At 43.6% G+C, this 72,089-nt stretch overlaps 1 long non-coding RNA gene across 1 annotated transcript; it reads right to left on the bottom strand.

Moving 5' to 3' along the window:
• Window positions 1-33,880: 33,880 nt before the first annotated feature.
• Window positions 33,881-57,589, bottom strand: LOC141252996 (uncharacterized). The gene is made up of 3 exons (XR_012314185.1): window positions 57,485-57,589; window positions 50,228-50,331; window positions 33,881-34,091 (listed from the first exon to the last, which is right to left on the bottom strand). It is a non-coding gene; the product is annotated as an uncharacterized lncRNA (long non-coding RNA).
• Window positions 57,590-72,089: the final 14,500 nt, after the last annotated feature.

Genomic DNA, 72,089 nt, shown 5'->3' with positions numbered 1-72,089 from the left:
TTGGCACGAACGTTGCACATTCGGATTCATGATCGGACACTCAAGCGTTTTTACTTAAAATCAGCAAAAATCAGTAAAAGTGCGGGAAATGATCGCGTTTCCACTACAGTATTATTAGGACTTTGGCTAGGATAGTGGTGCTGTATGATGAGCGGGGAGTACATGTTTGATGAGGGGAGGGGTTGGTGAGAGGCCAGTGGAACGGCTTGCTGTTAATCTAATTTTTCTTTTATTAACTTAACCCCTTTACAACCCAAAGTGGTTAGCACGTTAATGACCAGGCCAATTTTTACAATTCTGACCGCTGTCACTTTATGAGGTAATTACTCTGGAACGCTTCAACGGATCCCCCTGATTCTGAGATTGTTTTTTCTTGACTAGTGTTGAGCGATACCTTCTGATATCGGGAAATATCGGATCTGATTAGATCGGACCGATACCCCAAAAATATCGGATATCGCTAATTCCGATACCAGAAACCAATGCAAGTCAATGGGACACAAATATCGGAATCAAAATAAACCCTTTCTTTCCTTGTAGGTTAATTCTACATGAAGGAAAACAACTAAGAATAATGTAGAATGTATTACATGAAAAGCCGGCAATTCAGCCGTGGCCTACACCGGTACCCGACAATTTAGAACAGAAAGAATAGAGCATCACACATACATTAGATAGATAGAAACATGTCAGTCACATATATAAGAAGTACAGTGACAGTGTTGCTTACTGTACTTGTCATTTAGTGTTAAAGGATTTATAAAAAAAAATAATAGTGTTTTCATGCACCGTCTCTTTAAAAAAGCCGGCCGGCAATTCAGCATCGGTACCCTACAATTTAGAATAGAAAGAATAGAGCATCACACATAGATTAGATACATAGAAACATGTCTGTCACATATATAAGAAGTACAGTGATAGTGTTGATTACTGTACTTGTCATTTAGCGTTAAAATACATTTTTAAATTTATTTAAAAAAAAATTGGCGTGGGGTTCCCCGTAATTTTAGGCTCTAGCGGAGGTTAAGCAGACGGCTGGGGCAGATGTTTGAAGCCTGGGAAGGGGGTAATACCCACGGAGCTTCCCAGGCTACTAATATCAACCCCCAGCTGAATACCTAGCCTTTACTAGCTATTAAAATGGGGGAGCCCCCAAAAAATGACGTGGGGTCCCCCCTATTTTAATAGCTAGTAAAGGCTAGGCAGACAGCTGGGGGCTGATATTAATAGCCCAGGAAGGGTGCCATGAATATTGGCCCCTTCCCAGGCTAGAAACACCATCCCTCAGCCGCCCCAGAAATGGCGCATCCATAGGATGCGCCAAATCTGGCACTTAGCCTCGCTCTTCCCACTGCCCTGTAGCGGTGGCAGTGGGGTAATAGGGCTGGGGTTGATATCAGCTTATAATGCCAGCTGACATCAAGCCCAGGTTAGTAATGGAGAGGCGTCTATAAGACACCCCCATTACTAACCCCATAGTCAAAGTTAAAAAAAAAACACAAACACCCAGAATAAAGTCCTTTAATTGAAATAAACGCACAATTCTTTATTGTTCTAAATTAAACCATACTTACCATCACCCCCATTTTAATAGCTAGTAAAGGCTAGGTATTCAGCTTGGGGCTGATATTAGTACCCTGGGAAGCTCCGTGGGTATTACCCCCTTCCCAGGCTTCAAACATCTGCCCCAGCCATCTGCTTAACCTCCGCTAGAGACTGAAATTACGGGGAACCCGGCTTTTTTAAAGAGACGGTGCATGAAAACACTATTATTTTTTTTCAATAAATCCTTTAACACTAAATGACAAGTACAGTAAGCTGAGCGCTGCCATCCAGCTTGTCATCCTTCAGAGACACTGCAGAGCGCAGGCATTATAGAAACTTCCGATTCTGGTATTCGATATTCTAAAAGTATCGGAACTCAGTATTGGAACTCCGATACCGCGAATATCGGTCGATACCCGATATTTGAGTATCGGAATGCTCAACACTATTCGTGACATAACCTACAAAAGACAAAAATATATCTCATACCCTACTATCATTATATATAAATGTAAAGCAAAGTTGCATAATAAATATAGGGTACTTAGTGAACTATTTTTGATCAAAAAAAGTATACAAGCCGTCCCACCAGCGGCAAGGTGACCCTAAATTGGGACGGTACCTATACTGCCTATATTAAAAACCTTACTGTATATCAAAGTTGAAGTAATGCATATAAAAGGGTAGACAAATAGGACCGGGTCCCAACTCCAGACCACCCAGGCCCGTGGTAAGCTACATATATACCAGTCAGCTCAACACAGGGGATGCCACCCCCTGTGGGACGGCTTGTATACTTTTTTTGATCAAAAATAGTTCACTAAGTACCCTATATTTATTATGCAACTTTGCTTTACATTTATATATAATGATGGTAGGGTATGAGATATATTTTTGTCTTTTGTCTTTTGTAGGTTTTGTTTCTTTTTTGCTAGTGTGAACATGCTCCTATTTCTTGCATGTCTACCATTTTAGACCTCAGTTCACATTGCTTGTTTTTTTGTCTTGTTTGCATTCTGTGCAATTTAAGGGTGTGGCATCCCCTGTGTTGAGCTGACTGGTATATATGTAGCTTACCACGGGCCTGGGTGGTCTGGAGTTGGGACCCGGTCCTATTTGTCTACCCTTTTATATGCATTACTTCAACTTTGATATACAGTAAGGTTTTTAATATAGGCAGTATAGGTACCGTCCCAATTTAGGGTCACCTTGCCGCTGGTGGGACGGCTTGTATACTTTTTTTGATCAAAAATAGTTCACTAAGTACCCTATATTTATTATGCAACTTTGCTTTACATTTATATATAATGATGGTAGGGTATGAGATATATTTTTGTCTTTTGTCTTTTGTAGGTTTTGTTTCTTTTTTGCTAGTGTGAACATGCTCCTATTTCTTGCATGTCTACCATTTTAGACCTCAGTTCACATTGCTTGTTTTTTTGTCTTGTTTGCATTCTGTGCAATTTAAGGGTGTGGCATCCCCTGTGTTGAGCTGACTGGTATATATGTAGCTTACCACGGGCCTGGGTGGTCTGGAGTTGGGACCCGGTCCTATTTGTCTACCCTTTTATATGCATTACTTCAACTTTGATATACAGTAAGGTTTTTAATATAGGCAGTATAGGTACCGTCCCAATTTAGGGTCACCTTGCCGCTGGTGGGACGGCTTGTATACTTTTTTTGATCAAAAATAGTTCACTAAGTACCCTATATTTATTATGCAACTTTGCTTTACATTTATATATAATGATGGTAGGGTATGAGATATATTTTTGTCTTTTGTCTTTTGTAGGTTTTGTTTCTTTTTTGCTAGTGTGAACATGCTCCTATTTCTTGCATGTCTACCATTTTAGACCTCAGTTCACATTGCTTGGTTTTTTGTCTTGTTTGCATTCTGTGCAATTTAAGGGTGTGGCATCCCCTGTGTTGAGCTGACTGGTATATATGTAGCTTACCACGGGCCTGGGTGGTCTGGAGTTGGGACCCGGTCCTATTTGTCTACCCTTTTATATGCATTACTTCAACTTTGATATATAGTAAGGTTTTTAATATAGGCAGTATAGGTACCGTCCCAATTTAGGGTCACCTTGCCGCTGGTGGGACGGCTTGTATACTTTTTTTGATCAAAAATAGTTCACTAAGTACCCTATATTTATTATGCAACTTTGCTTTACATTTATATATAATGATGGTAGGGTATGAGATATATTTTTGTCTTTTGTCTTTTGTAGGTTTTGTTTCTTTTTTGCTAGTGTGAACATGCTCCTATTTCTTGCATGTCTACCATTTTAGACCTCAGTTCACATTGCTTGGTACTATTCGTGACATATTGTACTTCATGATTGTGGTAAAATTTCTTTGATATCGCTTGCGTTTATTTGTGAAAAAAATGGAAATTTGGCGAAAATTTAGAAAATTTTACAATTTTCAAAATTTGAAATTTTATGCCCTTAAATCAGAGAGATATGTCACACAAAATAGTTAATAAATAACATTTCCCACATGTCTACTTTACATCAGCACAATTTTAGAACCAACATTTTTTTTGGGGGGGGGGGGGTTAAAAGTTGACCATCGATTTCTCATTTTTCCAACAAAATTTACAAAACCATTTTTTTAGGGACCACATCACATTTGAAATCACTTTGAGGGGTCTTCATGAAAGAGAATACCCAAAAGTGACACCATTCTAAAAACTGCACCCCTCAAGGTGGTCAAAACCACATTCAATAACTTTATTAACCCTTCAGGTGCTTCACGGGAATTTTTGGAATGTGGAAGAAAAAAATTAACATTTAAATTTTTTCACAAAAATGTTACTTTAGACCCATTTTTTTTATTTTTGCAGGGGTAACAGGAAAAAATGGACCCAAAAATTTGTTGTGCAATTTCCCCTGAGCACACAGACACCCCTATGTGGGGAAAAAACACTGTTTGGGGGCACGGCAGGGTTCGAAAGGGAAGGAGCACCATTTGACTTTTTGAATGTAAAATTTGCTTGAATAATTAGCGGACGCCATATTGCATTTCGGGAGGCCCTGATGTGCCTAAACCCCCCACAAGTGACACCATTTTAGAAACTATACCTCTCAGGGAACTTATCTAGATGTGTGGTGAGCACCCTGAACCCCAAGTGGTTTACAGAAGTTTATAACATGGAGCCGTGAAAATAAAAAAATCAAACTTTTTCCACAAAAATGATGTTTTAGCCCCAATTTTTTTATTTTCACAAGGGTAAGAGAAGAAAATGGACCCCAAAAACTTTTGTTCAATTTCTCCTAAGTACGCCAATACCCCATATGTGGGGAAAATACAGTGTTTGGGCACACGGCAGAGTTCAGAAGGGAAGGAGCACTGTGTGACTTTTTGAACGCAAAATTGACTGGAATTGAGAGCGGATGCCATGTCGTGTTTGGAGAGCCCCTGATCTGCCTAAATAGTGGAACCCCCCCCCCCCCACAAGTGACCCCATTTTGGAAACTACACACCTCAAGGATTTTAGCAAGGGGTATAGTGAACATTTTGAACCCAGAGGTACGACAGAATTTGATAACATTAGGTCATCATATTGAATAAGTTGTCATTAGTCTTGAGCGCAAGTGCTCACTACTTGAGTTTGCATCGGGTACTCAGGTATGCACCATGTATCGCGCGTGCTCGAGTGACATGCTCGAGTTCCCACCCGCATGTTTCATGGTTATTAGACACTAAAAAAAAAAACATGCGGGGATAGCTCGTGCATGGCAGGCGAGGTTTTTTTGGCTGCGAAGCCTATAGGTCCATATCGTCATCTTGTTTTTTTTACTTTTGAAAAAAATCCCAACCCTAACCCTAGCCCAACCCTAGCCCAACCCAACCCTAGACCAACCCTAACCCTAGCCCAATCCTAACCCTAACCCTAGTCCAATCCTAACTCTAACCCTAGCACAACCCTAACCCTGACCCTAGCATTACCCTAACCCTAGCACAACCGTAACCCTAGAGTTTATTTTTTACGCCGTTCCTCATGCGGTATAAGTGATTAGACAGCTTTATTCTTCAGGTCAGTGCAATTACATTGATACCAGAATCATATCGGGTTTTTATGACTGACAGCTGTCACACACTAAAAGATGCATTTTTTTGCAAAATCAAGTTTTTGCATTGCCATATTTTGAGAGCTATAATTTTTCCATATTTTGACCGACAGAGTCATGTGATGGCTTGTTTTTTGCGGGATGAGTTGACGTTTTTACTGGTACCATTTTCAGGCACGTGACAATTTTTTGATCGCTTTCTATTCCGATTTTGGGGAGACGGAATAAACAAAAACCAACAATTCAGGAATTTTTTCTTTTTTTCTTTTTTTATGTTGTTCCGCGTGTGGTAAAATTGATAAGGTAGCTTTATTCTTCTGGTCAGTACATTTACAGCGGTACCACATTTATATTGTTTTTCTATGCTTTGGCGCTTTTACACAATAAAAGCTATTTTATAGAAAAAATTATTTTTTTGCATCGCTTTATTCTGAGAGCTATAACTTTTTTTTTTTTTTCGGCTGATGGAGCTGTATGGCTGCTTGTTTTTTGTGCGACAAGATGACGTTTTCAGCGGTACCATTTTCATTTATATTCGTCTCTTTGATCGTGTGTTATTCCTTTTTTTTTGGCGATATGATGATAAAGCATTGTTTTTTGCTTCCTTTTTTTTTTCTTTTTTTACCGTGTTCACTAAAGGGTTTAACTAGTGGGACAGTTTTATAGGTCAGGTCGTTCTGGACGCGGCGCTACCAAATATGTGTACTTTTATTGTTTTTTTGTTTTTTTTCATAATAATATTTATTGATGGGTACATTATATTTTTATTTTTGGTGGATTATTTATTTATATTTTAAAATATTTTTACAAATTTTTTTTCTTCATTTTTTAACACTTTTTTTACTTTTATATTTTGTCCCGCTATGGGAATTTAATTTTTTTTACTCTGATCGCCTGTATAGCATAGGGATGGAGCACCATCCCTGTGCTATACAGGCTGTCAGCGCTGCAGATGCAGAAGATACTTTGGTCATGCACTAAAAACCTAGAAGAAGAACTATACGATTGAAACGTGTAGTCTGTTCCTAGACAGCTGTGTCCTCTATACTGCCATAAAGTGCCCACTGTATGTACAGTACAGACCAAAAGTTTGGACACACCTTCTCATTTAAAGATTTTTCTATATTTTCATGACTTTGAAAATTGTACATTCACACTGAAGGCATCAAAACTATGAATTAACACATGTGGAATTATATACTTAACAAAAAAGTGTGAAACAACTGAAAATATGTCTTATATTCTAGGTTCTTCAAAGTAGCCACCTTTTGCTTTGATGACTGCTTTGCACACTCTTGGCATTCTCTTGATGAGCTTCAAGAGGTAGTCACCGGAAATGGTTTTCACTTCACAGATGTGCCCTGTCAGGTTTAATAAGTGGGATTTCTTGCCTTATAAATGGGGTTGGGACCATCAGTTGTGTTATGCAGAAGTCTGGTGGATACACAGCTGATAGTCCTACTGAATAGACTGTTAGAATTTGTATTATGGCAAGAAAAAAGCAGCTAAGTAAAGAAAAATGAGTGGCCATCATTACTTTAAGAAATGAAGGTCAGTCAGTCTGAAAAATTGGGAAAACTTTGAAAGTGTCCCCAAGTGCAGTTGCAAAAACCATCAAGCGCTACAAAGAAACAGGCTCACATGAGGACCGCCCCAGGAAAGGAAGACCAAGAGTCACCTCTGCTTCTGAGGAAAAGTTTATCCGAGTCACCAGCCTCAGAAATCGCAGTTTAACAGCAGCTCAGATTAGAGACCAGGTCAATGCCGCACAGAGTTCTAGCAGCAGACACATCTCTTCAACAACTGTTAAGAGGAGACTTTGAGCAGCAGGCCTTTGTGGTAAAATAGCTGATAGGAAACCACTGCTAAGGACAGGCAACAAGCAGAAGAGACTTGTTTGGGCTAAAGAACACAAGGAATGGACATTAGACCAGTGGAAATATGTGCTTTGGTCTGATGAGTCCAAATTTGAGATCTTTGGTTCCAACCACCGTGTCTTTGTGCGACGCAGAAAAGGTGAACGGATGGACTCTACATGCCTGGTTCCCACCGTGAAGCATGGAGGAGGAGGTGTGATGGTGTGGGGGTGCTTTGCTGGTGACACTGTTGGGAATTTATTCAAAATTGAAGGCATACTGAACCAGCATGGCTACCACAGCATCTTGCAGCGGCATGCTATTCCATCCGGTTTGCGTTTAATTGGACCATCATTTATTTTTCAACAGGACAATGACCCCAAACACACCTCCAGGCTGTGTAAGGGCTATTTGACCAAGAAAGAGAGTGATGGGGTGCTACGCCAGATGACCTGGCCTCCACAGTCACCAGACCTGAATGCAATCGAGATGGTTTGGGGTGAGCTGGACCGCAGGTTGAAGGCAAAAGGGCCAACAAGTGCTAAGCATCTCTGGGAACTCCTTCAAGATTGTTGGAAGACCATTTCCGGTGACTACTTCTTGAAGCTCATCAAGAGAATGCCAAGAGTGTGCAAAGCAGTCATCGAAGCAAATGGTGGTGTAAGGCAGCGCTTGTCATCATAATGGGGGATACTCGCTGCACCGGGTAAATCAAAGCACACCAGCAATGTCCTTCCGGTATTTCACAATGCTGCAGTTTATTGCACTTCATAAACCACAGTTCACCGGGTCCAACTCAGTGGCACGCCGACACACATATATATATAATGTTCACGAGCCAAGTGGCTGACCGGGCCACTTGCTCCAGGTACATCCTTCAGCAAGGTAATAACATAGCAATGTCCATATTAATGTCCATATAACACAGGGTATTACCTTTGCCGGGTTTAGCTGCTGCAGTCCTTTTAATCCGCCACCACTGTGGCTTTGCGGCTTCCCAGGTGGGGGTCTCTAGCCGTCGTTCCCTCAAAGGCCACTGACATCCACACAGGATCCAGGCTTTGCCTTTCAGGACTCTTCCTCAAGCCTCTGCCTTCCAAGGCAACTAGCATCCACACAGGATCCAGTCTCGACCTTTCAGGTTGCCAGGCTTCACTCGGCCTCACTAGGCCTCACACGGTCGGTGTCCCACACACACGGGAACAGGCCTTACACCTCTCTCACAGAACACACCTGTCTCCCATCAAACAGGGTTTATATATCCATCCCGTGCACACACACACACACAAACACAGACAGGACCTTGCTGATGTCACAGTCATGTGATCAGACAGACATTCTGTGCGCGCAGGACCTGTGCTATGTCACAGTCATGTGACCAATCACCTGAGGGGGAAGGTACATAGTCAGGTAAAACACATCCTGGACCATTACCGTAATGCCAGCAAGTCGCTGCATTACATATCCCCCCCTCTGTTCAAACTTGTGGGGTTGAACACATAATATACACAATCACTATAACCCCCAGCTCTGTTCAAACTTGTGGGGTTGAACACATAATATACACAATGACATTATAACCCCCAGTTCACATAGAGACCATGTACTTTACAATTGTGCTACTCAGCCCCTGGAACATTAGTCAACGACATTAGCCCATTCCTTAGGGACCTACCATTTGTCACTGTCACTGACTTCGTCAGGTCACCTTTCCGGATCGTAACCTTGTCAGAGCTCCCCCGCTCCCAGCGGTCAGTTGTAACCTTGTCAGGTCTCCCCCGCTCCCAGCGGTCAGTCGTAACCTTATCAGGTCTCCCCCGCTCCCAGAGGTCAGTCGTACAGCGGTGTGACTCACATGCCCTGGTATCTAAGGTCCGGTTCGACTCCGTACTGTCCGGTCCTCTATTGGGTCGTTTGTATGGGCTGCTCAAACCTGAGTTACTGGAGGTCTCACTACCTCTAAACCCACGCCCACTACTCTCAGGACATCTTGAAAGGTCCCTAACTCCAGCTATAGCTGTTCTGTTATTTAGGGGGCCCTTTCTCTGTCTGGTCTCATAATTTCTAGGTGGCTGCCATCTTCTGCTACTCAGATGATGCTGTCTATCCACTCGCAGTCTAGCGAGATTCAACTGTTCTACCTCTCGCAAGTAGGTCACTCGGTACTCCAACAGCATGCGCATATATCCCAGGCTTTCCTCTGTTCCTACAGCGGAGAATGATACCATGCCGTCTTCGTCTGGTATCCAGTCCTGACGATCACGTGGACTGCTTACTTTCACCACACCAGACTTCTTGACCATCATCTGCATGGCTCGACCATTTCTCCCAACGAGCTTCCTCACCAGAACATGAGGCACCCGGATGACTTCTTCACGCATACTGTGAGCTTTTCTCATCAACTCCAGTTGTCTAACGGCTTGTTCCGTCTTCAACCGGATAAACCGCTTCGTGCGAATACATCGCCAGTGCATGTCACTTAGGATAGCCACCCTCTTCACTGTGACTTCGGTCGTGGACAGGACCACCAGCTGTTTAGCTTCTGAGGTCAAGTACACCTTACAGGCTCCCACGGCCTTCTTAAACTCCTCATGCACGGACTCACTGGTGCATTCTTCCCTCAAATCCTCGGGTACATCTACGAGGCACTTGTACCAAGACGTTTCGGTCTCACCAGTGGTTTCCATATGATCAACCAGCTCAGGGTTCAGGGACAAGTGACCTTCAGCTTCTTCCCCCTTTACGCTTCCCCTGAGCTGACTCACAGCTACAAATTCACCAATTTTCGTCTTGACCACTTCCATCTCATATTTATCTGTGGTTAACACTCTCTTAGCTGTCCTCAGGCCCACCCTCTCTTGGTATAAGGGAGTGAGTGCAACGTGTTCGCCCTTTTCCTTCTCCAAGAAGGCCTCGTTCACTGAGTGATACTTTGTCAGGCGACTTTTGAGCCTGGAAACTTCTTCCTCTAGCTCCGCCACTCGCCTCTCAGCGGCCCGTCTCCGAAGCTCCTCTTGCTTCCAATGGGTTTGTAGCGACTCCTTGATCTCGGCTCCTACATCCAACGAATCATCCGAGCTCACATCACTCGAGGAGGTATCTGCTTCATACCTCCCATCACCAGCAGCCCACAACTCCTGGCCCTGGTCTGTGGCTTCTCCGATAGACTCCTCCATCTGCTTCTGCTCAGCCTCCATCTTGCTGAGCCTTTCCTTAAGGCACGTCTCTGCCCTCTGGAGATTATCACAGAACGTCCGCAGCTCCTTCACCTGAGCTTCCTGACCTAAGGTCTTTCTGCGGAGATCACCATTTTCCGTCTTGGAGTCACATAGCTCCCGGTTGAACTGTTCGCGCAGTCGTTTTAGGTTTTGGTCACGTCCGGAAACTTCAACCTGCAGTGCCTCTTTTAAGGCAGACAGCTCTCTATCCCTCTGGTGTAGTCCCTCATCCAGCTTTTGCTTCACTTGTATCAGCTCTACGTGTACCAGGGAGAACCTATCTTTCAACTCGCACAGCTCATCTTCAAACTCCGCTTTGTCAAGCCCCAACTGAAAAACCTCCGCTTTACTTCTCTGGAACTTTTCCTTCCAATTGTTGACTTCCTTGCTGTTTTCCTCCAGTTCTCGCTGCAAGTTCCTCACAACCTGGTTTATTTTCTGCCATTCAGACTCCAGGCCCAGCTGGTCTGAGGACACGATCTCCAGGTTTCCACATAGTTGCTGCACGTCATTCTGACCCTGCTGGCTGATAGGCTCCAGCTCTTGGTCACGACTGGCCGCCTCCTCTTACAGGGCTGTCAGATCCTTCTGACTCGGTACCGTACCGGAGGTTGCTACTGGCAACGTCACCTCCTCTTCTGCCTCGGAAGGAGGATCCACCCTTGAAACAAAGGCCCACAGTACTACATTTTCCTTATTTTCACTTTCAGCCAAGTCTACAGGAGCAACCTTTTTGTGGCCCTTGTGCCGTCTACGAGATGGGGACTTTCTCACCTCGTCTAGCCCCTCCTGACTGACCTCTCCTTCTACTTTCGTAGTGTCACCTTCAGCAACGGGGTCTGTGTCACTCCCCATGGTGTTGTGGACTAACAGGTCACCTCCCACTTTGACGTCACCCCCTTCTACTGGAGCTACCCCGTTATCAACGGTCACATTGTCATTTTTAGGAGGTACCAACCCACCACCAGTAATTTTTTTTTATTTTCTATCCTCCACGCTGTTTTGAACAACCGCCCCTTTTTAGACTCCGCCCCCTTTTTAACCACCACACCGGCAGGGGAATTTTTACAAGAAAAATCAACAATAGTCTTAGTACTCAGTTCACAACAGCTCTTACCACCTCCCCGGGCACTCTGGGACAACAAGGGCGCCCCCGGAGAGTTCAAGGAATGGTCCGCTGCCGCCTCTCTGTAACGGGCCAACAGCTCCTGCCCTTCCTGCACCACGACCTTTTGTCGTTTCTCCCATACCTGCTGTTGTTTCTCAAATGCCTGCTGTGAGTCCTGTTGTTGTTTCTCCCATACCTGCTGTTGTTTCTCAAATGCCTGCTGCGAGTCCTGTTGTTGTTTCTCCAATGCCTGCTGCAAGTCCTGTTGTTGTTTCTCCAATGCCTGCTGCTGCGACTCCAATGCCTGCTGCTGCGACTTCAACAGGCATTTCAATCGCTCAACAGCTTCAGACTCATCTGCTGCTCCCTTCACAGCCATCATTATCTGCTCCTGCATTTCTTCAGGAAACTCCATTACGCCGAAGAGCGATTGCACACGGTCATCTAACTCCTTCTCCATTCCGTCTGGAGATACTGCACCATTCATGGCCATCACGGTACACTAGACACTTTACACCGCTCTCCCCGAAAATTTTCGTGGCCCCGCCGAGCCACAGCAAAACCGGATTTGAGTGCGACGACAACCTTCACAACCCCGCCGAGTTGCAGCCAGATGCTTTAAACTTCGTGAGCCCTGCCGAGCCACAGCAAACCAGGTTTGAGTGCGACGCCAATCTTTGCAACCCCACCGAGTTGCAACCAGATGCTTTAATCCACACTCGTCGTCCTGTGCTGTTGCCCCTAGCAACCGGGCTGCAGTTGCCCCTAGCAACCGGGCTGCAGTTGCCCGCATTCTCGAACCATATGTAAGGCAGCACTAGTCATCATAATGGGGGATACTCGCTGCACCGGGTAAATCAAAGCACACCAGCAATTTCACAATGCTGCAGTTTATTGCACTTCATAAACCACAGTTCACCGGGTCCAACTCAGTGGCACGCCGACACACATATACAGTACAGACCAAAAGTTTGGACACACCTCATTTAAAGATTTTTCTGTATTTTCATGACTATAAAAATTGTACATTCACACTGAAGGCATCAAAACTATGAATTAACACATGTGGAATTATATTCTTAACAAAAAAGTGTGAAACAACTGAAAATATGTCTTATATTCTAGGTTCTTCAAAGTAGCCACCTTTTGCTTTGATGACTGCTTTGCCCACTCTTGGCATTCTCTTGATGAGCTTCAAGTGTTAGTCACCGGAAATGGTTTTCACTTCACAGGTGTGCCCTGTCAGGTTTAACAAGTGGGATTTCTTGCCTTATAAATGGGGTTGGGACCATCAGTTGTGTTGTGCAGAAGTCAGGTGCATACACAGCTGATAGTCCTACTGAATAGACTGTTAGAATTTGTATTATGGCAAGAAAAAAGCAGCTAAGTAAAGAAAAATGAGTGGTCATCATTGCTTTAAGAAATGAAGGTCAGTCAGTCCGAAAAATTGGGAAAACTTTCAAAGTGTCCCCAAGTGCAGTTGCAAAAACCATCAAACGCTACAAAGAAACTGGCTCACATGAGGACCGCCCCAGGAAAGGAAGACCAAGAGTCACCTCTGCTTCTGAGGATAAGTTTATCTGAGTCACCAGCCTCAGAAATCGCAGGTTAACAGCAGCTCAGATTAGAGACCAGGTCAATGCCACACACAGTTCTAGCAGCAGACACATCTCTTCAACAACTGTTAATAGGAGACTTTGTGCAGCAGGCCTTCATGGTAAAATAGCTGCTAGGAAACCACTGCTAAGGACAGGCAACAAGCAGAAAAGTCTTGTTTGGGCTAAAGAACACAAGGAATGGACATTAGACCAGTGGAAATCTGTGCTTTGGTCTGATGAGTCCAAATTTGAGATCTTTGGTTCCAACCTCTGTGTCTTTGTGCAACGCAGAAAAGGTGAACGGATGGACTCTACATGCCTGGTTCCCACCGTGAAGCATGGAGGAGGAGGTGTGATGGTGTGGGGGTGCTTTGCTGGTGACAATGTTGGGGATTTATTCAAAATTGAAGGCATACTGAACCAGCATGGCTACCACAGCATCTTGCAGCGGCATGCTATTCCATCCGGTTTGCATTTAGTTGGACCATCATTTATTTTTCAACAGGACAATGACCCCAAACACTCCTCCAGGCTGTGTAAGGGCTATTTGACCAAGAAGGGGAGTGATGGTTTGCTATGCGAGAAGACCTGGCCTCCACAGTCACCAGACCTGAACCCAATCGAGATGGTTTGGGGTGAGCTGGACCGCAGAGTGAAGGCAAAAGGGCCAACAAGTGCTAAGCATCTCTGGGAACTCCTTGAAGATGGTTGGAAGACCATTTCCAGTGACTACCACTTGAAGCTCATCAAGAGAATGCCAAGAGTGTGCAAAGCAGTCATCAAAGCAAAAGGTGGCTACTTTGAAGAACCTAGAATATAAGACATATTTTCAGTTGGTTCACACTTTTTTGTTAAGAATATAATTCCACATGTGTTAATTCATAGTTTTGATGCCTTCAGTGTGAATGTACAATTTTCAGTCAAGAAAATACAGAAAAATCTTTAAATGAGAAGGTGTGTCCAAACTTTTGGTCTGTACTGTATATATAATGTTCACGAGCCAAGTGGCAGACTGGCCCACTTGCTCCAGGTACAGCCTTCAGCAAGGTAATAACATAGCAATGTCCATATTAATGTCCATATAACACAGGGTATTACCTTTGCCGGGTTTAGCTGCTGCAGTCTTTTTAATCCGCCACCACTGTGGATTTGCGGCTTCCCAGGTGGGGGTCTCTAGCCGTCGTTCCCTCAAAGGCCACTAACATCCACACAGTATCCAGGCTTTGCCTTTCAGGACTCTTCCTCAAGCCTCTGCCTTCCAAGGCCACTAGCATCCACACAGGATCCAGTCTCGACCTTTCAGGTTGCCAGGCTTCACTCGGCCTCACTAGGCCTCACACGGTCGGTGTCCCACACACACGGGAACAGGCCTTACACCTCTCTCACAGAACACACCTGTCTCCTATCAAACAGGGTTTATATATCCATCCCGTGCACACACACACACACACACACACACAGACAGGACCTTGCTGATGTCACACTCATGTGATCAGACAGACATTCTGTGCGCGCAGGACCTGTGCTATGTCACAGTCATGTGACCAATCACCTGAGGGGGAAGGTACATAGTCAGGTAAAACACATCCTGGACCATTACCGTAATGCCAGCAAGTCACTGCATTACAGTGGCTACTTTGAAGAACCAAGAATATAAGACATATTTTCAGTTGTTTCACACTTTTTTGTTAAGTATATAATTCCACATGTGTTAATTCATAGTTTTGATGCCTTCAGTGTGAATGTACAATTTTCCTAGTCATGAAAATACTGAATAATCTTGAAATGAGAAGGTGTGTCCAAACTTTTGGTCTGTACTGTACATACCTGGTCCAAAAGGAATGATGTTCTTTTAAGGATTGTTGAAGAATAAAAAGATTTTAAGAAAAATGCCAAAATAAGGGTTCCTCCACTGGACTTTATTTGTTTGGTTCCAAGCAATTGCAGGAGGTTGTGCCTCCCTCATTTCCGTGCGGATCCCTGACAGATGATCGGACCAAGGAGAAACTACGGGTAAGCTGGCTACCAATGACTTTTTACAATTTGTTCTGTTACAAACGTGATACAGCAGGCCACATCTCAGCTTGAATTTTTTTGGCACATATATTCTATTGTATCCAGGCCTCATCCACAGTAAAAATTTAGTTTCTTCTGGTACAACGTGATACAGCAGGCCACATCTCAGCTATAAAGCTTGTATTTTTTTGGCACATATATTCTATTGTATCCAGGCCTCCTCTGCAGTAAAAAATCGAATTTCTTCTGTTACTAACGTGATACAGCAGGCCACATCTCAGCTTGTCATTTTTTGGCGCATATATTCTACTGTATCCAGGCCTCATCCACAGGAAAAAGCTAATTTCTTCTGGTACTAGCTAGTGTTGAGCGAGTATGTTCTGCTAACCCTTTCGCCGAGTACGCTCGGGCCGAGCTCCAAGTATTTACTGCTGCTCGGTGATAAGGTTAAATCGCTCCCATGTGCATGATTTGCAACTGTTTGACAGTTTTATTACATGGGAGGAATGTCTATTTCTTACACATTCCTCACATGTAATAAAGCTGTCAAACAGTTGCAAATCATGCACACGGGAGCGATTTAACCTTATCACCGAGCAGCTATAAATACTCGGAGCTCGGCCCGAGCATACTTGGACAGAACATACTCGCTCAACCCTAGTACTAACGTGATACAGCAGGCCACATCTCAGCTTGAAATTTTTTGGCGCATATACACTGTGTGCAGAATTATTAGGCAAGTTGTAGTTTAGAGGATTATTTTTATTATTGATCAACAACTATGTTCTCAATCAACCGAAAAGACTCATAAATATCGAAGCTTAATATTTTTGGAAGTTGGAGTGTTTTTTTTTTAGATTTGGCTATCTTAGGAGGATATCTGTTTGTGCAGGTAACTATTACTGTGCAGAATTATTAGGCAACTTAATAAAATCCAAATATAATCCCATCTCACTTGTTTATTTTCACCTGGTAAACCAATATCAGTGCACAAAATTTAGAAATAAACATTTCTGACATGCAAAAACAAAAACCCAAAAAATTAGTGATCAATATAGCCACCTTTCTTTATGATGACACTCAGCAGCCTTCCATCCATAGATTCTGTCAGTTGCTTGATCTGTTTTCGATCAACATTGCGTGCAGCAGCCACCACAGCCTCCCAGACACTATTCCGAGAGGTGTACTGTTTTCCCTCCCTGTAGATCTCACATTTTATGATGGACCACAGGTTCTCTATGGGGTTCAGATCAGGTGAACAGACCTTTATTGGCCAGCCACGCTGTGGAGTAGTTGGATGCATGTGATGGAGCATTGTCCTGCATGAAAATCATGTTTTTTTTTGAATGATACCGACTTCTTCCTGTACCACTGCTTGAAGAAGATGTCTTCCAGAAACTGGCAGTAGGTCTGGGAGTTGAGCTTCACTCCATCCTCAACCCGAAAAGGTCCCACAAGTTCATCTTTGATGATACCAGCCCATACCAGTACCCCACCTCCACCTTGCTGGCGTCTGATTGGAGTGGAGCTCTCTGCCCTTTATTGATCCAGCCTCTGGCCCATCCATCTGGCCCATCAAGAGTCACGCTCATTTCATCAGTCCATAAAACCTTTGAAAAATCAGTCTTAAGATATTTCTTGACCCATTCTTGACGTTTTATCTTATGTTTCTTGTTCATTTTTCAGCCTTCCTTACCTTGGCCATGTCCCTGAGTATCGCACACCTTGTGCTTTTTGATACTCCAGTAACGTTGCAGCTCTGAAATATGGCAAAACTTGTGGTGAATGGCATCTTGGCAGCTTCACGCTTGATTTCCCTCAATTCATGAGCAGTTATTTTGTGCCTTTTTTTGGCCAACACGCTTCTTGCGACCCTGTTGGCTATTTGCCATGAAACGCTTGATTGTTCGGTGATCACGCTTCAAAAGTTTGTAAATTTCAAGACTGCTGCATCCCTCTGCAAGACATCTCACAATTTTGGACTTTTCAGAGCCTGTCAAATCTCTCTTCTGACCCATTTTGCCAAAGGAAAGGAAGTTGCCTAATAATTAAGCACACCTTATATAGGGTGTCGATGTCATTAGTCAACACCCCTCCTAATTACAGAGATGCACATCACCAGATTTACTTAATTAGTAGTTGGCTCTCAAGCCTATGCAGCTTGGAGTAGGACAACATGTATAAAAAGTATCAAAGTGATCAAAATACGCATTTGTCTAATAATTCTGCACGCGGTGTATTCTAATGTATACAACAAGCCCCGTCCACAGTAAAAAAATCTAATTTCTTCTGTTACTAACGTAAAGCAGGCCACATCTTCGATTGTAATTTTTTGGTGCTGATATTGTTCTCCATCCAGGGGTTCACATGATAAAATCTAACTTTGTTGTCTTATTAACTTGTTCCAAAAAAAACCATGCCATATTTGAGCTTTAAATTCTTTGGTGCTGATATTCTGCTACATTCAGGGGTTCACATTACTCAATCTCAATACTTGCTGGTACTACAGTGCTAGACAAACTAATCCACATTTGAGCTTTCAATTCTTTGGTGCTGGTATTGTGCTCCATCCAGGGATTCATATGATAAAATCTAAATTTGTTGTTTTACTACTGTGCTACATAAAGTAGGCCACATTTGAGTGTTTAATTCTTCGGTGCTGATATTCTTCTCTATACAAGGGTTGACATGATAAAATCTAAATTTGTTCTTTCACTACTGTGCTACAAAAAGTAGGCCACATCTGAGCTTGTAATTCTTTTGCGCCGAGATACTGCTGTATCCAAGGATCGTCCACAGTAAAAGAAAATATATTTTTTTGTTACTACTGTGCTACATAAAGCAGGCTACATTTTATTTTTGAATTATTTTATACTATTATTGTGCTCCAGCCAGGAGTCCACACTTCACAATATAAATTCTTTGTGCTAATAGCGTGGTGCAGAAACCAAGTCACATTTCAGTAGATAAATATTTTGTGCTAATATTGTGCTCCATCCAGGAGTCCAACTTTCAGAATCTAAATTGGTTGTGCTAATAGCGTGGTCCTGAAACCATGCCATATTTAAGCATTGGACAGGGCCTGTAGCAGTATTTCTAGCTTAAACTTTGATCAGTAACTGGTGGATGAGTTACAGGTGTAGGCCTGGTGCTCTGAGAGCTCTGTCAAATTTAGGCAACACAAATGAAGGAGATCCAACTTGGAGACCAAACATTTCCAATAAGTATGGGCAGATTGAGGTGCTTTTTTGGATCCCCTACCTGCTTTAGGATATGCCAGCATGTCCTCAGGTATAGCATTTTACATCTAATATTTGCAATGCTTTGATAATTCATTAGGTGCTTGTGTGCATTTGCGCACAAGCCATCTGTATAATACTGTGCATCCTACCTATCCCTGTAGGAGAACATGCTTTTTTGCTGGCTGTCTGATAATCCTAAGTGATTTGGGTTGGGACCCCTATGTGTTATTATGGGTCTTTATTGCATACTATTGCTTAAAAATTTTAGCAATTTGTTTTGTCTCACGTCTTATAGGTTTTCTACTTAAATGAGTATATATTTTCAATAAAATTTGTTATATGTATAATTAAACTGATCCCGCAGTTTTTTTCTTCTGATAGAGAGCCCTCTGGTCTTTTATATCTGATCTTAATCATTATAAGAACCTCCAGATACTTTTATTATACTATTTTTCTGGGGGATCTTTTGAATTGACTATACACTACAGATCAAAGGACTCTGTCAATTTTTTGGTTTAAAGTATGGGCAGATACATCTAAAGCGGCATCAATTCCTATTTATTTATTTATTTTACTCACTTATATAGTGCCACTAATTCCATAGCGCTTTACAGACATTTACAGACAATATTGCCACTGTCCCCATTGGGGCTCACAATCTAAATTTACAATCAGTATGTCTTTGGAGTGTGGGAAGAAAAATGAGTATGTGACGCCTCTACTCAGAAAGCCCGTGTTTTACACTGGGTGTTGGGGGACTCGGTGTCGGGCCCTGTGTTGAAGAGATGGGATGCCGCCGTGGCCCGGGCCCGACCCGTGCTCAGGGCCGTCACATTAGAAAGAGATGGTGTGGGCTTGTCCGGGTTGAGTGGCTGATTAACGACTACGCCACCTGTGGTGCCTGGTGAAGGGTCACCAGCGCCGCTAGCAGTCCGCTGAGGCCCGGTGTCGTGGCGGCTAAAGTTCTCACTGCTCCCCACAGGCGAAGCAAGGCCTCAGGGCAGACAAACAGGATGAAGGGGGGTAGCAGTAGCGTGGGGAGTACGGGCACCGCGTCGCGTGGTATGGCGTGTAATGAACAGTCCGGAGGCCATGGGGTTGAACTTCCAAGGCTTTACTCACTCAGAGATATTAGCGAGAAGGCGACTCCCTGCTCCTCGCGGAGTCCTGTGGCCACCAGGGACGGGGGTCCGACTACCTCCGAGGAAGTCCAGTGTTCGATAGCGACCCTGCACCAGAGTGTTCCTGCACTACAGACTTCACCCTTTCCCGTCTGTGCGTGTGTGGATAGGCCGGGTCTCCGTCTGAGCTCCTCTCAGGTGTAGGGCTCGGGTGGCAATTCCTCTCCATCCGACGCCCAGCGGGATCCTCAGGGCCTAACCGGGCTTTCCCGTCCTGAACGTAGAGTACGAGGTCGGGTGTCGGTGGCCGGTACCCCTCTTGCAGCCGGAATCCCTCTGAATAGATCAGGTAGGCGAGGACAGGTGGCGTACTCCGCTCCGTCTGCATCCTCCCCGGGACCCATTTGCTAGGGAGCCACACTCTAAAGCTCCCGGGCCTTCTTGATCCTGGTCCTCGGCCGGGTTGAGACATTCCTTGCCTGCAACCCACCTCTCGTCCCAAGATCAGGGTACGAGGGCCGTGTCCCTTGCCGGTGCAGGCCCACACAGGATCTGCGCTCCCGGAGGGAAGTCACATTACACACAGTAGTTTGACAGCACAGTGACAGCCGACAGACTGATGAACCAGAGAAGACAGGACAGAAGGACCAAGATCAAAGATGGCATACTATTAAATATGAAATCTAAAGTGTCACTAACTAGTTGTTCCTCCACCCACACCCACTAACTGGTTCCTACTACTTTGTGTTCCCCAGTCTCCCTGTAACCAGAGGAGCAGCACCTAGTGCATAATAGCTCCCTCTGGTGGAAATGTGGTGTTGGATGCAAAAGGTTAGGTCACAACCATCGCACTGGGCTTACCTCAGAGGAGGAACACCACACTCCATTAAAGAAGTGCAGCATTCCTGTGACGGTCGAACCCTCAGGGGCGCCACAAGTACCCGGAGGAAAACCTCACAAACACGGGGAAAACATACAAACTCCTTGCAGATATTGTCCTTGGTGCGGTTGGAAACCAGGACCCCAGGGCTGCAAGGCTGCTAATGTTTTTGTGTTAATGACTCAACACTCCCAGGGTAGGAAGTCTATTACTGCAATGCACACTGTGTGCCTCACTGCTGTCTGGGGGAAAAACACTCTCAAGATTGTCTTCAAGCATGTATTGATACTACAGCATGTGCTCGTCCATTTCCAGGGGGGAAGCAACTGGCAAAATTTACTTTTGTACTGTGGATCGAGTGGCAACCCAGTAGTCAGCACTATTTCTAATCCTAACAATACATGCAACAATCATGTTGCAAATAGTGCTGCAAGAAGGCGCTCATGGGTCGGTTTCTTTCATGAGGTCCAAGTCCATAGTGTGTTGGTGGCGGGATAACACTCAAGCTTGCTTTCTCCATCCCCTCCTGGCAACCACGGACAACAGAGAAGGAATCATTGTCCTCTTCCTCTCCTAACTGTTGCGTGTCCATCACCTCTTCCTCCTCGTCCTCCTCCATTTGTTCCTCCTATGGCAACCACCTGTGCGACGACAGACCGGAACGTAAAGATATTGTTAACCCTTCCGCATCCTCCTCTGCTTTCTCCTCTTCCACTGGGACCACCACCTCCTCCCACAGACTATTCAAAGTGTGCTCTAGCATGTAGATGACTGGAATAGTGATGCTGATGATGTGCAGAAGGGTGCAGAGGTCGTTCATCTGTGTCCACTCCGCAAGTGTGATTTGCACCACTTCCATACTGTGTTTATCTAGGCTATACGACATGAGATACTGTGTCAGGGCTCATTGCTGCCACAGTCACTGCAACATGTGCAGAGTTGAATTGCACCATGTCGGCACATCGCATATCAAACGGTAGTCCGAAAGATTGTAACACAGGTACTTTAGATGCAGTGACACAGAAACAGAGAGCAGCCAGTACAGAGTTAATGAACAGGGGGGGATTTATTATAACAGGGTCAATCTCCACGCAGGGAGTAACAGGGGAAATATGGGGACAACAAAGGAAGTAGCAGGTAATATGCTATAACTGACAATCCACAGTTGGGCTAGATGTAGCAGAGTCGTCACGGTTGTAATCGGCAGTTTTTACACTTAGCTGACTCTTGCTCCTCACAAGGCAGTTGCCGGCTGGTGCCGATGTTGCTTTCTTCCGGCTTCCCCACCTAAACAATGCTCCGTCTTCAGGCGGCAGAGGGCGGTCTCTGGTTTGACACGCTGAGCCCCTAGTCCATAACAGTGCACCTCATTTGCTTGGCTCCAGGGATCCTGCGTCTCTTCTCCCTGTAGTCGGGCTTGACTCCCACTGTCCACTGCCGCTTTTCCCATGCAAAAACTCCTTTTCCACCCTCTTCTTAGACACGAGCTCAGCTCCCCTGTCATCTGACTCCTCAGCTCTCTCCCTGGACACACCCCCAGCTTCCCGGTCATCTGACTCCTGTCTCGCAGTCTGTCTTCCCCCCTGCAACAAGAGGCATGGCCCCGGCAGTTCCGGATCCCTTGTTCTGAAAGTACTTACACCCCAGTCTTCCCCCTTACAAGATCTCTATAGTGACGCAAATCGATGATCAGCAGGTTGCGAATGGTGGAATTGAGCACACAGAGACAGTGGTTTCTGTAGCAGCCCATCCAGACCGGGATAGTAGCGGAGAAATTGCTGTAGCATCACGTTGGTTGAGGGCAAAGGATGAGGGCAGAGGATGAGGGTGCAGGTGGAGGCCCTAGAGGAGGTGGAGGAGGCAGAAGCAGTGGAGGAAGTGTTAGATACAGAGGTTTGTCCCGCAAGCCTTGGGGACTCCAAGACTTGGTGTCTAGTGGTTTAGTTCTCCATCCCCTGGTGTGTAGTGCTTTAGTTCTCCAACCCTAGCTGTTTAATAGTTTAGTTCTCCAACCCCTGTTGTCTGTTAGTTTAGTTCTCCATGTTCTGGTGTGTATTTGTTTTGTTCTCCAACCCTAGGTGTTTAGTAGTTTAGTTCTCCAACCTCTGTTGTCTAGTAGTTTAGTTCTCAATCTTCTGGTGGGTAGTTGTTTAGTTCTCCACCCCCAAGTGCCATGCAAGCCTTGGGGATTCCAAGACTTGTGGATCAGCCTATTCCCTGCCTGCCCCCACAGCCAACAGTCACCCAGTGCCCAGTCAGTGAGTTGTAACACCACTGGCCATGCTTGCTTGTCCAGGTGTCACTGATGAAATGCAGCTTGTCAGACATAGATTTTTTTCAAGAAACGGGTTATGTTGTTTGCAACATGCTGGTGTAGCGCAGGCACATTTTCTTAGTGTAATGGCGACTGGGAAACTGGTACTGGGGGGCTGCGACGGCCGTCAGCTTTCGGAAACCATCTGTATCCACCAGGCGGAAATGCAGCATCTCCGTGGTCAACAAATTGGTGATGGTTAAGTTCAAGCTCTTTGCTTTGGCATGTGTAGGAGGAAACAATCTTTTACGTGACCACAACTTTCGGGACCGAGGGCTGGCTGCTGTGCTGAGAGAGGGTGGAGTTCACAATAAACACCTGGACTGTGAGACAGGTGCAGGTGGAGATAATATGGTGGATTGTGAAAGATGTGGTGTGGTCGGTGTCTGAGATCTGTCAAAAACAGCAGGCATGTCCAGTTCCATAACAGCTGACGGGCTCTGACTCACCCCGACTGTAGCGGGTAAACAAGTGGAGGTTCTGTGGCCGGAGACCTGTTTGAGAACACTGGCCTCAGTGACAGAGGAGGAAGAAGCAGTGGCCAGTGGTAGGTGAGGCCCGCTAGTCTGCATTTTAGTGCAGTGAGATTTCCAGTCTATCACATGTTGATCGCGCATGTGCCACTTCATGCATGTAGTAGTCAAATTATTGCAATTTTTGCCTCTAATCAGTCATGTTTAATACCAGCGAACTTCATACCCGCGACCGCTGCTGTTGTGGCTGTGGATGCAGTGCTTGTCATGGTTGTATCACTCAGTGTTTATGCGGGAAGCCGCAATGTAAACTCCTCATCTTTCTCCTCCACCTCCTCTGCTGAGCTTCTCAGCTGCATGCCTCTGGGTTCACACCAAGTGAGATCTACAACCTCATCATCATGCTATCTCTTCTCTCTTTCCACCATCTTATTCAACCCCCCCAACTGACCTATCCATCAAATTCAATGGCGGCCTGCTCTCCCCAGTCCCGCAAACTTGACTCTGATCTCTCCTTCAAACTTGAGATCCAAGCCCTTTCCTTTTCCTCCTGACTCCAACTCCAAAATATCTCCCGGATGCACACATTCCTCAACCATGAATCTTCAAAAACACTAGTGCACGCCCTCATCATCTCTGGCCTCGACTACTGCAACCTCCTGTTCTGTAGCCTACCTTCTAACACTCTCGCACCCCTCCAATCTATCATAAATTCTATTGGCCGACTAATCCACCTGTGACCCCACTATTCCCCGGCTTCTCCCCTCTGTCAATCCCTGCACTGGCTCCCTGTTGCCCAGAGACTCCAGTTGAAAACTCTAACTATGGCATACAAAGCCATCCAAAACCCGTCTCCTCCATACATCTCTGACCTATTCTCCCTGTACTTACCAGCGCACAACCTCTAATCCTCACAAGATCTCCTTCTCTACTCCCCTCTTATCTCTTCTTCCCACAATCGCATATAAGATTTGTCCCGTGTATCTCTCCTACTGTGGAACTCTCTACCCCAACATATCAGACTCTCGCCTACCGTGGAAATCTTCAAAAGGAACCTGAAGACCCACCTCTTCCGACAAGCGTACAACCTGCAGTAACCCTCACTCCACCATACTGCTGCACGACCAACTCTACCCTCACCTACTGTATCCTCACCCATCCCTTGTAGATTGTTTGTGAGCCCTCGCGGGCAGGGTCCTCTCTCCTCCTGTACCAGTCGATGAACCCTTTTCACATGTAAAGTGCCATGGAATAAATGGCACTATAATAATATTAATTATACTATTTATACGGTGGGTTAATTGATGCCACTTTTCTTGGTGTCTGTCCCTAATTTGAGCTGTTTTGGCAGCTTTTGGGTCCCTTTGAAGGCGTTTGCAATGGGATTCGGATATGTTCGTCATCGAACCGTTCAACGAATTGTTCGGAGAACATCGGGAAGTTCGTCGATCTGAAAAGAATCAAACCTTGAGACGTTCGCTCATCTATAATAGTATCATCATTCTTAAATAGATTTGCAGCATTTCGTTAGTTAACTGCACCACATGGGGGCAGCATTTTCATGTGATCATAAAGATCAAAGCATGCAATAGCTTTTTTCACTGTATAGCTTTGGTTAGGTTACCTTATGTGTGTTATCTGTGAAATGCCATGCCTTCTGTAAAGGACCCCATATCCTTATTATAGAAGCTTTTCTTAATAGTGTTTGTCTTGAAAAATTAGTCACTGCAATATCTCACAAAATAATTGTCTCCTTCATTGAGGATATTGCGTTGCTGGGGTGATGTCAACACGATAATAACCTGTGTCACCTAATACTAGATACAGGCCCCATGCACTTTCTTCAAGGAGGTCATGCTCTCCATTAGGAATTAGCCAATAATTGTGTTTCACAGGAAATCTGGTAAATAGCTTATATGTTTCCTCCAAGATAAGGTCTTCATATTACAGCTATTGTGCCCAATTACTCTAAAACATGATATAATAGCTTATGTATTTAGGTCTGCAGTGTGGAACTGTAAAACATTTTGTAGATGTCATTTGTGTTCCCTAAATTGGGAAGGGATACATGTAATAGTCAAAAGGAACAGGGTTTTTATTGCAAATCAGATAATGGTGTCCATAATTGTATAACTAAGACCCAAAATATTTTTGTCTGTTTTTTAAATGTAAATGATAATCGTAAATTTGTTTGCGTTTGAATTGTGATTTAATATTAATTAAAAAAAATATATGTATGCATTATTTCGATTATCTAGAACAGAGAGAGTTTTTCAACATACTTAAGCCATGTATCCCCTACTCAAAAAATTACATCTAAGTGCCCCCCTGGGCAATGATCATATACTGTGCTCTGAATTATAAGCAAAACAATATGAGTACAGAGCAAATACCCCCTGGAGACATGGCATGTACCCCCTGGGGTGTAGAAAATTCCACCAACATGTTTAGATTCAATGCTTATAGGAAAATAAATATAACCAGTTTTGTAAGGTTATGTGCCCACGATGCAGAAATGCTCAGGATTTTTTCCTGAGCGTTTCTGCATCTCCCTGACAGAAAAAAACGCATGCGGATTGTACATGCGGATTGTACATGTGTTTTTCCTGCCAGGGACATGCGGATGTGAAGCGTTCTTCACTTGCATTTCTGCATGCGGGTTGACAAGCGCTTTCCAAGCGATTTTAGCATCACTTGGAAAGTGCTTGACAACTTGGTCACGCTATATAAATCCATGCAACCGGCATGGATTTATATACTGTGACTGAAAAAATGGTAAAAAATATAAAAACAAATCTATACTTACCTTCCGATGGCCCCTGGAGTCATTATTCGCTCCGTCCTGGCTTGCCGGCAGCTTGCGGTACACTGAAAGACCTGCCGTCACATGACTGACGTCAGCGCAGGTCCTTCAGTCCACCGCGATCTGCCGGCAAGCGAAGACAAGGAGACCGGGGGCCGTCAGAAGGTAAATATAATATTTATTTTTTATTTTATTCTTTTTTTTACAGGTTCTATGGTACCCGGGTCCAGAGGAGAGTCTCCTCTCCTCCACACCCGGGTACCATCCGCACATTGAAACGCATGTTATCCGCATGTACAGATCCAGTGATGCGGATTCCATGCGTTCCAATGCAAGTCAATGGCGGTGAAAACGCTGCACTTCCGCAAAATAATTGGTTGTGCTGCGTATTTTTCCGCAATGATAACCCGCAGCGGAAATTTCAGCAGCATGTGCACAGCACATGCGGATTATCATTGGGGAACATGGCAGACCTTCTACCAAGCGTTTTTTAAGTGTTTCTGCAGCGTTTTTGCCGCTGCGGAAACGCTTAAAAAACGCATCGTGGGCACACAGCCTAACAGTTGTTTGAAGAAACAGAGGCTTTGCTTTTAATAGTCAAGTCCATTTAAAGGTCCCCACACATTGATTTTGTGGCAAAATCACAACAAATTTGGTTTAGCTAAGTAATTTGTTGGGGATCTGTGACAGATATCACCCTGTGCATTGCAAGGATAAAGTCTACTATGAATTCTACAAAAAAAATTGTTATGCTGTGAATTTGAAGTCTTCAAATGTGAATTTAAGTGTGGAAAATATATATATTAGTTATATTTTATCTACATTTCTGTTATTAATATGACACTGAGGATTTACCACTAGAAAATCCATACAGGAAACGTTTATCAAATGCACTTGTGCATGGAATTTTATAATAAAAATGCAAGCACTTACTGATGGGCATACCGAAGGTTGGGGGACTAGGGAATGCGCCCAGGGTGCTGGGTGCCTATGGGAGCATATAAAAAAGCCACTTTACCTTGGCTAGGGTATATCAATACATGACTAGAGCAGTGAACTGAAATTTTGCCCAAGTGATGGAAAGCCTAGATATGGTTCTTCACTTACCTATATGCCATGTCACAAATCAACATAGAATTACTGGTCCACACAGTAGAAGAATGTATGTAAAGAATACCGAATTAGATGCACATTGTCCATCAGACCTCATTTTCTACCACTGATTCTACCTGTCATTTTACGGCACTTTTCAGAATGTGTTTGTACATCAGGCATAATGTTATTTCTGCCCATTTTATAACTTGTGTCTTTCATTTCTCACCAATTCTTCCCTTTGCTTACTCTGTCTCTAATCTTATCATGTCTCTTCACTAGAGAGTTTGAGACTAGCTGATATTTTCCATACATAGCACACAGATACATGAGGGATGACTTATCTCCTGTCTGTAAATAGCACATGTTTAGAGATAGGAATTTTGGTCCTCCTGCTGTTCCGTCTTCAGCCTGTCACGTGTCTACCACATGACCGTGACGTCATGCAGGTCCTGCACCGCTAACGTGCCAGGATCATGCAGAGCATGAGTCACCGGCTGGGACTCTACTCTACAACGCACCATTCCAGCTTTACCAAGCACCCACTTCGCAACAACCCGGGCTATACCGGCCGACGGGGTATCCCCAACAAGGTAAGCCATCTACCGGCAGTCCTGTGGAAAGCACAAGACGACACCAGAGACCGTCCACCACAGCAAAAGAAAGTAAGACCTTCTGACACACAAACAGGACTGTGCCTATAGACTGGCAATCTCCAGTAAGATTACTCTTTCCTAATCCACCAGGACTGTGGTGCCGCAGCGTACCGCCCTGCTACAATTCAGGCACTACCAAGATCGCAGTACTGATCAGCCTTTTTCCACCTGCACATGTGTAGTGCACCGCATTAAGTGTATATTGGGGACATCACCAAAAGCACATTTGTCCATCTTACAGGACCAGATCTGTTTACTTACCACATATGCATCAATGTTAGCCCCAACATCTACTTACTGTACAGTAGGTATCCTGTCAAGTTTTTTATATGCACAGGATTAGATTATATTAGATTTTACCAAATCTGCAATCTATCTGCCTTCTCTATCTAGGTTACCTGGTGTCATGACCATCTCGCCTAACTCTTTCTTCTTTCACTGACCTCCCACACTCTCCTAGGAGGTTTATGGACACCGTCCTGACAATCAGGTACTGACATCTATAACTACTGGTTCTAATCACCTAGATCATCTAGACCTCATCCTCGTATTTCTCTTTTTAGCATCCTCCTCAGTGGCTTCACAACACCCTACGGGACCCCAATACTACATCCGGACCTTAGACCCGGTCCAAGTATAAACACTGAGTCCCAGATCTAATTACCTTTGAATACAACTAAAACTCTAATTTTACCTTCTATTTTATTCAAGGGATGACCACTACCCCAACCTAAACTCTTCAGTATTCCAAACAGGCATCCAAGTGACCTAACTACTAACAACTACTAACATCTACCTGATCCAAAGCAGGGCTCCATCCCTGGAAACAGGACCATCCTCAACACCCCACTCCCCCTACTTTTATTTTCATTTTATTTTTTCATCGCATGTTATTTTAACCTTAATACATTATTTCTATTTTTAACCATTACCCATTCCTTTATAACTCATTCTCTTAGTCCATCACAAATTACCTTAATTTTATTTCTTGTTTGATATCTATACCGAATATTTTTTGGGGCACTTAGTGGCTTGTGTCCCAATTTGCAGCAGGACTATTTGATTATCTACCAGCGCCACTGTTGTCCTCATTGAAGGTATATCTACAGTATTTTATCACTTATCTCCTGTCTGTAAATAGCACATGTTTAGGGACAGAAGCAGTACGGAGGACATTATGCAGCAGTGCTGAGCAGTGTAGCTGAGAATCCAGCCCCAGGGTGAGATAAACAGTTACAAGAAAGCATCATCATCATCTCTGTTTAGCTACAATAGTAAGTATGTGATGGCCCAGGTCAAGTTATAAGATGGAAGGAAGAGTTGAGTTTCTAAGTTGTGTTTGGAAGATTGGATTGTTTAGATTGGATTTGCAAGTGGAGGACAGAACTGTAGAGATATATTATATCTATATGTTAATATATTATATTCAAGCTCATTACAAATTCTTTTCTCGTTCCTACATTCTGATGTAACATATAAATTACACCTGTTACACAGTTCAGATTAGTATATACAAATCTGGCCGTTCACTCTTTTGTTTCTTGAGTGACCTACGAAGTATTACAATGTAATGGGTTGCAGGCCTCTTTGGCATTGAAGCTATTAGTTATGAGGCTAGACTTTGTTATTTTTGGCATGGTAGCATGTAAGCTAATTAGGTTACTGGAACCTGTGTCTCACGCGATAAGAGGTTGTCTCACGCACGGGATTAACTAAATGGGGAGAGAAGCTGATTATTTATGACTTTGAGGACTTTAGGTAGCGGGTCTCTTTTATATAATAAATAGCAAGGTAGGTGGTAGGAACGGTCTTTATTGTACACTGGAGACTTCAGCTTAAGAAGTGTTTACAGAACCAAAGTTTGAAAGTTACATCTGTTCATGAGAGGAATATTCTCTGTAGGAAATAATTTCTTTGACGGATGAGTTGATTGCATAGACCCGTGACTATGACCAAAGTCTAAGTAATGGAGGGCTTACCTGAGATAGCATTCTATAGACGTCTGGCATGAATAAACTTCTTGAGGGACGTGCTGCTGAGATAAAATCTAATGTATAAGCCATTATTGCAAAATATCTACGGTATATTGTTCCGAAAACATGTAAAATTTACTATTTTACTTTGGATTGAAATTTTGGGTGGAATAGAAAGCTCTGCCTGTGCCTATATGCTAGCAAAACTTTTTATTTATTATTTTAGAGGCTCATGATTTATCAGAAGTAGTAAAATATATGAATCCTGCCACAGCTTTATTATATTTGGAGTAATAAAAGTTTATTGTGTCAAATAAACTTATTGGCATATGGTTTTCAATTGTTCTTAGAATAAGAAAAAAATGGATGTTTGAACCAGAGCTGGACTAACCTGCAAATCCTAAGTGTTCCAAAATCTATGACAACAGTGATGTCAAAAAAAAAGTGCAGCAGCACATCGTGTGCCAAAATAAATGCAAATGTAAACTGCATTACTGCTATATAGACTACACTTATAGAACTAAGGTAAGTAACACACATGTTGGCCAATTTGTGGGCGCCCATATGTACCCGGGAGAGATATGTGTAAAAAAAAAAAATTAGCTTTGTTAAGCTACTTGTTCTTGGGCCAAAAAAGTTGCCACCTGTTGACATGGGCCGAAAAAAGACACCAATTTATGCATGGAATTTGCTATTTGGTTGCTGCTCACTGTTTTGCTTTTTATATACCATTAGTTGGTGGGTTGCAACCAATAGGCAGGCACATAGACCTGCACTTTTGCTGGAGCTGCTTATTGTCTTATTTTTCTAGATAGATACAGATAGGTGATGACTGACGAACAAAGGAGGTGGCTGCAAGTTTCAGGGTCCTGACGAGTAATATTGCCCATGGAGAAAGGGTGACTGGATCTTGCTGGCAGACCATCTTAGTACAAGAAAACTGATGAGCAGCTCCAAAACAGATGGATTGGAGTGTCAAAGAACAGCTGAAAACCAAAGGGGTTTCAAGATCAGTAGGAGTCCCAAATCTTCTGGCATACCCTACCAATGGAGTAGCCTCCAATACGACTACTCATGTGATGCGCCAATAGCAAAGCACCCGCCATGGTGCTCTACACTATTTATGAAGAACTGCCATTATCATTAATTTATCAGTGGCCACCACATATAAATATATGTAATTCATCGTTATGGTGGCTGCTACATCTGTGGCTATGTGCCATAAGTTTATATCATGAGAATTCTTCTTTATGATTTTCAGCATTTTGTTTTTGATCAATCTTGATCAATGATAAACTCTTAACAGAGATTGAGTAACTCAATGAAATGGCTCAATTCTTTTAACAACTGCATCCAATGGATTACTGTGGCAAAATCACTCTCAGAAAACAAACAAGGGGTAACTAAATTCTATATGTAAAGTTAAACCCAAAAAATGAATCTACCACCCGGAGACCGAGACTCTCCACATTTAATCATAATGTAGTAAGAGTAATTTCTTGGTTTGAGTATTTATACCACACCCTATCTTTTCCAAGGAATGATAATCTACAGCATGATGTGGGTGATCCTGAATTACACGCAATCAAGGCTGAATATGAGGAGTTGTGCCAACTGCTGGGAGGTGTAAATGTTATACTGATCACATTATAATATAGAAGAGATGTAAATAAGCAACAGACACATTTTTTCCATATTTCACTTACTCATAGATTTTCCAAGAATGGTAAAAGAGATGAAATGTTTAACACGTTAATTGACATGCCTGAAAAAGTTGTGTTTTTCTACTCCAATATTTAGCTTGAAGAGATTTGAGAAAAAGATTTCTAAACTCTTTGGCGGTCGTCATTAAAGTACAAGTATAAAAATTTTTTTCCAGCGAATGATTCACTTTTACTAAGTCTTGTGGCTTCTAAGTAGGTAATTGGAGTGATTTATGTCAAATTTATTAAAAAGATCCATGCCTCTTATTAAATTGGATGCCTTTGACCTGTCTGACTGTGAAGAATGAAATCTACATATGGACAAAAGTATTGGAACACCAACACATTACACCTACAGGAGCTTTTATGACATCCCACTATTAATCCAATGGAATTATTACGTAATTGGTTCCTCCTTTCCGGATAAAACCTCTTCTACTCTTCTTTGATGACTTTCTACAAGATTTTGGAGTGTGTCTGGGAATTTTTATTCATTCTTTCAGAAGAGCATTTGTGAGGTCAATTCAAAACGGATGTTAGGCAAGAGGGCCTGGCTGTTCTAGTTCATCTAAAAAGTGTTTCAACGGGATTGTAGCCAGGGCTTTGTGCAGGGAGAAAACTTCTCCCCCCCAAATTCACCTATTCATGCCTTTTTGGACCTTGCTTTGCTTGTTTTTGGCTGGAACAGAAAATGGCCTTCTTCAAACTGTTTTCCCAAAGTTGGACACATATAAAGTTAGTCACATATTTATGCACAAGAGGACACATGAATAATGTAATAGATAAGACAAGTGATGTAAAGCAGAACTATCAATGGCTCCTTGGCGGCATCACAATCATGGACCAGACCTCAATCACAGGACAATAAAACTTTCACACTCCTCTATGAACTGTTCCAATATTTACGGTCACAACTGTTTTCTCCCTGTCCCACATTGATAGTTCTGCTTCAGGTCACTTGTCTCATCTATTGCATTATTCCTGTGTCCTCTTGTGCATAAATATGTGACTCTTCAGATTTTGTGCTATTCTGTGTCTGATGATGTGATCTGAGTAGTCTCGAAAGCTTGCCATTTGTTACCATCTTTTCAGTTAGCCATTAAAAGTTATCAACCACTGAGGACTCTCAAATCCTAATATTTTTCAATCTACTGGCTAACACAGTACAAAAATATATCTTTTTCCTGTATCAAACTTACTGTTTTTGTTCAGTCTATGGCTATTGTTACTTTTTTCATACTGTTCAATCTTTACTTTTTATGGAGGTACAAAGAGACAAGCATTGCTTTTTGCTATGATCTGAATGATTAAATCAACTTTCTCTCCAAATTATTATAATGCCAAAGTATGATAACATGTCTGTGCAGTGATATCATTTAACATTGTAAATGCTTTGATACAGATGTGGCCGCATATCTAAAAGTAGTTCCTTAGAATTTTTGCCCAATTTGTCCTTGTTGAGAAACTGCAATGTTTCTATATGTTTATTTTTATTACTGGAGTACATAGTATGACATTGTATGCACAATATATGTCTATTCAAAAGGTAAGAGCACAGAAATTACCGTATTTCCCTTATCCACAAGTTGGGTGATAAATGTATGATCGATGGAGGTCTCACCAATTGGATATCTATTGATCACAAGAACAGTGGGTTCTCCGAAGGTCATGCCTGTGCATCACGGAGATAGCTGAGTGCTGTGTTTTTTATCTCCATCAGTCCCATAGAAAAAGCGGCTATGTGTATGTTTGACTACAGAGGGCACAGGACCCTTTTTCTGCAGACAGGTGGAAGTCTCAATGGTGGGACCCCCCAGTGATCTTACATTAATGACCTATATTGTGAATGTTGTTTATAATCTGACTTCTTTAAGTTTAATCAGGATATAAAACAAGAAGAATTCAATGTAACAAATGTTGGCCAATCCTAATTAATCATGCATTTACACGTGGCAGATTTGTTGCAGACATTTATCTGATCAGGGCTTCAGTACATCCATATGCATGCTGCGAAATAACCACATTCAGATACATAAGATGGAAATTTCCATAGTAAACCTAACATTTGATCTTAGAAAAAAGTAGACAAATCAGTAAGGTGGGCACAAACCCCAACAAACACATTTAATTAGGATTGCTGGTATCACATCATCAACTTATTTTACTTGTCTATTACCTTATTCTAAATGAAAACATAAAACTAGAATTTGGGATTGGTCAAAGATTTATTTAATTTGAATATAGTTTATCATATAGAATCTTTGCCCTGATTATTCCTACATCCTCTGCCTCTGTTAAGGCCATTTAGTATGTTCATCCAGTGGGCCATCCTTATTCTCTCAAGGGAGGAAGCCAGGAAATGTACTTGACTGTTTAAGCATCCCCCATGAGCAAAACGAAAACACCGTCCACTCTGTCTAGAAAAACCAAAATGAAAATGTTATTTCTAATGGCATTTAAGTCTACACAATTCGCTAACAACTAATCCCTGATGTACATTTTAAATATCTGATGTCTGGCAGCAATGCCGAAATTTGCCATAAATTATCATGATAAACGCACGTTGAGCAGCTTGGGAGTCTTCTCAATCGCAAGCAAATTCCTTGTTTCCCTCTAAATTATTATAGAAAAGATCTGTGACAAAACGCTGCCACCTGCGGTAATAACTGTACCCCACTGGACACCCCTGAACTTTAGCCAGCAAAAATTTGCAAATGACACACTCAGTTATAAGCCTACCGGTCGATCTGCCATCCTCTGCGCAGCCCAATTCATAAATGAATGTCCAACGAGTCACACCTACAGATGCTGAGAACCCAAAATGTTAGAACAAACACTAAGAGACGGCCATATCAGGACAGTCGTAACTGTCATAACTACAGTATTTCCACTAGTAATGAGCAAATTTGACAAAATTCAACTTTTGGCAATTTGCACAAATTTGGTCAGGAAATGCATGATGCAAATGAATGGGCCTTAGGTCTTGTAAAGAGACGACCATATTTGTAGTCTGATTGCGATCCAACAAAACATTGGATCGCATACGGACCTATGTTGTTTTTTGGGGCTCTGCACATGTCCGATATTTTCTCTGCCGAGTGAAAAATGGCAGCATGTCTGAGTTGGATCTGATTATCGGGTCACACTCGGCCATGCAAGTCATTGACATCTGAATACAGTCCAATTTCCGCGGCCTGACAGAATGGAGAAGATGGAGAATTTTTTTTTCCATCTACTGCTCATCTGAGAAAATCGTATAACACTATGATCACACTCTGATCAAACTCTGATCAGAGTGTGGTTAGACTGTGATTAACATAATCAGCCTGATTCTATCGGATGAGAAGAAATATGGTGCTGTGACCCTAACCTTATGTTTATGTTCTGCGGTCTCACCAGACCTCAAAGTTTGTGAAGATTAAGGTGAAAAAAAAATATAAAACCCTTTTTGCTCACATGTCCCTCCACTGCTCTACAGCATGTAACGTACTCTTCCTCCATCTTTACTCTGTGCTAGGCCTTCCAGCACAGAGTTGGCTTCTGACTAGGGATGAGCGAGTTTGTCGGGTTCGATCGAACTTTAGTCCAAAGTTCGGAATGGGTACCAGAACTGTATCCAAACTTGAACCTAGCCCCCATAGAAATCAATGGGGTCCTGAACTTTGGAGCTGAAAAATCTCTCTCTCTCTCCCCTCCCCAAACTCCCGAAATGTAAAACGGACTTCCAGGATAAGTCTGTGTTTGGAGTTCAGCAACCTTGAACTTTGCAGTTCAGGTTCGCTCATCTCTACTTCTGACCTCATGAAGTGCATTTCCCGAGGTGCTGACTAGGCCTCAGGCTATAGATTTTGTGACATTACGATGAGTGGCCTACTTAGTGTTAGAAGTTATGGCGCAGAGTAAAGATGGAAGAAGAGGCCATTTTGTGCCACAGAGAGGAAAATAAGAGGCTGGAGGGAGCTGCACAGGTGACTGGATGGTGCGCTATGACCGTGGGATAGGTGAGTAGTAAACAGTATCATTAATTTTTTCACCCCTTACCTGGCCCTTTACAGATCAGCAATATGGCAGCTGTCTGGCCTCCATTTTGCTATATTTGCGCAAAGTGAATCAACAAAAATTAAGACTCAGGAAAGTTTGATTTTTTTGTCGAACTAAAAGATGAATTCCAGTCGCATCAAACCGATTCATTCAAGCTATAAGCACTTGGTGTCACAACTATACCTTTGAGGTCAGTATGGAGAGATGTTTTTATAGCTATAAAAATAGTCACCTCAGCAATGTGATTTTGGCTGATTATTCCAGTGCAGAATATTAATTTGCAGTTTTGCCCACTTTGAAATTCTATTCATTAGTATAATAATTGCTGTAATTGCTTCATGTCCATTTCTAATCTCTATAAGTTTGCCAATTCACTCTACATCGAGGAATTTTGGCTTTCAAGAAATAGCAAAGTAGCCAAAACAATGCTGATAAGAAGTTAAAAGACACTAATAACAATAAACACCAGGCAGTCTCAACTACAGAGTCTTGTTTTTACAGGAGATACACTATCTAGTAGAAATACTCATACACTTTCCTTTTACAGAATTTCAAATTTTTTTTTACTGAAACCTCCACCGCCAAAGTTTGGTCTAACACAAATATTTGCGTTCCGTCTACTACCCATTTTTGTCTGTGTTTTCTTCCCAGTCTATTGTGTGACTTTGTAATTTAATGATGGGTGTTATAGAAACAAAACAGAGTAGGAGGAAACTTGTAGAAATACTTGATGCTAAAAGAGACACAAGCTGAATGGCAGAAGAAACATAATAGTACATTGCGGTGTCCATCAGTCTTGCAGTGTATTATTTTGAAGTAGAGATAATATCGTAAATGATATTGAGAATAAGTAAAATTCTCTCGTGGTCATATAACTGCTTCATTGGAGGCTCACGTGCAGCCATAAACATCAGTTCTTTTAACCGGTGAGAGGTTGTCACATGTGCGGTCACTTTCCAATATGGTAGGTATATGGAAATGGCTGAATTTAAAGGGAATCTGTCAGCAGGTTTTTGCCATGAAATCTGAGCACAGCATAAGTTAGGGGCTAAAACACACATTTCAGCCATGTGTCACTTATCAGGCTGTGTTCTGTTGTTTCGCTACAGTGAAGATTTTCTCACTAGGACATTATCATTGCTGTTACTAGCTGGCCTTGTGAGCACTGGTCCCACTACTCCCCCTCCTGTGATAAGTAGCTCACTGCCAATAGACAATGTATATACAGAGCCTGGTGTGGGCGGGGTTAGCTTTCTCAGCTCTGCTTCATGCTACATCTAAGACCACGTACTTATGTTCAGTATTTAGTCAGTATTTTAACTCAGCAATTGTAAGCCAAAACCAGGAGTGGGTGAAAACGTGGTGCATGTGTTTCTATTATACTTTTCCTCTGATTGTGTGGCGCCCTGCTACGCACAAGTGCCACAGAACCCAGTAGGGTGCATGGATGGACTTCTCCACAAGAGGCCCTCACACATTCACACACCTCCACCCTACCACCTCAGACCACCAGAGATAGCCCGTTAGGGATATATATACTGTATATGGAGGGTGGAGCCAGGCTGTCAGTCAGTGCAGAGTTCAGTCAGGAGTCTGAGAGCGTGCTGACGCTGAGAGCAGCACGCAGGCTGCTGTGTGAGGCAAGTTCAGGCCTACAGCGCGCACTGAAGCCTAGTGAGGGCCCTGAGTGTGGCCGAAGGCGAGAGGGGAGAAGAAGTAAAGAGGGGGTAGAGGAGCGTACCAGGCTCACCCCGAACTATACACCGGACCCCGGGTCCGTGCCTACAGGGTCCCTTTATACCCAGTAGGGACTACCGGATACCTGGAGGACTACAAATCCAAGGTCGACCAACGCTGACTACAGTACCAGGGCTAGGAATCACGGAGGCCCCAGCGTCCAGGGAGAGTGATCACAAAGAGAATGCCCTATCACCAGGTCAGCAGGTGCAAGAGAGAGAGAGACAGTAATTAAGCCAGGCCTAGCTCCAGGCAGGTAAGAATCTTAGCAAGTGAAAGCAACGGATCAGGAGGCCCTATACTCGCTCACTGGGGAGAGTCCAGAAGTGCACCCTGCGTACCGAGTACCCTGGACAATACCTGCATCTACACCAGTAAAGGTACCGAAGCGAACCCCCGTGTGAGTGTCTGTCATTTCTCCCTGAACCGTCCTGCCGTCTCTCACCTGTACCACCATCCATTTCCCCACGCTGCCCTGAGGCTCGCTCCACCTGTGGGGAGCCATTCCATCATAAGCTGCCCTAACATCTGCCTCAGAGGACTGCTCCGCAGCGCTGGTAGACCTTACCAGGCACCACAGGTGGCGTCACAAACTATTCCAAAACCCCATATAAACCCAAAAACCCCTTTCCTTTTGTTGACCGCCCTGGGCCACGGACCGGGCCAGCCACCGTGATATCCCCCACCAGCATCCATAGGCCCACACGCCGAGTACCCCACGGCTCTGGGGGCGGATCAATTGTTCCACTCCTGGTTTTGGCTTTCAAATACTGATGTAAAAAACTCTACAAATACTAAACATGTGAACGTGGCCTAAGTGATACATTGTTGGATTCAGGGCCTCTTTGCCTACATCATTGCCTACATGAAGTTTTTGCTTCCCAAACTCCAGTCCTCATGGCCACCACAAGTCATATTTTCAGGATTTCCTTATTATTAAGACAGTAGACATTGTCACAGTTTCTTTCATCTGTACAATGCTAAGAAAATCCTGAAAACATGAACTGTTTGGGGGCTGTGAGGATGAGGTTTGGGAAATACTGGCCTACATCAGGCTGCTCTCAGATGAGGTAGTAAAAACCTGCTGACAGATTCCCTTTAAGGGCAGATGAAGACGACCGTGTATTCTCTCATCCGAGAGAAGTGGGCTGGTTATGTAAATCACATTCTGATCAAACTCTGATCAGACTGTGCGCATAGTGTGATCCGATTATTTCAGATGAGGAGAAAATGGAGAAAAAAAATATCTCTATCTTCTTCACTTCCGTGGTAATCGGACTGCACTCAGATAACATCCGAGTGCAGTCTAAGGTTTTCCCCAGACTCATTGACTTGCATGGCTAAGTGTGATGCGAATATCGGATCAAACTTGGGCATGCAGCGATTTTCTCCTTGGATATGTGCATGGCCCCATTGAACAGCACTGGTCTGAGTGGGATCTGATGTTTTCTTGGATCACAATCAGACCGAAAATACAGTTGTCTCCACCTGCCCTAAGAGTTACAGCTACAGAAAGCATGAAAGGCCAAGTTCCCACATCATGGATTTACGGTGCGTATTTTGCACTGCAAATCCGCAGAAATGTACAGTACAGTACAACTAAATGGACTTTTCATGTTGCGGAAAAAAAGTTGCATGTAAATGAAAGTATGGGGCGGATTTCAAACCTGCAGCATGCTCATTTTTATGTGGATTGTCATTGGTGTTTTTATTTTAATTAATACTAATTAGCAGCTAAATCTGCAAAGAAATCTGCAAGTAACATGCGGATTTGTTGTGGATTTGTGACCATATCCGCAGCAGAAATTTTCTGCAACGTGTGAACACAGACTATCACTTCTACTATTCCAACTATCAGCTTCATGTGTCCCTGAGAGCAGCCATATGCTCCCTTTATGAAGTATAGATACAACCCCCCTATAGTATATACAGTGAGGACATGCCCCCTATTAGTGCCGCTCGCATCACTCAATGTGCAGCTTAATGCTCCTGTATATAAATATCCTGCTATCCTATATAAAGAGTCGGGACAGCTACAAGCCTTTCCCTAGGTAGAGTCTCAGCTCTTATTCCCCCTTCATGTTCCTCGATATTTGCAAGAAGTAACAGCACTATGTAATGTTGCCACGTGCTTGACATGCCAAATTCATGATGTCTCCTCTGAGATAGTTAAGACGTCACTGTGGGGTTCACATCCTTTACAAAATAAACAAATACATTGTTATTAAAGGAAATATCTTTGTGTCTTGGACAATCTTATTATTTTGTTTTATTATTGTAGTTTCTTCTGACAAACTACTCACGTAGTGTTCCAGTGGTGGAATCCCCAGTGATGATTTCTAAATTTGCAGCAGTGCCACCACTGGTGAAATGTAGAATTACACAGGCCCCATTAAAATCATGATACTGACCAACAGTTGAGGTCATATAGAGATGCTATTATTATCTAAAATAATGAGCCTGAATGCGGGACCACCCATGTGACTCACAGTATATGAAAATGTGTTTGCTAACCAGTGAGCCCTTTTAATATTTCCATTGGCCAAGTATTAGGCTAAAATGATATTTATGATATAGGAACATTCTAACCAGATACATAAATGGAGTCCAGACATTTCCAGAGGTCTAACGTCACATCCATATAAATACTGTGTTTCTCCTCAAAATACAGCTCATTATTGGCTGTTTATGAATCTTTACTTTCCATAAGGAAATTACTAGATTTCTTATCTCTCAATCTACATATATAGTACTGAGGACCCAGGACACAGCATGAACAATGTTAAAGATGCGTGTGTGTGTGTGTGTGTGTGTGTGTGGGGGGGGGGGGTTACGTGATTAAAAAATATAATGATTTTTGATTTTTTGCAATGCCACATCTATCCATCAGTTGGGTGGTGCTGCAGCTCAGACCCCTCTCCAGGGGTGAACACAGAAGAAGGCTCCTGTGCACGAATAGTAAATGGGCTCTTTGCGGTCTAATAATACAGTATATCTATGATAGAAGCTGATTCGGAGGTGGAAGTCGGCCCACTTATTTTTGCACTCATGTAACTGCATAGGTAGCATCAATAGTATGTCCTCTCACTTCTATAAAGCTGATTAGCAGAACCACACCGCCCAAAGATAGGTGTGGTGCTGTCTGTAGAAAAAAGTAGCAAATTATTTCCCTCCAGGAAGAAAACAATCTCACTAGTGCTATCTATTGGAAGCAGCTAACCTGTCAGTCAAAGCATAATTCTTTAGCAAAGCTTTATAACAAGTCAAACATTTACTTCCAGGGTAGAAATCTCCATAATATGGCACTAGCAGGATAGTCCTCTTTCCTTCCTGAAGAGAGCTAATTTGCATGTTTCTCCAATGGAACATTGCTAGTGAGACTATAAACTCAGCTAATCGCCTTAAAGGGAATCTGTCACCAGGTTTTTTACATCTAATCTGAGAACAGCATAATGTAGGGACACAGACCCTGATTTCAGTGATGTGTCAGTTTACTGGGCTGCTTAGCGTACTTTTAACATAATCACAGTTTTATCAGCAGATTATCATGATAGGACTAGTAAACCTGCTGCCGTGTAGTCCTCCATTTTCATGAGCTCGGTATAACCCCGCCCCCAACACTGATTGGTAGTTTTCTAACTATGCACAGTGTACACAAAAAGCTGCCAATCAGTGGTGTGGGCGGGGTTATACAGAGCTCAGCATTTAGAGAACTGGTAGATTGGCAGTAGATAAAACAGTGATTTTACCAAAACTGCAGCAAGCAGCCTAGTAAGTGATATATCACTGGAATCAAAGTCTCTGCCCCTACATCATGCTGCTCTCAGGTGAGGTAGTAAAAAGATTCCCTTTACTGAGAATTAATTCTCCCCAAAAGCTGAAAGAAAGTAACATTTTGTTTTAGAATTCTTCTAATTCTTTACAACTCATTTCAGTTCATTGGTGATGTGCACTTTGACTTTTTGCTTTGTTTATCTTCACAGTGTTATAAATGAATGCCTTTATGATCTCAATTTAAATAAAATAATGCATTTTGCTTTCATGATGCTAATGAAAGCACTGACAGATAGCCTTGACCCCACTGACCACATGTAGGATGTACTGGATTTACATAGCCTGCTGCTGACGATGTGAAGTCCCTCCGGAGTGTGTGGATTTTTGCCCAAATAAAATAAACAGAGTGAAAAACATAAAGTCTGACTCTGACCTCTCCTTGGTAATGAGTGTGTGACATCACAGCGTGCCACGAAGACAATGGGGTGGAGGCAGGGATCACATCCTAGTGAAAGTCCCAGGGTGACCAATTACCTGATAGCCTGATAGCTGGGAGCTGCTTTGGGCTTTTAGCTGCTATGAAAAATTCTCCCAGCGAGGGACAAGGCAGAGTTAGTGTGTTGGCCAAAAAAAGACAGTGAAAGCAATGACACCATGACTCATTAGGCCAGCAGTCTAGAAGAAGCTACATTATCGCAGTGACGTATAATTGTTAAGTAAAACACAACTCAGCTGTTGTTCTCGGTGCTGATCCTTAGGATTAAGACATTACAAGAACCAGTGACCATTTGCAAGTGCTAATGAATGGAAATTTTAAAAGCATGACATCATTTCATATTTGCTTATCATAGAATATGTTCAGGTTCTGTTCACTTTTGGAGGCAAAAGTAAGGAAAATAAATTCAATAACTTATTATGCTAAAAAATAATAATGTTAAAATATTCACACTTCACTAATGATCATATGACCATTTGTGTTTATAGACCAGAAAGCCATAAATTCAGTTGACGCCATTGGCAGTGACATGTTCCTTCTGGAATAAAGTAAACTAATGAGAAAAAATACTTTAAGCTGGCTACAATTATTGATTTATGCCCAGGATAGTCAAAGTGTTGCTTCCAATAATGATCAACTAGGTTTCCATATTTGTTTCTCCCCATAATATAGTGAGCCCTCCTTTGATTCGTTTTATGGGGGTAAAATTCTTTGGTAGGGGCAGTAGAAATATTAAAACCGCTACCTATTACAAGGCCTAGGTTTGTGAAAATCCAAGAGGCCTGGACTCAGAGTACAGAATCAAATTTGAAATATATTAGGATAAATTTTTTGTTACAAGCGTTTTAAGATGTTATTTAAGAACTAGAAAAATGTAAACATTGTTTTCCTATGTATATAGACTGTGGGAACATCATACTGTGTGGGGAGAATGTACTATGGGGTCATCATACTGTCTGTGAGGAGTTCCTGGCGCATCAAACTATTTGTGAGTAGCTGTGGGAGAATCATAATGTGTGAGAGCTTTGGGGGCCATCATACTGTTTGTGGGGCTTTGCTCACATAATACTTAGTGTGGGTTTGTGGGGACAACATACTATATAGGGAGCTGTGTGGACATCATTGTGACGACACAGCTTTTAATCTAAATTATCCAGACGTCTAAATTCAGTAGGCCAGGAAAAATACATTATTATCGTTATGTTGACTTTCGAATTTTTGTATTTCACATTTGGTCGCAACAGTGGGATACTACTCAGCTCTGCTGATCCGGGGAGCTGCAGGGGACTGGTGTTTCCAGACGCTTTCCAGGGGCTCCATAACCAGGGAGGCATATTAACAGACCCAGCAGACCATAAGTGAGGCATACACAGCAGGTTTCGGACGCTACCATGTCCAACCCTATCAGCCCAGCCTTAGGAGGAGGACCGGAGAGGATATACAGCAGCAACAAGAAATGGCAACTAAAGAAGCTGTGCCAGCTTCAACGGATTGAATACCAGGCCACCAACACTCGATCAGATTTAATACAGGAACCACAGGATGCAGAGGACTCCATATGTGGATGCAATGGATACGAGTCGGTTCTCGTCAATTACTTGTGGTGTTTATTCACAATGAAGACATGGAATATGCTCTATGGAAACTGGATGATACAAAATTTGGTTCTCATGAAGGTGAGACCTGTTACATTCATGTCTGTGGTTAAAGACATACTGATGGATTTTCCCCAATAAGTGGAAAAGGATGATTGGAAGCCTATCACGTCTGGATAATTAATATGGGGGATCAATGTGACGATACGGCTTTTAATCTTAATTATCCAGACGTCTAAATTCAGTAGGCCAGGAGAAATAAACTATTATCTCTATGTTGACTTTTGAATGTATGTGTTTTTCTTTGGTGAGTTAAGAAAGACAGCGACTCAGGGTCTTTGAACAATGATATTTGCTAATATACTAATTACATATTGTACTAGGCCAGCTGGTTTGTTGACTTGCAGAAGCAGTGGGATACAAACTGTGCAAATTGATTAAATGCTCAAAGAGCCCCTGCGTTCTTTCCCTCTGACCTGTGAATGATGACCTGAGCCACAGATGTAAATATAAAAAGGGATTTCTCTCGTACTGCAAAAGACTTTTCAGTATAGCAGCTAGGACACATGGCTCCATCAAGAGGGATACAGATTTGACTTTACAGGATGTCAGCTTAGGGGACCCCGGCCCCAGCTAAAGGGATACAGATCTTCTCCATTGACCATCACTGACCCTATGGAGACGTTTGGGGAAGCCAGGATTGTGACCCTCCAGTCACCTGGTCCTATGGATATGTTCTGAGAAGCCAGGTTGGGACCATCCGGTCACCTGGCCCCATGGAGACGTTTGGTAAAGTCAGGATTGTGACCATCCGGTCACCTGGTCCCAGAGATATGTTCGGAAAAGCCAGGTTGGGACCATCCAATCGCCTGGCCCCATGGAGATGTTTGGGGAAGCCAGGATTGTGATCCTCCGGTCACCTGGTTCCAGGATATGTTCGGAGAAGCCAGGTTGGGACCATCTGGTCACCTGGCCCCATGGATATTTTTGGAGTAGCCAGGTTGGGACCCTCCGATCACCTGGAAACCATGGATACTCTCGGAAAAAGCCAGGTTGCGACCATACGGTCACCTGGTTCCATGGATATGTTCGGAGAAGCCTGGGTGGGACCCTCGGGTCTCCTGGCCTTGTACCCTAATGAACTGTCAGCTTCCTAAGTTTGCCACTACCTCATCTCTGTGGGTGTCCAACCAAAAAGGGGTGCCATTGATTGAGGAAGTTGGTCCTGGAAGTCCCAAAGTCGCAGCTGCTCTATTCCCGACGGGCCAGCGGACGGGTGAGACTGTGTAATTTTGCACCATCTTGGGTGTTTGCTGGAACTGTTCTCTATGTTTATTGTCTGTTTGGTAGTTCAATAAAGTATTGCCACAATGTTTTACCCTCAGCCTGTGTTGACTGAGTAGTGTTATGCCCACGGAAGACCCCGTGTCTTCACAATCATATTAATTTGGAAGCTGTGTGAGCATCATACAGTGCATTAGGCTGTGAAGGCATCATACCATGTGTGGGGATGTGAAGGCATTATATTGTGTAGGTGGAATGTTCTGAAGGGCAATCATACTGTTTGAGGGGAGCTGTGGGGGCATCATACTGTGTGTAGAGGCATCATATTGTATTGGGAGATGTGTGTGCATCATACTGTGTGTGGGGGATTCATACTGTTTGTGGGGGGAATCTACTGTGGAACATTATACTGTTTGGGGCAGTAAAGTGGGGGGCATGAAAGGAGTACCATGCTGTGTGGCAGTCAGTGTGGGAGAAAGTGCAGAAAAACAGCTGAGCTTTGTGTCATTACAGACACTTCTATCAGCTCTCCTCTCATAGTGCTATTGGCTCAGCTGTACTGCCCCTCCCCCTATACTACAGTAGTTACCATGATGAAAGCTGAAGAAGTCAAAGACAAATCGTTTCCAAGGCACCAAAGAGATGATTCCATTCCTTTATTCATCCAAATGCATAATAAAATGAATGATGGTGATGAATTGAAAGTTCATGAAATTGTCATCATGCAAGACCTTAAGTCTAACCAAAATGCTTTTGAATATAGGTATGGTCATTTAATTAAAGAAAACTGACTGCCAAAAGTTTTGCATATACTATTTATTGATCACAACATAGAGAGTAATGCATTGTTTACAATGCCATAACTTAGTATTTTGTAGCATAACCTCTTGCATTAAATACTGCACCACACTGACGGGGCATTGAAGTCACTAGGGTATGCAAGACATCTTGAGGGATCTCGCTCCATTCCATTTGCAAATCTGCAGACAATTCATCTTTATTGCCATGGGTATGAGCCTGAACTCATCACCCTAACTCATCCCAAAGGTGCTCTATAGCGTTTAAATCAGGTGATTGGCTTGACCATTGCAACAGATCAACATTTTTCTTTGCTAACCAATTTTTGACTAAATTGGATGTGTTCTTAGGATCATTGTCTTGCTGGAGTTTCCATCCCCTGCCTACTTTGGTTTTACCATGTGGCAGCATTACATTCTCCAGTATATCCTTGTACATGGTAGCATTCATATTTCCATCAATTCTATGCAGAGGGCCAATGGCAGATGCAGAAAAGCAGCCCCAAACCATGACATTGCCACCACCATGTTTCACTGTAGGTGTTTGGTTCCTTACATCATTACGTTTTCAAATTGGGGGGGTATATATAATGCTTGCCATCACTACCAAACAGATTGAACTTAGATTCATCCGACCATAATACCTTAGACCAATCTGTCTTTCCACTGGCTGTGTTCTTTGGCAAACTCTAGTCGGACCTTCCGGTTCTTTGCAGAGATGAAAGGCTTCTTGACTGGAACTCGTGCATTCAACCCTACTGCTCTTAGCCGTCGCACCACAGTTTGGAGACTCACTTTAACCCCTTACTGGCCCAAGGCGTATTAGAATGCCTCAGGCCATCACCCCTGGTTCAGTGAGGGCTCCGGCGCTGAGCCTGCACTGAACCGGGCACATGTCAGCTGATTATTACAGCTGACATGTGCCCGCAACAGCCGAGGGTGGAATCGCAATCCACCCGCAGCTGTTAACATGTCAATTGCCGCTGTCAATCTCTGACAGCGGCATTTAACATAGCTGCGCTGGAAGCATGGCATTAGCCCCGCCCATCGGTGACCCCGTCACGTGATCGCGGGTCACCGATGGGTGGTCATGACAACCCTGGGTCTGCAGCAGACCCCAGTGGTTGTCATGTATTGATTGCTTTGAGCGCCACCTAGTGGTCGGCGCTCATAGTACAGGAGCATTTCTGTTACATAGAGGTGATCTGCTGATCACCTTTATGTAGCAGAGGCGATCAGACAGTTGCTGCTTCTAGTCTCCTATGGAGACTATTGAAGCATGCAAAAAGTTTAAAAAAAATGTTTTTAAAAATATAAAAAAAAATTAAAAAAATCTAAAAGTTTAAATCACCCCCCTTTTGCCCCATTCAAAATAAAATAATAAAAAATAAACCCCACATACACATATTTGGTACCGCAAGCGTTCAGAATCACCCGATCTATCAATATAAAAAAAGAATTAATGTGATCGGTATAAAGGCGTGACGAGAAAAAAATTCCAAATCCCAGAATTACGTTTTTTTGGTCGCCGCAACATTGCACTAAAATGCAATAACGGATGATCAAAACATAAGATCTACCCCAAAATGGTATCAATAAAAACTTCAGCCCAGCGCGCAAAAAATAAGCCCCCACCCGGCCCCAGATCCCGAAAAATGGAGACGCTACGGGTCTCGGAAAATGGCACCATTTTTTTTTCTTTTAGCAAATTTTGGATTTTTTTTTCACCACTTAAATAAAAAAGAACCTATACATGTTTGATATCTGCAAACTCGTAATGACCTGGAGAATAATGATGGCAGGTCAGTTTTAGCATCCAGTGAACATGGAAAGAAAAAAAAAAACTGTGGAATTGCATTTTTTTTTGCAATTTCACGGCATTTGGAATTTTTTTCCCGTTTTCCAGTACCTGATATGGTAAAACTAGTAATGGCGTTTAAAAGTACAACTCGTCCCGCAAAAAATAAGCCCTCACATGGCCATATTGCCCAAAAAATAAAACCGCTATGGCTCTGGGAACAAGGGGAGCAAAAAACGAAAATGCAAAAATGGAAAATCCCAAGGTCGCGAAGGGGTTAATCCCATATTCTTCGTTCATTTCGTGCAAAATCTGTACAGCACTTTTATGAACATAAGATGACTTTTTCTTAATAATATGATCAACTCTGGAGGAAGTTTTCTGTGGTCGTCCAATTCTAGGTTTGTCAGCTGTACCATAACCATCTTTTTCTTTCTTTATTATACATGACACTTGATTCTGAGAACAGTTGACTTCCATAGCTACCCCTTTCTGGCTTTTGCCTGACTTCACTCTCAGAATAATAAGCTTCCTGACATCTGGTGATAAGTTTGGCTTTGTCTTTGCCATGTTTTAAAGTAAAAAGACACACATAAAAAAATTGTATGTAAAACATTTGGCCCAGCAAATGTTGAAAACTAACACATAAAGGGATAAAACAATGTCAAACACAATTTTCGTCCTTATAACTGACAACCATTTGCTTCCAGTTTACTAAAATCACCAGGGAAATGGCATCACAACAACCAGACAGAAGACATCACACTTTTTTTTAAAAAAAAGCTAAACTTTTGGTCGCCACTGTATGTATATATACACACAGACACATACTCATCTATACACACAAAATGGTGGAGCTTCCACTTCCTCCTGGTGACATTACTTCCTTTTCCTTTTATTAACACCCCTGCTTTTTTCTTTTAGCAAAAACACTACAGAAGCACAGCAAATCCGCAATCATATTTATACCTCAGGTTTTATAGCATTTTTGACTGACTTCATTAAAGTCAATGGGTGAAAAAACGCTGCGAAAACGCTGAAAGAATTGACATGCTGCAGATTTGAATCTGCACCAAATCAGTAAGTCAAGTCACACATCCTTACTGTTCAAGATCTTCAGTAAAGAAAAATCTGTTTCCAACAACCATGACCTTTCCTGTTCCTGTGAGTACAGCGATCATACAGGGGTACACCATGCCAAGAAAGTGGACCAAGGAAACATTAATAACACGGTAAGATCCCCCATACAAACGTGTGTTTGTCACTGCTGTATTGGTATGCAACTATGTGTCTTGGCCTTAGAAAACATTAATTGTCTATCCTTTGTGTTTCCTTTTACAAACTCTACCATTCATCTCTTCAGGGTTATTTAAAATGGATATGGCACCAGGCCCAAAGTGGCAAGTTTTTGCTCTTATGTTACAGCTGGTTCTCCCTTGAGTATATTGGGTATTTTTATTTATTTCTTTTTCTAAATCTTCCATACAGTTCCAGAGAAATGGACATTTTTATTCAGTGCTGGTCTTTACCAAGAGGGTGAAACCATATAATGTATTTAGAAAAAAAATCTAAATAATAAAAAAAATGGAAGAGCGGAGTAGCGGAAAGTAAAAAAAAGAGCAAACACTGGCTATTTTTGACCTGGGGTCAGGTCCTCTTTCACAGGCATTTTGTAGTGGAAGCACCATGCATGATGATCAGAAACCTCTGGATCTCCTTCTCTTATGATATCCAAGTTTTTCCCATAGTATCATAAGAGGATGTGATGTCAGTCACTATACACAGGAATTGTCAACAGGTCTCTAAGAGTCACCTAAATTGTGATAATCTCCTGTTAGTATCAATTAAAAATAAAAGGAAAACTTCAAACTTCTGGGCCACAAATATGTAACATGGTCCTCCACTGTGTGCTATTTTTGGTCTCCAATAGGCAAGCTACATATTTGATTTTAATTCATGAATTAATTGATAATTGGTGATTCCTAATAGTAGCTATCAAATGATACGTATAAAATAGGGGTTATAATTTATATATGATTTTCAGAATTTCTGGACCCACACAAGAAGTAAGAAATACTGAGGAACACAAGAGAGAGAAGGGCAACACCTACGTATAAAGAGTGTCTATTTAAGAAGTTCTGAAAAATCAATGAATAGGTGAGTTGTGCAAAGGCTCTATTCTCTCTTGCTGGTCCTCAGACCAGTAGCCGGGTTCATAGAGCTTCAAGTCATGCTGTCCATATCAAAGGTTGCATTCAGTTCCTACGATGCTTTGCATAAATACATTCCAAGAGGAGAAACAGGAAAGCCTTTGCTTACGCTTCTTTTGGTGCCTGACCTGATGAAGGCCTCAGTTCGGGATGAAATGTGTTGTACAGAGGATCTAATAAAGTGCCCTTCACTACTGATCCATCTGGGTATATTTCCTGTTGCCCACAGCGAGAGGTTTTGTTTTTCCTCCTAGAATGTATTTTATATCTGTTTTTGATACTCTATTATTAGTATCTCAAGAATTACTCATTACTTAATAGCTTATCTAAATGCTTAAGTCACTGTTCATAGGTAATCTGTCTGCTAAACTCTTGATGGAGTCCGATAACCAGACCAAGGAAATCATAGGAGAAGCGGTCTACATGCTTGTCGGATGAGCTCCAATATATAAACAGATTCTTCAGGAAGCTACTGACGTGACATGGAAGATATTCTATAATCACCACCCAGCACATTAACTCCTGAACCTCTTATGTTATCACTGTCATTTCAGCACTATGTGAGTTCAGTAGATCATCCATCCCTTCATTTACACAATTCTTTCATGATTTATTTTAAATAGGATTAAATGATGAAATAATTAAAAAAAAAAAAAAAAAAAAAAAAGAAACATTTTCTGATTTAAGCCATAACAATCTAAAGACTGGAGAGATTCATCATGGTGATTATTTCCCTGTGTACATAGCTTGATCTTGTTTACCCCATTTTATTTTTTTGGAAAACCAGCATGCACACAACAAACCAAAAAAAGTACACTCACCTACTGATCCTCTGTTGTTCCTCCATCACGCTGCCAAACTTCCTGTTCAGTGTCCAAGCATCCTCTGTCTAGTGGGGACATGCATAGTCATCAACGCTCTCTAACTTGAGATAGTAAAAGTTCAAATTAAGTGGGCCTTAAAGTGTAATTTTATTTAAAAAAAGGCTCCATGTCTTAAAACCCCCATAAACTGGTCAAAGGATTAGAAGTACACAGTTTATCCTCAAGCCTGAGCCGAGTGGTGTGTAAGGGTGTGAGAAAGACTGTCATATACTTGCCCGTGAAGACAACAATTGTAGTGTAAATATTGACTTGGGTCTTAGTGCGTTTTATTGTATGATGTGAAATGTGTAAAATGTAATGTAAAATGTATATAGTGTTTTAGGTACTGATGCTGCTTTATGGGTACTGTATTGATAATGCCTAAGGTAACTTTGTACACTCAGCTCGGGGGTAGGGAAAGTATAAAACATAGTTTAGTTCTTAGTTAATGATAGATAGGAACATTAGGGTAGATAAGGCAGTGGCGGGCCTTATTAGTGTATAGTAATAGGAATAGTACAGGATACAGTTAAATGTTTGGAACAACTCAGCATGGGAGGGGGTTAGGTCAAGAAAAAAAAAGGAAGCATTTCCTGGTTTGATTAGCTAGAGAAAGTGTGAGGTTCATGTGAAGTTCAGGTTCAGTTTGCAATGGGCTGGAAGCACATGGAGTACATATCGCTCTGGCAGCATGAGGTCGTACCAGATTTCCTGGGGACATACCTGTAACGTCTGGGGCCTATCGTCCATACTAGGCACTGAGGAGTGTGCCTTAATCCCTGCCATACACAGGAAGTCGGACGGGGTAATGCTTGAGGGAAATGTAACTGATCTCGGGAGTGCTGTGGTGCCAGATGGGAAATCCCTGGGGCTGACAAGATGATCAAGAGTAGGGATAATCTGAACTGAACTTAATTAAGCAAGAGCTTGAAATGTACTGAGTTGATGAAACTGGAATTTGAGGGTGCTGTGCCCGATATTGCATGTTAAAGACTGATGTACTTGAACTGTCCAGTAAAGTTGGACTTGTTATGATGAACCGGGTGTCCCCTGATGTGTGTGCGGCTGGTCCGCGACCCAAGGACGTGGATGCAGCAGAGGACTCCGGTCTGCAAGCGAGTACAATGCACTGTTCACAGCACGACACTAATGGACTGGGACACTGTTTGTTTGTGGGGTGCCAGGGTGTGGAGAAGCAGCAGCTCACCCATGGCTACTGCCATGGGCACCTTATAGGTGTGTGGGGTCAATAGAAAGTCTATGAGTTTGGACAATGCTCTGCTCATATTTGAGGATAAACTGAAAACTTTTGCCCTGTCTTTTGAGTGACTTTTTTCCATGGGGAAACATTAAAGTCACTGATGAGATGTGGTACTGTAGTATCATATTCTGTGGTGTGCAAATGTAAAATACATGTAAATAAAAGTTGCTAATATACTCCAATTTTAAGACTTGACTGATTTCACAAATTTATTTACTGTTGTCTGGTCCCATAAGTTATTCATCGACACCACAAATCAAATTTTTGCAGAAAATTTAGCAAAGCTGGCAAATTAAAATTTCAAAAGTTTTGCTCATCCCTGCTAAGTTGTTTTATGAGAGATCTATACATCTGTCTTTTGTAAACTCCACCTAGTAATGACTGCAGGCAAGTGAAATGTTATCATTTACAGGGGTTTTCCAGGAAATATATACCGTATTTTGTGGATCATAAGACGCACCGAATTATAAGATGCATCCCAAATTTTGGTGAGAAAAATGGTGAAAAAACTTTTTTAATAAAATTGTGGTGCATCTTAAAGTTAATGCGTCTTATTGCTTACCGTGGGTACGATAGAGCGGGGTCTCAGGGTGACTGCTGCAGGAAGCTGGGCATGGCAGGAATGGGGCGATGCTGTGAGCCTGAGGCTGGGTGGAGGGGGTGTTTGGAGGTGCGAGGGGATGTTGTGGGTGTTCAGTGGTGCAGGGACTCAGCTGACATTTTGTGAAATCCCGGAGCACTTACATGGTATACAATGCGGTGGACTTCGAGAAAATGGGGCTGTGGGCGGCGCATGCGCAGTTTGAGATCTCAGCACCGAGATCTCTGGAGATGAGATCTCGGTAACGAGATCTCAATCTGCGCATGTGCCGCCCATGGTGGCCATTTTCCCAGAGTCCTCCGCATTGTATACCATGTAAGTGCGGGGCTTCGGGCTTTCTCAAAATGTCGGCGCAGCTCCAGCACCGACGAACACCAGCAGCCTCGCACATCCAAACACACCCTCCTCCCAGCATGGGGCCTGCAGCATTGCCCCACTCCGCCGCTGCTGCCAGCAGCGTCCCTGGGACCCTGCCCCACCACAGCTGGTAAGGTATATTCGCATTATAAGACGCACCCCTATTTCCCCCTCCAAATCTAGGGGAAAAAGTGCACCTTATAAAGCGAAAAATAAGGTAATTTACCCAAGAAGCTTCCGTTGTCTAGTTGTCTAACAATAACAGAGTATTAGAGATAATTCAGATGTCAGTTTTTCTCATACAAGTGTCTTTCACAGATAGCACTCAAACCTATGATAGTATAAGCGCAGTTCATGTCCAATTTTTTAATTTGGACTGAGTGGTACGCACAAAAGCACAGAGACATGTCTGATATTAATCCGATTCTCAGATCAAAATTGGTAATGCAAGACTACGTTCACACGGTCAGTATTTGATCAGTATTTTCCATCAATATTTGTAAGCTAAAACCAGGAGTGGGTGAAAAATGCAGAAGTGGTAATGTGTTTCTATTATACCGTATATATTCGAGTATAAAATTAGTTTTTCAGCACATTTTTTGTGCTGAAAAAGCCCCCCTCGGCTTATACTCTGGTATATATCCGAGTATAAAGAGATTCCGTTGGTGGATAGGTTGGGTGGGGGTTGCAGTGGTGGAGGAGCGGGGCACACACAGGAGCCGCTGCTGCAGCTACCACATGTACCCACTGCTAAAGAGAAATGAATACTCCCTCTTCTCCACGTCCATGGGCGTGGAGAAGAGGGAATATTAATTTCTCTTTAGTAGCGGGCACAGAGGAGCGCTGAGCCGTGGCCCCTGCTCACTTTGCCTGCTACTAAAGAGAATGCATATTCGCTCCTCTCCATGCACATAGTCTCTACGTGGAGGAGAGTGAATATGCTGGCAGCAGCTCACATCAGTGTCTGAGAGCGTATGGCTGTGACGCCATGCGCTGCTCAGATGCTGACATGAGCTGCAGCAGGAAAACAGGACGCAACCCTGGAGCAGAGGTGAGAAAGGAAGGTGAATATAAGTGTATATTTTTTATGTGTGCGGTGATGGGGCCATACATACCAGGATTGGGGATGAGAGGTGCCATTCATACCAGGATTGGGGGATGAGGGGTTTCATAAATACCAGGATTGGGGGATGAGGGTGCCATGCATACCAGGATTGCAGGATGAGGGGTTCCATACATAACAGGATTGGGGATGAGGGGTGCCATACATACCAGGATTGGGGGATGAGGGGTGCCATGCTAACCAGGATTGGGGGATGAGAGGGCCATGCATGCCAGGATTGGGGGATGAGGGGTCCTATACATACCAGAATTGGGGGATGAGGGGTCCTACTGTTTGATAGGAGAAGCTCAAGAAATCTCTTTAAGGTTATGTGAACACTGCGTTTTTGATGCGTTTTTGTGTCATTTTTTCCACGCAGAAATGCACCAAAAGCGCTAGGTAATCCCTCTGCCAGTTAACGCAATAACAATACTGATGTGCTGTGCACATGATTTGGAATTTTCCGCTCAGGATTGTCATTGCGTTTAAATCCGCAGCATGTCCATTCTATGTAGCATTTCTGCAGCGCAAAATCACACAAAGAATGGTACCCGGGCCGGGGAAGAAGACTACTTCTCCCATCATCCAATCGCTGCTCCCGCTGATAACAGAGAGAGGGGCGCAGCTGAGGGGAGAAGTAGTCTCCTCAGCCGATCCAGCGTTTGAGCGCGCTGTTTAAAAAAAAAAAAGAAGTATAAATCTATTTGAAATAAAAAAAACACCTTATTCTCACCTGTCCGGCGTCCTCCCGATGTCCCCCGGTAACCCAATCACCCGGCAGCCGGCGGTACACTGATGGAAGCGAGCTTGCTCCCGGCAGTGTACTTCGCTGCACTCCCGGCTGAGTTCACCGGAGTTCATCAGCTGGAGATCAGCTGATGAGCTCCAGGACCTCAGTTTACAGCACCGGTGCTGTGTGGGAATTTTCCCACACATCACTGAGGCAGTAAATGACGTCACTGGAGCTTATCAGCTGATCTTCAGCACAGCGATGTACACTGGCAGGAGTGATTACACTACTGTCAGTGTATAGTGCTGTCTTCTATAGCAGTCATATCAGTGATTGATGTGGCTGCTGTAGAAGTGACCCAGATCGCCGTGGGACACTCGGATTACGTCATGACGGCGCACAGGTGAGGAATATGGTTGCTTTTTATTTTTGATTTTTTAGAGGAGACGAGGGATTTGGGGATTAAGAGAATAATAAATAAATTATTAAAACTGTGTGTAATTTTATTTCAATAAAATACTTTATTCTGGCCGTGTCATACTTTATTCTGGACGTGGTTTATTGAAAAACCATCAAAACCCTTTACTACTTATAGACGCCCTCCATTACTAACCTGGGCTTCATGTAAACCGCCAATATAGGCTGACATGAACCTCAACCTTATTACCCACCTCGCCACTGCTACACGGCAGTGGGAAGAGCGAGGCTAAGCGCCAGATTTGGAGCATCTTATGGATGCGCCATTTCTGGGACTTCTGAGAGCTGATATTATTAGCCTCGAAGGGGGCCATGATCCATGGCCCCTTCCCTGGCTATTAATATCAACCCGCAGCTGTCTGTTTAGCCTTTGCTGGTTAGATTTTATAGGGGGACCCTATGTCAATTTTTTTCTGGGGTCCCCCTGTAATCTAGCCAGTAAAGGCTAAGCAAACAGCTGAAGGCTGAAATTAATAGCCAGGGAACATTTTTAGCTAATGGCCCCCATTCCCCCAGCGGTCTGCTTTCCCTCTGCTGGTTATGAAAATGACGCGGGAGCCCACGCCATTTTTTAAAATCTGGACGCAGCATTGCTTTGGACGCAGCATATTTTTGTCGCATCCAAAACGCTGCGTTCTATTGAATGCAGGTAAATCCATATGTGTTCGCTGGACCATGCAGATTTACAGCATTCAATGCCTTCTAGTGGTCAAATTTCTGTTGCGGAGACTAGCGACTCCACAAGAGAAATTGACATGCCGCGGTCCTGAAAGACAGGTGATCCGCAGCTTCAGATGCACGCATAGTGGACATGGGATTTCTAGAAATACCATCCATTATGCTGTAACATCTGAACGCTGCAGGTTTGACGCTGCATAAACACGCAGCTTCAAACCCGCAGCGGCTCCTGATTGTGGCCATGTACCCAAACTCACCAGCAGCATGTCAATTTCTGTAGTGGAGATGCTAGTCTCCGCTGCAGATTTTGACCGATTGAAGTGTCATTATATGCAGTGGATCCGCATGTATTGACAAAAAAGTATGGCATTAGAACATAGCATTTTGGACGCAGCGAAAATACGCTGCATCCAAAGCACTGCTGGTTTCTGATCGTGGGGACATAGCGGCTAAAGAAACAGCTGTGAGCTGTTATTAATAGCCAGGGAACATGTTTGCCTAGGCTAAAAATAGCATCTCTCAGCTGCCCCAGAAATGACATGAATGGGAATGCTAATGAGGTTGGGTTTATCTGACACCTAGCCATTTTGTTTAGTGATGTCAAGGTGTCAATTAGACCCTTTCATTACTAAACCTAATTAAAGTAAAGTAAAGAGCTCCAAAAAGCATCAGGCTATGTGAGCACGTTCTGTTGTATTTCAAATAAAGTGTTTTACTCTGTCTTTGTGTTTATTTAACTCTTTACTTTACTTTAATTAGGTGTAGTAATGAAAGGGTCTGATTGACACCTTGTCATCACTGCACAAAAGGGCTAGGTGTCAGCTAATCTCATAAACCCAATCTTCATTAGCATTTCCATTCATGTAATTTCTGGGGCAGCTGAGAGCTGCTACTTTTAGCCTAGGAAGGTGCCATTAGGCAAACATTTTCCCTGGCTTTAATGACAGCTCACAGCCGCTACATCCCACTGATCAGCAATCAGCAGCTCTTTGGACACAGCGTATTTTTGCTGCTTCCAAAACGCTGTGTTCTATTGCCGCACTTTTGTTGTCAATACTTGCGGATCCACCACATATAATACTAACAAACAAAGCAGCACATTGCAATGCTAAGTATGCAAACATGAAATATATGAAATTTGTATAGCATTACTTCTCTAGAAAATAGAAATAAATGAGAAACCTTAGCGCATAAATTGGCTAATTCATGTGTACCTGGTAGCCGTGATAAGGCGTTTCTCAAAATACCAGGACCCTACCAATGTGAATACCTCTGTAAGTGACATCCGTCTGCTTATGTGTGGAAAAGTAAGATCCTACTGCAATTAAAACCACCTGCGGCATAGAGGTGGAGTGCTCAGTCAAAGCTTAAACATAGAAACAGAAAAAACTGACGGCACTTCCAGTACAAGAAATAGGTGTGAACAGGTGCTTACTAGGAGCCGCTTCCTCCATAAAATACTGTCAAACAAAGCATCACACTGCAACGCTAAGTATGTGTTACAAGCACGCCGCTAGGTTCAGATAGGGGCGAGACAGGTTACATGAATTCTTTGGAATCTTGGGGGAACCGTTACTCAGGGCGACCATAGACCATGTGCTGCAGCTTCTCTCAGGCACATAGGGGTAACGACCCTCAGGCACAGACATGTAGGTTGTTTCAGTTGCTGACCAGACACACTTGACAAGAGTCCTCATAAACGGTAGAACAGTAGCATTTAATAAGAAGCCGCACAGCCAGTGCAAGTTAAGTCTTATGAGCAACAGGCTCCAGTGACAAACAGTACAGTTTTCTTAGCAGCACAGCAGTTCACAGTCTTCCCAGTAATACAGGACAGCACAGTTCTAATGCAAAGACACATTAATGAACACAGCATTCTTTACAGCACAGTGAGATGGAGGAGGGGAGAGGGTTTGCTGAGGGAGATGATCACTGTGACACCATTTCTTACAGTCCTTATCTTTCTGCTTGACAATATATGCACTGCTAGTTCAGGAACTCTACCTGACCTGTGCTTAGCTTCACTCCTGACTTGAATCCTTTTCACTTGCAGGGAAACTTCTGTCAGATGCAGAACACACATCACCTTTCTCTTTGGCTCCAGACAGACAGTAAACAACTTCCCCACAATCCTCCTGGGGATCTGCTAAAACACTCCCCTTCTCCTGTGACTGTGTTAACCCCTCTAGTTGCTAGATGCTTCTGGAGCACAACACTTCCTGTCTCATGTGCTTGTGTTACTTCTAATAGTTGCTGAATGCTTTTAAAGCAACAGCACTACTTCTGCATGTTACACTCTGCAACAGCACTTCTTCTGCATGTCACATATGCAAACATGAAATATATGAAATTTGAATAGCATTACTGCTCTAGAAAATAGAAATTAATGAGAAATCTTAGTGCATAAATTGGCCAATTTATGTGTACCTGGTAGCTGCGATAAGGCGCTTCTTAAAATACCAGGACCCTACCAATGTGAATACCTCTCTAAGGGACATCCGTCTGCTTATGTGTGGGAAAGTAAGATCCTACTGCAATTAAAACCACCTGCGGTATAGAGGTGGAGTGCTCAGTCAAAGCTTAAACATAGAAACTGAAAAAACTGATGGCACGCCACCTCTATGCCGCAGGTGGTTTTAATTGCAGTAGGATCTTACTTTCCCGCCGTAAAGTGAGGTCCCGAGCTCATCAGCTGATCTCCAGCTGTGAACTCACGTGACCTCAGCCGGCACCGCAGCGATGTACACTTCCGGGAGCATGCGTGCTCCTGTTAGTGTACCGCCAGCCGCCGAGGGATCAGAACGCTGGGGGACATTGTAAGGACACCGAGAGGACAGCTGGGGACGCCGAACAGGTGAGGATAGGTGTTTTTTAATTTTTCTACTTTTTTTTTTCTTTTACATTCGTTGCTCACATGCCGGCTCGGCTGAGGAGACTACTGCTCCCCTCAGCCACTCCGCTCTTGCTGTTATCAGCAACAGCAGCGTTCGGATGATGGGAAAAGTAGTCTTCCCCAGCCGACCCGGGTACCAATCTATGTGCGCTTTTGCAGCGTATTTGACCCACTGACTAGTCAAATACGCAGCAAACAACCGCAGTAAATCCGCAAATATATTTATACCTGGGGGTTTGCTGTGGTTCAAGTAAAGTCAATGGGCTCGAAACGCTGCAGAAACGCTACATAGAATGGACATGCTGCGTATTTAAACGCAATGAAAATCCTGAGCGGAAAATTCCACTTAATGTGCACAGCACATCAGGATTGTCATTGCATTAGCTGGCAGACAGATTACATAGCATTTTTTATGCATTTCCTCGGGGAGAAAACACAGCGAAAACGCATCGAAAATGCACAGTGTGCACTTAACCTAAATTGATGTACAAAAACGCATTAAAAACGCATAAAAAATGCATTAAAAATGCATAAAAAAAGTCTCAAAAATGCATCAAAATCGCGGGAAAACACGTTTTTTCTGCTCTTACTCTCCTGTCTGTCAAACTGTGTGTAGGCATAATAGAGAGGCGGGTTTTAAGTTCAGGACAGGCTTCTGATTGGATTGTAAAAAAGGGAAAAGTGCCAGTACATATAGTTCTGGCAGACTTCACAGGCTGTATTCATGATCCTTTTACCTATGTAGAATAGTAACATAATGCTACGGTACGAGGATCATTATGCAAGATCGCAGCCTCTGGAGTTAAAATCATTTTTGATATTTTTATTTTCCTTACAAGGAAATGTTATTTTATTCATTGCAAACTATTACATCTAACATCTGCTCAGATTGAGAGCTGCTAATCATCAGTAAAATAGTCTTGTCTGAACATGACAGTCCTGCAGAGTATCAATAAATTGCCTTAAAAGTTCAAGTATGCAGAACCCAGTCATCAAGATCTTCAATATAAGTGTTTTCATCTTCCCTTTAAGACATACATAATCTTCATTACCAAATGTGCCCAGGAAGATAAGGAGGCTATATACAAGTCAAAGTAACCTCACCTATATCTGAATTATCGTAAATCTCTTTCTAATTATTGTAAGGCTTGTAAAGTTTATAAATGTATATGTAGCATAGTGATGAGGTTTTACACATTATAAACCCTAGACGCCCTCGATTGTAGGAGCAGTCAATTAGCAAACATATGAATTCACTTAGTTTACACGTGAGTGAATAATTGGTGTGTTATACAGAAGAGATGATGTAGCTGCTGTTGTATGCCGCTGATTGAGAACTACGGTAATGCTGTATAAAGGCTTAAATGAATGCTCCGAATTCCAATGTAAGCCTGATCAGTGACTACAAGAAGTCAAAATCTATCTATCAGTTCATTTCTTGTAGTTGGAATAAGAATCAGAAGAAAAGTTTTCTTACATCTAATTAAGAGTGTTTGATTGTATCAAAATGCTCTAATTGTTAAAGGGTTTTGTGAGCTTGCAATAAGATTTTTTTAACCCCTTTCTACCATGGCCATTTTCCATTTTTTCGTTTTCGTTTTTTTCTCCCCTTCTTCCCAGAGCCATAACTTTTTTATTTTTTCCATCAATATAGCCGTATGGGGGCTTGTTTTTTGCGGGGCTAGTTGTACTTTTGAAAGGTATTATTGATTTTACCAAATAGTGTACATCCTAAGGATGCAGATACTGTTGAAAACAAACAGGCTCGTTGAGAACCTCCAGAGGTTCGGTGGACCGGAGTCAGGACCCACCTCTTCACCTCTGGCCGCACCGTGTCCTGTCCGGCCGCGCAGACGATGCCTCAGTGTCTCTGTAAGTGCAGGAGATGAGGCTCTGCCCACCAGCTCCGGCCTGTAGTTCCAGTGGTGAGGCTGCTCCCAGCATGGCCCCTGCTCTCCCTGTCTCCCCTGCTTTGTAGGTATCTTACTGCTCCGCTCTCCCCCTCCTGCCTTCAGCCCTGCAATTTGCAAGAACACTCTGCAGTCGAGCCCTGGGAGATGGGAGGCTGCACCAGAGAAATGCTTCATGTGGAATCATCTGCATAGAGAGTAAGTCCATGTGTAATGTGTGTGTGTGCATATACAGTGGGTACGGAAAGTATTCAGACCCCTTTAAATTTTTCACTCTTTGTTTCATTGCAGCCATTTGGTAAATTCTAAAAAGTTCATTTTTTTTCTCATTAAAGTACACTCTACACCCCATTTTGATTGGAAAAAAACAGAAATGTAGAAATTTTTGCAAATTTATTAAAAAAGAAAAACTGAAATATCACATGGTCATAAGTATTCAGACCCTTTGCTCAGACACTCATATTTAAGTCACATACTGTCCATTTCCTTGTGATCCTCCTTGAGATGGTTCTACTTCATTGAAGTCCAGCTGTGTTTAATTAAACTGATAGGACTTGATATGGAAAGGCACACACCTGTCTATATAAGACCTAATAGCTCACAGTGCATGTCAGGCCAAATGAGAATCATGAGCTCAAAGGAACTGCCCAAGGAGCTCAGAGACAGAATTGTGGCAAGGCACAGATCTGGCCAAGGTTACAAAAGAATTTCTACACTACTCAAGGTTCCTAAGAGCACAATGGCCTCCATAATCCTTAAATGGAAAAAGTTTGGGACCACCAGAAGTCTTCCTAGACCTGACCGTGCAGCCAAACTGAGCAGTCGTGGGAGAAGAGCCTTGGTGAAAGAGGTAAAGAAGAACCCCAAGATCACTGTGTCTGAGCTTCAGAGATGCAGTAGGGAAATGGGAGAAAGTTCCACAAAGTCAACTATCACTGCAGCCCTCCACCAGTCGGGCCTTTATAGCAGAGTGGTCCGACGGAAGCCTCTCCTCAGTGCAAGACATATGAAAGCCCGCATAGAGTTTGCTCAAAAACACATGAAGGACTCCCAGACTATGAGAAATAAGATTCTCTGGTCTGATGAGATGAAGATAGAACTTTTTGGTGATAATTCTAAGCGGTATGTGTGGAGAAAACCAGACACTGCTCATCACCTGCCCAATACAATCCCAACAGTGAAGCATGGTGATGGCAGCATCATGCTAGGGGGGTGTTTTTCAGCTGCAGGGACAGGACAACTGGTTGCAATTGAGGGAAACATGAATGCAGCCAAGTACAGTGATATCCTGGATGAAAACCTCTTCTAGAGTGCTCTGGACCTCAGACTTGGTCAAAGGTTCACCTTCCAACAAGACAATGACCCTAAGCACACAGCTAAAATAACAAAGGAGTGGCTTCAGAACAACTGTGTGACCATTCTTGACTGGCCCAGCCAGAGCCCTGACCTAAACCCAATTGAGCATCTCTGGAGAGACCTGACAATGGCTGTCTACCAACTTTCACCATCCAACCTAATGGAACTGGAGAGAATCTGCAAGGAAGAATGGCAGAGGATCCCCAAATCCAGGTGTGAAAAACTTGTTGCATCATTCCCAAGAAGTCTCATGGCTGCACTAGCTCAAAAGGGTGCTTCTACTCAATACTGAGCAAAGGGTCGGAATTAGTGTTGAGCCACCCCCGTAGTGTTCGAGTTCGGTTCGGTTCGTCGAACACCCGTGTGTTCGCCGAACTGTTCGTCGAACACCTTCGAACACCGTTAAAATCAATGGCAGGCAAACAAAAACACATAGAAAACACCTTCAAAGGTGTCCAAAAGCTGACAAACTGCTCAGAAGACACAACTAACACATGGAAAAGTGACAAGTACATATAGTCATGCGAAAAGAAAAGAGGTGGAGGAGTAAAAGGAGGGGGAGACACAGATATAGGCATGTCATGCCCTTCTAAAATCCAAAAAGTGAGAAGCCGACACGTTCAGTCCGCTCCTGCCCGTGCCACCTCCGCGTCGCCGGGTTTGTGCCAGAGCCGCGGTGAACCCTGACGGCCAGCCCCCCTCTCCCAATACTGGTGCCTGTCCGCTGGTGGGTCGAGCGAGCCCCCCTGTGGTGGAGGCAGCTCTAAGCTTTTTAATTTAAATTGTCTCTCTAATTTGAATGAATACACTTTAAATCCATTTACAAGGATCTATTGGAGGGCAAGTCTCATGCCAGCAGCCGCGTAATTCCAGCTCCAGTAGCGTCCACTAAAGCTGCTGCAGTTAAAAAGCTTTTATAAGGATCGAGCTCGGCTGTCCACCGCAAGGCATCCTACTGCCAGTCCCAGCCCCTATGCCTTGGGGTGCCTCCTGATGCTCTTCACTGAGTATCCCGTGGTCCCGAAGCATTTCCTTTGAAAAAATTAAGTGTCCAAACTACAGGTGGTGTAGCTTGCTTAACAGCCGGGATAATCCGCTGACTAGCAGACACTGCTACTAGGCACAAAGTATTTCCTGGGCTAGATGCAGTTAAAAATTTGTAATTAGATACTCTCGTTGGATGCTGAGAAAGCATTCCATAGAGTCTCCTGGCACGCCATATATGATTCTCTTAAAAAGCTTGGGGTAGGGGTCTAGGGGACCCTTTTATAGCCAAAATCACGGCCCTGTATCTCAATACGTCACCTAGGCTGAAGATAAATGGAACTGTAGCACCCTGAGGGCTCGGTTGCTACAGAGGTATTGCACCTCACCCAGAGGTGTGATATCTCACTCTCAGGTAAGGATGTAGTGTGGATCAGGACCCGACACCTGCATGCATTACACCACATTGCCGTGGGGCAGGGCGACCAATATGCCCCTGAGATGGGCACGACAGTCCCTGTCCCTGGCTGGAGTGGGGGGAGGGAACACTGAGGAAGGGGAACCCTGTAGTGCAGGAGCAGGGAGGAAGCAGTTCCTGGGTGCATTGAGAAGGGAGTATAAAAGGTAGGCACCATCTTAGTTCAGTGCAGAGAAGTCTGAGCAGAAGTGGCAGGGAGCAGGGGCTCTGCATGAGCTCTGCTCCGGAGGTGGGCATAGTAACAGAGGCCCAGGCCTGGAAGAGGGAGAAGGAAGGAAGAGGAGCGGAGAAGGCTCCAGGAACGAGGAACGAAGGGATCCCAGGGATGCGGACGGGCGAGTCGCCACCGCACGCCCGAATCCACCTGCGTGGAGGGGTCAGGACAAAGGGGGAGACCGATCCCCGAAACTAGTGGAGGCAGGAAACGACCCTCAGCTAGAAACAGGAGGCTGTGACATTTTATGTGGCGCAGCCCCTCGCTACACCTGCTAGGAAGGCACCACATAGGGTCAGGGAAACTGGCGCCAAGTTTACCAAGAAGAGGCCCGAGGCAGCCGGACAGAAGGGTTGGTAAGAAAGGCCAGACAAAGGACACACAAAGGGGGTCCTGTGAAGCGCTCCAAAGTTATCTGGGAGTTGTCTGAGCCCCTCACCTGGTGAGCACAGTACGACGTGGGCAGCCGTTACCTGCAGACGTGGTCTGGATAATAAGAACTGTGAGTAAAGGCCCTGGACTGCATCACTGACTCCGTGTCGTTACTGCTGCTGCCCTGCACCATCACCCCCATCCTCCGCATACACTGCCCTGAGGCTATACTCCTCCCGTGGGGAGTTATGCTACGCTCTGCTGCACCCACAACACCAGCCTCAGCGGTCTGCCTTGGAGCGGCGGTTCACTCTGACCGCAATCCACGGGTGGCGTAGTCGGACATTTAAACATCAAAACCACATAAATAGTTCCGCCACTGGTTTGACCGCCCTGAGCCACGGAACCGGGTCGCCGCCACGGAGACTACAACCACCAGCATCCACCAAAAAGGGTCCGGTTCCGGGTGTCCCAAGGCCCAGGGGGCGCGTCAGAACATTTTCATCACCTTTCACAATCACCAATGGGGCAAGGCAGGGATGTTCTCTGTCCCCTCTCTTATACATCCTAGTGATGGAGCACCTGCTCTCATCAATTCGCCATAACCCCAATATTAGGTGGATTGAGGTGGGAGGCACCGAGTACAAGTGCTCTCTATTTGCTGATGATGTCCTAGTATATATCACTCAATCACATATATCCATTTGTTACATGGTCAAATTTTAAAATCAATGCAGCGAAGTCTGAGGCCCTCGATGTCTCCCTCCCCAAATCCATATAGGATTCCATCCAGTCCAACTTTCCCTTTGCCTGGCCCTCACAGGGTATCAAATACTTAGGAATTCCTATTCATAGAGACCTCTCCCATCTATGTTATCTTAATTTTGGGCCCTTTATTGAACAACTCCATACAGACCACGGTTGGCAAGTTAGAACTGTAAGATTCACTACGTGAACCACTGGTGTTTTGTGGAAAAGCACATGTACACTGTGTTCCAAATTATTATGCAAAAAGTGTTTAGGAGTGATAAGGGAAGAATTTGTTTGTTTGTCAGTTAAACTCATTGATGGTGATGTGTGTCAGGGCTCTTTATATCACTGTAAGCAATTGCAGACACCTGTGCTAATTAGTTTGGCAGGTGTGTCCAATGAAAGGCAAGACTACTTAAGAAGGCTGTCTCACATTATTAAGCAGCCTACATTTTCTGCCAAAATGGGAAAGAAAAAGGATGTGTCGGCTGCTGAGAAGCAACAAATTGTGGAGTGTTTAGGTCAAGGCATGACTACAATCAACATTGTGCGATGATCAGGATGAAGTGTCTTGGCAATCAAGAAGTATGTAGCTGATTCACAGTACACACGTGTGCGTGCTGATAAGGGCAAATTGAGGACTTTTTCCTACAGGCAATTACGTCAGGTTGAAAGAGCAGCGGCAAAAAAGCCTTGTCATAGCATCAGACAAGTTTTTGAAGCTGCTGGTGCCTCCAACGTCCCCCGAACAACAAGATGCAGGGTCCTTCAGAGGTTTGCAGCTGTGCATACGCCATCCTGTCGACCTCCTCTATCCACTTCACACAAGCAGAAACGGCTCCAGTGGGCCAAACATTACATGAAGACTGATTTCAAAACTGTTTTGTTCACGGATGAGTGCCGTGCAGCGCTCGATGGTCCAGATGGATGGAGTGGAGGATGGCTGGTTGATGGACACCCCACGCAAACACGGCTACAGCGCCAACAAGGAGGAGGTGGAGTAATGTTTTGGGCTGGAATCATGGGGAGAGAGATTGTCGGCCCCTTTAGGATCCCTGAAGGCGCTAAAGATGAACTCCATAATGTATGTGGATTTTCTCAAACAGCACTTCCTGCCATGGTTCTAGAAGAAGAACCGTGTATTTCACAGCAAGATCATTTTTTTGCATGATAATGCACCATCTCATGCTGCACATAAAACATCTGCATCTCTGGCTGATATGGGCATAAAAGGGGACAAACTTATGGTGTGACCCCCATGCTCCCCTGACCTCTACCCCATTCAGAACCTTTGGAGCATCATTAAAAGGAGTGTCTATGATGGCGGGAGGCAGTTCACATCTAAGCAACAGCTCTGGGAGGGTATTCTGTCCTCATGCAAAACAATTGAAGCAGAAACCATCCAAAACCTGACAAATTCAATGGACGAGAGAGTTCAGAAGCTCCTTTCGAACAAGGGGTCCTATGTGAAAATGTAACATCACCTAGAATAAAGTTTTGATTTGAAAACTGTTTGATTTCAGTTTCTAACAACCTGCTAATGCTTATAATTTCAAAAATGACCATTTTTTTGGTCTTTATTAAAATGAAAAGGTTGATCGAAAAGTTTGGGGGATCTAAGACTGTGGCAACCCAGTAGTCATGATTACTTCGAATTCTGACAATATGAGCGTCATGCTGCAGGTAGTGCAGCAAGAAGGCACTTATGTGTCTTGCGCATCTCGGAGCCCCAAAATTATTTTCCGGGCTAGATGCAGCTAAAAATTATTATTAATTTTAAATCTGGTGAAGCTTTAGTATAGATGGCCTAATAGGATCAGTGCTGCACACTGCTACAAAGCCCAAATTATTTTCCAGTCAAGATACAGATAAACATGATTAGTAATTTTAAATCTGGTGGAGCTTATTATAGATGGCCTAATAGAATCAGTGCTGCACACTGCTACAAAGCCCAAATTATTTTCCAGCCAAGATACAGATAAACATGATTAGTAATTTGAAAGCTTAAAAGGGTTGGTAGGGTGATTTTAACCAATCATCAAGCTTTTACTCTCCCCAGGATGACACAGGGGTAGAAAAGTCGTTTCGGATCCATGATTTGTTCATCTTTATGAACGTGAGTCTGTCTACATTATCAGTGGAGAGCCGCGTGCGCTTATCTGTCAGCACACCACCAGCAGCGCTGAACACACGTTCAGACAGAACGCTGGCTGCGGGGCATGACAAGATCTCCAAGGCGTAAGTGGCTAGCTCCGGCCATTTATCCAGATTGGAAGCCCAAAAAGAGCAAGGGTCCAGTGACACAGTCATGGCTTCAATGTTTACTTGGAGATACTCCTGTACCATCGTCTCTAGGCGTTGACTATGTGTCAGACTTCTTGTCTCCTGTGGCCTTGCAAAGGATGGGCTAAAAAAGTGGTGAAATGATTCCGCAAAATTGATGTTACCAGCAGATACTGTGGTTCTGTTACGGTTTGAGTGCTGAACACTTGACGGTCCCACGGTTGGCAAGTTGGAACTGTGAGATTCACTACGTGCACCACTGGTATTTTGTGGAAAAGCACATGTAAGATTCTGCAACAGTCTCTGCTGATACTCCTGCATGCGTGCATCCCTTTCTATGGCAGGAATAATTTCTGCAAATTTACTTTTGTACGGGGATCTAACAGTGTGGCAACCCAGTAGTCAGGATTATTTCTAATTCTCACAATTCGAGGGTCATGTTGCAGGTAGTGCAGCAAGAAGGCACTCATGTGTGTTGCGCATCCAGGAGCACCAAGTCCCTGTTGTGTTGGTGGCGAGGTAACAATCATGCTTCCTTCCTCTGTCCTCTCCCCCCAACCTCGCACAACAGAAATGTGATCAAGGTCTGCCTCATCTGATGAGTCTTCCATCAGTTCGTCCTCCACTTCTTCCTCGGCTCCTGCACCTTCCTCACTAGTTTGGCTGCTACCATGCGCCCTGGTAAAACCATCTCCCCCACCCTCACATGCCTGCCGCCTTGGTGCTGCCGACCGTCTGGACCTTGCAGATGTTAGCCCTTCCGCATACAACTCCTCCTCCTCTACTTCCTCCACCTCCTCTTGTGCCACCACCTGACTCCGAATTCTATTTAACATGTGCTCCAGCATGTAAATCACCGGAATAGTCATGCTGATAATGGCATCGTCAGCACTAAACATCTTCGTCGCCATTTCAAAACTGTGCAGAAGGGTGCATAGGTCCCTGATCTGAGACCACTCCTCCAGCGTGATTTGCCCCACTTCTGGATCTCGTTGGCCCAGGCTATACGTCAGAACGTATTGCACCAGGGCTTGTCGGTGCTGCCACAGTCGCTGCAACATGTGCAGAGTTGAATTCCACCGGGTAGGCACATCGCATTTTAGCCGGTGAAGTGGCAGGCCCAATGACTTCTGTAGAGATGTAAGTCGCTGAGCTGCGGGATGCGAACGGCGGAAGTGAGCACACAGCGACCGTGCCCTCTGCAGAAGGCCATCTAGTCTGGGATAGTGGGCTAAAAATTGCTGGACAACCAGGTTCAACACGTGAGCCATACAAGGCACGTGTGTGACATTGCCCCGGCGAAGGGCCGCACCCAGGTTTGCAGCATTGTCGCACACGGCCTTCCCTGGTTTCAGGTCCAGTGGAGACAACCATTCATGAAATTGGTTCTCCAGAGCTGACCACAACTCCTCAGCTGTGTGACTCACATTTCCCAGACATTTCAATGTAAAAACCGCCTGATGACGTTGAGCCCTACTGCCAGCATAGTAAGGAGGTGTGCAGGATCCCTTCTGCGCAGTTAGAAAGCTTGTGGCATGACCAGACAGGCTTTGGGTGCAGGTGGAAGACCGAGAGGAGGTTGAGGAGGCAGAAGCAGTGGAGGAACTTTGACATAAAGAGGATTGACGCACAACTCGTGGGGACGGCAAGACTTGGACAGCAGCCCCTTGTCCTGCTGTCACCATAGTTACCCAGTGCCCAGTCAGCGACATGTAACGCCCCTGTCCATGCCTACTCGTCCAAGTGTCTGTGGTGAAATGCACCCTGTCACACACAGAGTTTCTCAAAGAAGCGGTGATGTTGTGTGCGACATGCTGGTGGAGCGCAGGCACACCTTTCTTTGAGAAGTAGTGCCGACTGGGCATCTGGTACTGGGGCACTGCGACGGACATAAGGTCTCGAAAATCCTCTGTGTCCACCAGGCGGAAAGGCAGCATTTCTGTAGCCAAGAGCTTGCAGATGGTGAAATTCAACCTCTTAGCTTTCTCATGGCTAGGAGGAAATGGTCTTTTACTTGTCCACATCTGAGGGACCGAGGGCTGGCTATTGTGCTTAGACGGGGTTGATAAGGGTGTCCCCGGCAAACTGCCGGTCTGTGAGGAAGATGCAGGCGGACATGTTAGGTTGCCTTGATCCAAAGGTGGTGCTATCGATGTCGGACAGCGCTCAACACCAGCTGGTGTTACCACCTCCAAAGAAAATGATGACCTGCCAATCACGCTGACTGTTGCGGGTAAAGAGGTGGCAGGTCTGCGCCCCAAAACAGGTGTGACTGCTGTCCCCCCAGTCACAGAGGATGAAGAGGCCGCGGATGCACAAGATATGGCAGACGGTGGTTGGCCCGGCCGGCTAGGCCGCATTGTAGCACACTGAGCTTCCCACTGCAACTTATGCTTCATGTCCATGTGCCGGTTCATGCATGAAGTACTCAAACTATGTATTTTTTGGCCTCTACTTAGCTTTTGCTGACAAATGTTACAGATAACACGAGTTGGGTCATCTTTATCGATCTGAAAAAATGCCCAGGCTATGCAAGGCTTAGCACCCATGCGACCTGAAGAGCCACCACGACTTGTGGTGAGAGGCAGAGTTGTGTTTGAGGATGCAGTTGTTGACGTGCTTCCAGTACTACGTCTCTGTCCAGGAAGGCGCAACCTGACCTCGTCGTCACTAGCATCTTCCTCCACCTCCTCTGCTGACCTCATCTCTTGGCTGACTGTGGGTTGACAGTAAGTGGGATCTCCAACCTCATCATCATCACCATGTGCGTTATCACACCCGTCGTCCTCAGAGCCAACCTGTTCCTGCCCTGACAAAGAACTAAAGTTGTCGCTCCAATCAGGTATTTGAGTCTTATCATCGTCTTCCTCATTGTCTCCACCAACAGGAGTTACAGTTTGGGAATGAGGGTCTACATTATGGTCAGAACCTTCTGCGTCTGTTCCTGGATCCGACTCATAAAGATTCTGGGCATCAGTGCAGATCATTTCCTCGTCTGGATTCACAGAAGCGCTGGAGTCGACCTCTGATTCCCAGGCTATAGTATGAGTAAACAGCTCTGCAGACTCAACCATCTGTTCTACCTCATACTCAGACGGGCAGCTGGAGATTTGGGAGCTGTGAGGAAGCAAGTGCGATTGGGGTGACACCTTTGAGGACTGGAGTATTTGTGATGTTGAAGTTGATGTGGAGGAGAGCCCACTTAAAGGAGCACTTGATATCCGTTGAAGCACCTGCTGTTTTTGTGCCTCATCTGGAATTTGTAGCGATTGGCGTGGCCGTAAGAAAGGGATCTTATCACATTGTCTGCTAAAAGAAGTAGACATTTTAGTTTGGCTGGAAGATGGTCTTTCTTCTGCAGATGTTACTGTTGCTTTAACACCTACCCCACGGACACAACCTTTTTTCCCCTTCCCAACACGCCTATTCCCCTTTCCATCAGCAGCAGGCCTTTTTCCACTCATTTTGGTGGTTAACTAATTCACAACTCTGGAGTTGTTTGCACAAAAAAACAATGGATGGGAACCGAGCAGAGCTGAGTGGCCAAACTGTGGTATTAGGCCAAAACTATTGGCTGGGTTAGATGCAGAAAAAAATTATATTCAATTTGCAACCTGATGGAGGTCAGTATAGATGGACTAATAGAACAAGTCCCACACACAGCTAGAAGCCCAAATATTTTTTCAGAGGTAGATGCAGAAAATTTTTTTATTCAGTTTGCAACCTGATGGAGGTCTGTATAGATGGATTAATAGAACAAGTCCCACACACAGCTACAAGCCCAATATTTTTTCAGAGGTAGATGCAGAAAAAAAATATATTCAGTTTGCAACCTGATGGAGGTCAGTATAGATGGACTAATAGAGAAAGTCCCACACACTGCTAGAAGGCCAAATATTTTTTCAGAGCTAGATGCAGACAAAAAATTATTTTGAATTTGCAACCTGATGGAGGTCAGTATAGGTGGACTAATAGAACAAGTCCCACACACTGCTAGAAGGCCAAATATTTTTTCAGAGCTAGATGCAGAAAAAAATTATATTCAGTTTGCAACCTGATGGAGGTCTGTATAGATGGATTAATAGAACAAGTCCCACACACAGCTAGAAGCCCAAATATTTTTTCAGAGGTAGATGCAGATAAAAATTATTTTTAATTTGCAACCTGATGGAGGTCAGTATAGATGGACTAATAGAGAAAGTCCCACACACTGCTAGAAGGCCAAATATTTTTTCAGAGCTAGATGCAGATAAAAATTATTTTTAATTTGCAACCTGATGGAGGTCAGTATAGATGGACTAATAGAGAAAGTCCCACACACAGCTAGAAGCCCAATATTTTTTCAGAGGTAGATGCAGAAAAAAATATATTCAGTTTGCAACCTGATGGAGGTCAGTATAGATGGAGTAATAGAACAAGTCCCACACACAGCTAGAAGCCCAAATATTTTTTCAGAGGTAGATGCAGATAAAAATTATTTTTAATTTGCAACCTGATGGAGGTCAGTATAGATGGACTAATAGAGAAAGTCCCACACACTGCTAGAAGGCCACATATTTTTTCAGAGGTAGATGCAGAAAAAAATATATTCAATTTGCAACCTGATAGAGGTCTGTATAGATGGATTAATAGAACAAGTCCCACACACAGCTAGAAGCCCAATATTTTTTCAGAGGTAGATGCAGAAAAAAATATATTCAGTTTGCAACCTGATGGAGGTCAGTATAGATGGACTAATACAACAAGTCCCACACACAGCTAGAAGCCCAATATTTTTTCAGAGGTAGATGCAGAAAAAATATATTCAGTTTGCAACCTGATGGAGGTCTGTATAGATGGATTAATAGAACAAGTCCCACACACAGCTAGAAGCCCAATATTTTTTCAGAGGTAGATGCAGAAAAAAATATATTCAGTTTGCAACCTGATGGTGGTCTGTATAGATGGATTAATAGAACAAGTCCCACACACAGCTAGAAGCCCAATATTTTTTCAGAGGTAGATGCAGAAAAAAATATATTCAGTTTGCAACCTGATGGAGGTCAGTATAGATGGACTAATACAACAAGTCCCACACACAGCTAGAAGCCCAATATTTTTTCAGAGCTAGATGCAGAAAAAAATTATATTCAATTTGCAACCTGATGGAGGTCAGTATAGATGGACTAATAGAATGATGCTATGCCCAAAAGATTTTACTTCACTAGGTGCAGTAAAAAAATTGGTATTCTATACACAGGTGGTATATCTTGCAACACAGATAGGCTACTCCACTGACTAACACACTCTGCAATAGGCCAAAAAGGATTAGCTTTGCTAGATTCAGCCAAATGCTGTAAAAAAAACTTGCACAGCACTGGCACAGACCTGCCTG

This window comes from Phyllobates terribilis, unplaced genomic scaffold (genome assembly GCF_046119375.1).
Source record: "Phyllobates terribilis strain yellow unplaced genomic scaffold, ASM4611937v1 Scaffold_2__4_contigs__length_985480577, whole genome shotgun sequence".
In the NCBI taxonomy this organism is placed as follows: Eukaryota; Metazoa; Chordata; class Amphibia; order Anura; family Dendrobatidae; genus Phyllobates; species Phyllobates terribilis.
The sequence above is the reverse complement of the archived record's forward strand: the minus strand, read 5'-3'. Positions and strand labels throughout refer to the sequence as shown.